Raw genomic sequence first — 72,089 nt, forward strand, 5'->3', positions numbered from 1 at the left:
CCAGGGGGGGGGGGTTCAGGGGGTCCGGGCCCTCTCTGAAATAACTAAGTGTAAGTACATGATTGAAGAAAAAAAAATGCATTGTGTTGAAAACAAGCATTATACTCAAGTGAAAGAAATGGAACAATAAAAAAAATGCATTGTGTTGAAAACAAGCATTTTACTCAAGTGAAAGAAATGGAACAATAAAAAATATGCATATATATTTCTCATGTACAATGTATAACATACGAAAAAATTTTTGAAAGGAAAATTGATGAAGTAAACCGGGCGAGGGAAGGAGGTGGGACGAAATGAGGGGGGCACTATTGCAATGATTTGCAGTTTTTCCCTATTGTGTGAAAATATTCCTCTCTGCAGTCTCCAAAACATTGGCTTCCCTTGTATCATTGAAGTAGATTCAAATTCTGAGAATATACCTGTTTAGAATATAACAAAAGACACTTCCCCTTTGTCAAGTTCCCTCAAATTTCTTGGAAGTTTTTCCCTGTGTGGGCTTTCTGGGGAAGTGGGGAATCTATTTTGCTGCTTATTTTAAATTCAAGTGCGCTCAAAATTATTATTGGTCAATAATAACAGTTAAATAAAATTTTCATCTCTAAAATCCATTTTGCTTATTTTTTAAGATCTCCACCACATCAATTTTTTTAATTTCCGCAGCCCCCCCCCCCCCCCCCCGAAAATAACTTCTTGGCTACACTACTAATTGGAACCCTTCCGAAATGAAATCCTGGCTACGCCACTGGTCACCTGCTACTACCCTATAAATTATCTCCAAGTGTATCTCACAGATTTACTACCCTCTGGAAATGAAACAAGAAATATGCATTTTGAGCTAATTCCTAAACAAATAAATGAAAGAACAAGAAAAGGAAGGAAGACATTATTTTTTTATATTTAAAAAAAATACGCTATTGCCAAACCGATGAAAATTCAAAAAAGGTGAATGAAATCATGCGACTTTTACAGCTCAATTTGAGGATATCTTCCTGCTAAGCGAACTATGTGATATTTACACCATCTTATTTGTTAAGATATACCCAAATTCATTAAGGAAACCTATTATCAATGCTAATTAATAAATATTACTGCTAATTTTCGGTAAAAAACAAAGTGCATTTCATTAAAATACTAAAATGTACAATGAATTGTGCAAAATACAATCGAAAACTTTTTTTTTATCAGAAGTTCTAACACCCTTAAAGGACGACACGGTCGGTTTCGGGCGGTAGATGTATCTTCAGGGGGTAGATCGTATAAAAGGAAGGGACACAGTCGGGACCACCGGGGCGGGAAATTTTCGCGGGAGATCTTTATCAGCGATCCGCTAATGACCGCGGCGATTTTCCTTGAAGGCAATCCTATGCTCTGCTTAGAAGAGTACTGTGCGCGATTTCTACAAAAGAGAGGGAATCTTATGTTTTCTTTTATTTTTCTTCGGTAAAATGTTTCGCACAAACGTAAAACTCCCTTCTTCTTTTTTGTTTATGTACACAATGTTTTAGATACAAGTACACAATAGAATACAATAATAGGCGAAGAATAGATGCATTTAGTATCTTTGTTTGGATCGGGATTAAATAAAAGTTTTAGTTTAATTGCGTTTTCTATACTTTTACTATGGAGAGAGCTTTCCCCATACTTGCTTGCGAAGTTATATAATTTCGTGTCAATCTTCAATGTGATTAGTTGCAAAATTGTATGGTGGGAAACTTTAGTCGCCTTTTTCTTTTTTTTTTTTTTTCTTCGCAATAGATTTGCTGTTTTGTCATTTCTATATTTAAAATTTTTGATAAACAGAACAATGCATTTCTTTTATTTACGAAAGTCTTTAAAAGATTTTTTTTTCCGCTTCTGGAAAGCATTTCCGACCCCACATTGCTGTATGATTTCGAGTAGTCAGGATGTACCCTACCCCTCGAAGAAGTTCTGAAACGTTTAACTGAAGCACCTTTTATGTATATATATATATATATATATATATATATATATATATATATATATATATATATATATATATATATATATATATATATATATATATATATATATATATATATATATATATATAAAGCTAAAATCACTGATCAAGTAACGCACTGACGTCACCAACAATGAAACTCGCGAATAAATGAATGTACTTATGTTCCTACCTTTGTACGAAATCATAGATTATAAATGATTAGCAGTAGGGCATTATTTCATTATAGGAGCTCCCAAAATTCGGTAATTTTATTTTACAACGGTAGTGTCCCGGAAAACTGTCCTATTCCACATTAAGCCATAGCAACGTTATTTTGTAAAAAAAAGAAAAAAAACTTTTTATTGATCAGTTTTATAAGAGCGCGAATCCCAACCTTTATATGCAGTAAAGAAACGTTTTTACGCTCTCTTGAAAAGTATGGAAATTTGACTTACGTTACTTTGAGCATCTGAGTTTGAGATACATTTAGTTTAATACGTCAAATTTTAAGTTCAATGTCCCTGATAAAAAGGCAATTTGTCTTCGTCATACAATGACATGTTATCTAGTCTTAGTATATAATTTCTAGTATATAATACGTACACAAAACTTTGGATTATAGCAGCAGTACCAGTAAATTAATAAAAAAACGTCAGTCAATTTTGTTTGAAAAGTGCTAATCTTTGATTTTGTAGATCTTCGGAATAAAAGATGGAGAGGAGCGGGAATAAAAAGTTTTAAAAACGTCCTACATGTGTTTTTAGTATTTTGGATTAATATGCTAAAAAATATTCTTCATTTGCTGCAGAATTTCAATAATCGTGTGTGTGTGTGTGTGTGCACAGTATTCCTAAATAGTCATAGTTAAAAAGATTTTATTCATCTGCTAATGAAAACTCAGTTCTTTAATTTAAAAATAATTCTTAATTATTACAGATTGCAATTAGCAGCACTAAATAATGAATTAGCAAAAAAAGAGTAAGTATATAAGTATTAAATACTACTTATTTCTTAAAATGAAAGTAAGACGAGTATGAAGTATGGACCGTAACCTTTGCGTGACTATTCAAATATTCTGCGTCTGTTTGGAAACTTACTTTTGTCTTCAATTTTGAATTTATTTTTAACTAGTGATACCTGCACGGCTTTGCCCGTAATAGAAAAATCAAAAGGTCTTTTGGTTCGCCTGTATATTTACAAATAATGTATGGTGAATTTTCTCGCCAGTTGGCTTGTACCCATCTTACGGTTCCACGTTATGATAATTTCGTATCTCGCCAATTGGCTTGTGCCCATGTTACGGTTCCACGTTATGATAATGTCGTAATTTACTCGTCCATCTTATGATATTTTTTTTCTTAAAATTGGAATAGAAAAAGAACCACATCGAATTTTCGAAAAATCGCTTCGAGGTGCACACCCCCATGCTACATACTAACTTTGTGCCAAGTTTCATGAAAATCGACCGAACGGTTTAGGCGCTATGCGCGTCACAGACACCCAGACATTCTCCGGACCGGTCTAGGAAGATTGGGCGCTGTAAACTGGGCGCCGGGAACTTTGGGCGCCGAGTATTTTGGGCGCCGGGAACTTTGGGCGCCGAGCATTTTGGGCGCCGGGAACTTTGGGCGCCGAGCATTTTGGTCGCCGGGAACTTTGGGCGCCGAGAACTTTGGGCGCTGAGCACTTTGGGCGCCAGGAAGCGAATTTTGAAACCCTCAGTTACAGTGCATTGGCGAAATTCGAAAGCTACCAAAAATGGTTGGCGAGAATTTCGCAGTGCTGCTCTTTGCGGAGCGCAATGCTGCTTATGCTCTACGCAAGGCCGCTGCTTGTAACCTGTGTTAGAAAACAAAGTTTATTATAATAGTCGCGATTGTCATTATCATAAAGTTCTGTATTTTTTAATCTCTGAACGATATTCTTGGTCTAATTAAACAATTATTTGAACACAAGATGAATCAAATTTTTAAGTGTTGCAAGTCGTGGAATTTGAAATTTTGTACTGACACTTATAAATTTTGTTTACAAATGCTCCGTGTGCAGTCGTGAAAGCTTGGCTTCATCTTCATACGTTATGGCTTTCATATTTTAACTCGTATTATATTTAGTATTTTGCACAATTAATTTGTGAAAAATCCTTGAAACTTATGTTTTGTCACATACAATCTTATTTTGTGAAACAACCACGAATTTTGTTAGCCGTACTAAAAAGTTGTTATATTGTTGACTAATATAATGTAAAAAATATATGGATTTTTTGGGATATGTTTGACATTTCTTTTAATTCAGTATTGATTCAATGTATTTTAATTCGTAAATATACTTCAGTTTGATTCGTCTGTGTGTTGAAGTTATGCATAATTCAAATTGCAGACGATATTCCTTTTATATTTTCCGAAAAATATGAAAATGCATTTTACTTATGAGTTAAAAACTGGTTGGGTTGTGGAACAGTCAAAAAATGTTAAGAATTTTTCCTCCTTTCCAGCAATCCTACTGGTGATTAAAAAGTTAAAGTTGAAAATAAAGAATGATAATGGAATATCCTATCAATTTATTTTAAATACTAATAAAATCTCGGTTGTGTTTCTTTAAAAAAAAACCTATATTGTCCCCTCAAAGCAACAGTAAGATATCTTAGTGTTATATCTGGGATTTGATATCTTATTGTTGTTCTGAAGCTACGATGTATTTCGGTTTTGCATTAAAAAAATCCGAATTTAAACCAGAATATCTAGGACAGCATCAAGACAAATAAAAAAGAAAAAATTCTAAAGATGCAGTGGCCGATCTACCATGTTGCAAAATTCTAAGGGGCTCCCAGGACCATAAGGCTATAAAGATGATTCAAAATTGCAGCCTTTTTTTTTATTTTATTTTTTAACTTAGTTCTATGATAGACAAAGACTTAATAAACTTTTAAGAGATATCAATATTTTGAAATTTTCCAAACTAAACAATGAGATGGGCTGGGGGATCTCTTGAGAATGGAAAATGATAGAGCTTCGTTGACGGTCTTCAATGCAGTCCCTTTTGGACAGCGACCAAGGGGTAGACCAAAAACAAGATGGGTCAACTGTGTGGGCACTGATTTTGATTTCATTAAAATCAAAAACTGGAGGTCAACGACAAAGAGGAGAGCTTCCTGGCGGAATCTCTTGAAGAAGGCCAAGGCTAGCAATGGGCTATCCAGCCAATTATGATGATAATTATAAACAAAGAAGTCCCCAAAAATATATTTCAACTGGCCCCTTAAGCCAATAAATCAGCCACTGAAAACTGATCTTCTGGTAACTCTGAAGTAATTTGAAGTGAATATTTACCTAATACTTGAACTACCTATAATGTGAAAAGGTAATTGTTTCTTATTCACAGTAATTATTACAACTGGCTAAAATCACATTGGTTTGTTCAAGACATGAATAAGTACAGAAATTCTTAATTTCTTAGAATTCCTAAACTGCTAGCACTTCGTATAAGCAGGCTTGTCATTTCGAATTTTTCAAGGGTTTGAGGGGTGGGGGAGGGTGTTTACTCAATGCAAATTTTATTGCAAAAATTACAACCCCTTATATGTAACATTATTTTCTCAAAGCTAAGTGTGAGGCAATTGACCCCCCTAAATGACAGGACTGCTTATAGGAAGTTTAAATTTCGACAGGGTCAACAAGAGGCCATGACTGCATGGGATAAACCTAACCTGGCAGCTCTGTAATGCTGTGATTAGGATTTGCGTAGCCTTCACAATATTCTCACGTTAGGTTTGCCCCAACTATAGTGGACCAAGCTTGGAATCTAAGTGATATGTTTATGGAGGGCTGGCAACCCCTAGCTGACAAGGGTTCTACAGTGACTCCCAAAGGTCCCTGAATTTAAATAGTAAAAATTAATGCCATTCAAATTGAAATCTGTTTCTTATTTTATAATTTTAAAAATTTTATATCATTGGCAAACCTAATTATAGTTGAATCAAATTTATTAATTTTGAAAAAGGGCATAATGAGTTGTCAAAATTTTCAACTTCAGTTCATTACTTCATAAAAAAGGTTAAAAAACAATGTGCGCTATTATTTATTTAAGCTTACAAGAGGTTTAAAAAGTTGAATTGAATTCTAAGAAAATACTCAGCAGACACTGAAAAAAGATTTAAAATATACACTTTTTTCATACGACATAGGAAACTAAGAATATTTTTGTACAAAAAAAGATTTTTAGGCTCACAAAGGCCTGTCATGTCAATGAAGTTTCAATGCCATCATAATATAAACATGCAAGATCTATATAAATTTAATAAATAAAATTGGACTGGTTTTCGACAAACTTAAGCTTTTGTAATCAAGGATAGTAGTGAAGTGATAGTGTTTCTAATGTTATTCTTATGCATAAAATTTAGTCCTCTTTTCAGAATTTTGCTACATAATACTAAATGTCGTGCATAAAGACTTGGGCACATCCAGATGGTATCGAGAAAGAGCAGATGTGTCCCCTTTCAAAAATAAAAAACATAAAAAAAAACAAGATATTTCTAAAAATTAATTGATTGATGGCTGTTTCAATTTCAGGTTTTTACTGACGAGTTTAGCACTAGTAAAATTCAGTGCACCTTCAAACATTTATACTGCAGTGAGCAGGTAAATGGCAGTGTCTGCAGAAAGTATTTTCTAGATATTTGAACAACTTGTTTTATATTCAATACTAACAATAGGGAAATGTTGGAATAAGACGTTTTTTTGCACTTTTTTCAGCATGATACAAATAAGCGAGCTTGTAAATTAAAGCTAATCTATAACAGGCGACAAAAATGCGCAAAAACATTAAAAATTTTCAGATACTTCTCTTTCGGGAGTTCATTGAAAAGGGAAAGTTAATGGTCTTTTGTTAAGTTGAAACCGCCATGGATGTAACACAGGGTAATACAGCATCAAGAACACTTCCCTTTTGCAACCTCTCCATAAAAAAGTCATTTCTTTTGCAAAAGTGTGTTCTCAAAGCCGGATTTAAGGGAGGGCAGTCGGGGCTACTGCCCCGGGGCCTCCACAACAAAGGAGTCCCCACAGTAAAATTTTTACAAAGTATCCCAACTTTCACGGGTCAACAAATTTTACGTTTTTTCTCCCAGACATGTTTTTTGTATTTTTACAAAGAATGCTTGCACAAAAATAATATTATTATCGATATATCAGAAAGCCCCGATTACAAGTATTCATTTACTATCAATTTTTTATTTGATCGAGCATTTCAGTGGCAATATATTTTTTTTATTCATTTAATTTGTAATTTGTACCTATGAGTTAAAGAGAAATAAAGTAAGTTAAAAAAAAAACGAAAATGGTTAACTTTGCGGATCATCCTTACAACTTTTAGCTTCTTCAGCTCAAAAATTTAAAAATTATTTGACGAAATGATTTGAATGGAAATTTTTTAAATCGAAAATAGCGGATATATACATATATATCAAAATATCGGATATTTTCGAAAATATGATCTTTTTGAACCCTGATTAGGGGCCTCCACACTTCCAAATCCGGCCCTGTGTGTTCTAATGAGACCTTTGTTTTGGGAAAAGTTTTATCAAATGTATATCTAGTGAAATCTAAATAATGAATAAAATTCTATATCATTCATATATTCTGATGATAGTTAATTTAATTGAGAAAGTTGCGCTTTAAGCACTCCTCCTCATGAGCAAATGTAAAAAATGACATTAAATTAGATTTAAAAAAAATCCAATTGGTACTATACCCCAGCAAAATCAAAAGAATAGATGAATGTAACTCATGCATGCACATTCAAATATACGCACTATTAAATTAATATTTTTTGACAACTTTAAAATGTTTTACAAAAGTTTGGTACGTTCAAATTCAAAGAAAAAGATGTTTTGTATGTGATAGGTATTTAACATTTGTAGGGAACTCTGTATTGTTTTGAAACAAATGATGTTCGTAATAACTACAATAAAAATAAATACTGCAGTTAAAGCACCGAGGTGGTACGATTCTTCAAAAATAATACAGCGTTTACATATGATACAGTAAACTTCCGATTATCAGCGGGTTGGGTGTCACAAGTGCCGCGGATAATAAAAATCGCGGATAAACCCCAAGAAGGCTAAAATGAGGGACAATAAGGTAAAAATTGTCCTCCCACAAAAATATAGTTGCATTGATGCGTTAATACTTTCTTCAAACTGAAAATTTATACAGTAAAGTAAAAAAGTTTTGTATTTTTGCACAACGGAACTTACATAAATAAAGAACAAGTGTATGTACTATAAAAGAAGTACTGTCTGTCTTTCACGAGAAAAGCTCCCACTGTCAAGTCTGAGCTCATCTACTGCTGTAGAAACGGACTTACTTCATTTTCTGTAAGGGTTAGCAGGAAGGCTTTCTGGGGCCATTCCGCCTCTCGTCTGCTCGCCTTTATGCAGTCATACGGGTTTTCCCCAACATTAAGCTTCCCTTGGGTTAAGCTTCCCTTAACATAAGCTCCCCTCGTTGCTATAGCAGTAGACAGGCGCAGACATTTCGGCAGTGGCGTTTCTCGTGATGGTCGGACAGTGCAATAAATGCATGAAACAAAAATAAATGAGTTTATTTACAATTTTTAGACAAAAAACAGTCATTGTTGTTTCTGCTTCTTACTGCAAAAAACACATGTTCCTGTTTGTTAAATGACTCGCGGATAATAGAGAGTTTACTGTAGTTTAATTTTTCCGCAAAAAAAAAAGAAAAATGTAATAAAGCAAGTTTTGGAATAGTCTTAGAAAAATTTCTGAGTGGGTTTAAACACTAAAAACCCACCCCTTAGATATGACCCTTAACTGAACCCTCAGTGAGAATTTAGAAAGGAAAGGTTCCTCCAGGAGGGATGGTACATACCATTGCATTTTATAGAGAAAAAATTCAAAATATGTTGTTTCTAAAAGCTGGAGATGAACAATGACAAGCCCCCTGAATACACCCTTAAATAAACAAAAATAATTAATCATAATGCAGGGTGTTCCAAAAAGAATGATCCGTGAAAAATATTGAACATCAGCACTTCATATTAATTTTAAACTATGTAGATAATGAAACACTTTTTTAAAACCAAATTAACGTTTAAAGTGGTTAAAGTGTCCAAATTTTCATTTTAAAAAAACTAATGAAGCAAAATAAGGATTCTAAGATGATTTGATTTTTGCCACACTTTTTAATTAGTTTTTGAAAAGTTTTTAACGTACAGATGTATTCAAAAAGTACTTTATTTCAGTGACTTTAATTACAGCACAACTTTTAAAGACAATTACATTGTTGTAGAAAAACATGTATGGAACAATCATATTCAGCAGTAAGTTATCCAAGGACAAGGTAGACATGCAATATACCGACAGACTGGTTATGACATCCAGAGACTGCAGATTCGTCATTGTTATGGACTCATCAGTCTGGAACAGTCAATAACTAAGCTGGAGGCAGATATCCTCTCGTTGATATTTAGAGTGCCAACAGACTGGTAGCTAAATTAAAGTTAACACACCAGCGAGAATCCTCAGCAATGGTGCAGTTTTCAACTCGTCAATTGAAAGCAGAGCATGGGTATAAAGCAGTTTACCACCTTTTAGCCAGGGCTAAGGTAGAACTACAGGCAACATACGGAAATCATCTCATTGAAGCTGAATGCGTCTCGTATCTGCCTTGAGCTCGGTTCTTGACTATTTCAGACTGATGAGCCCATAACAAGGATGAAATTGCAGTCTCTGGATATCATGACTGGGATGTCAGTATATTGCATGTAGTTTTGCCCTAGCCCAGTCTTAAGGGCGATAACTTTCTGCTTTATACCCATGCAGTGCCTTTGATTGTTTAGTTGAAGCACATCACTGCTGTGAACCCATGTGATTTGCTCAATTAAATTTAGTTACGGGTTTGTTGGCACTCTTAGCTTCAATGACATGACGTCTGCCTTCAGCTTGGTGATTGACCATTCCAGACTTATGAGTCCATAACAAGGATGAAATTGCAGTCTCCGGATGTCATACAGTGCATAGTTGGCAAATGTGTATAAAAAAAATGTTTTTCTTCAAATCTTGCTCATAATCATTATTAACTTTCAAATTGGAAGCAGAAATCAAACAAAATGTTAAGTTCCTGTCTTGAATCTTGAAAAGTATGCGTGCCAGTCTTGTAGTTTTCTCAATTTTTCTTGATGCCATATCACTTTGATCTGTTTGATTCTCATTTCACTGTTAATTAGCAATTGCAAAAATTTTTTATTTCGAAGCAACTATCATTAAATGAAATACCCTTACAAGCAGCAAGTTTACCAATAAAACAGATAATTTCATTGATTTAACCTACCATTACTAATAAGGGAGCTAGTGTCGAGAAAGCAGGTGGTAACCTGGGCTGAGGAATTGGAGGGAAAATGACTCCGACTCTTTGACTTTGAAAAGAATAAGGTTTTGACAAAATGTCTTCTGTTTGAAAGGTTCTTCATTCATAAGGGCGTAAGGATTGGTAGGCGCACCATGGGCTCTCACAACCCTTTGCTCTGAATCTTATTCAGCTCCCTATTCTGCACAAAGTATGAAGTTGAGAAGACGATTGAATGTCATGGAGAAGCGTGCCATATCTTGCTCTCACTTAGGCTTCAGATCTGCCCCTTCCGCCAATTTTCCTTCCACTTCCACAGTGCCATGAACTCAAAATTAATTATAATGCAAGAATAATTAACTGCAAGCTCCTTCTGCAAACTTATATGGATTGCTTTGAACCTAAAAAAGAAAACATGGGTGGCTCACAAGTTGTAGGGTGCTTACTTTGGCTCAAGAGCCTCCCCCCCCCCTCTTTCCCCCCAAGTACCAATCACTTCTGAAGTGCTCCAAATTCAGAGTTGATTACAATACAATATGAATAGCAACCCCTTCTTCAAGTTTTCCGGATTGCTTCACACGCCATGAATGTTAAGGGAAAAAAACGGAAGCGGACAAGTTCAAAGAGTGCAAGAATGACTAGCCGAGGGCACTCACTTTGGCTCCCCTCCCTCCTCTAACTTAACTATCACAGGTGCTATGAATTCAAAGTCAATTATACAATATTTGCTGTAAACTCCTTTCAGTAGGGCTGCACTTTGAACGTAAATTTTTTTTTAAAATCAAGGTGCTCAGGCCCATGGGCCAATAGGTCCATTAGCCCCTAGTAGGGAACATTTTAATATAATTAAGATTTTGGCGCAATCTGCAAATTGTTATCAATTATCAGTTCATTCAGGCAAGATTAACAAGGTTAAAAAAAATTTTTTTAGAGCTCTGAATATATTATTATCATTAGCATACAAATGAACTCACACCTATTAGACTATAATGATTTAGTACAGTTAAAGAGCGATACAAGTTCGGAGCATGAAACAATCGAAATGGAACAGCTTACAGTTCCCGGGGCCAATGACTACTGATTGCGAGTAGTTGGTGGTAGCCAAACGTGTCATTTAAATTTTTTAAAGGAAATGAGGGGGGAAGTGTGCAAAGGTTGTGTAATTACCGTATTACCCCGCATTATCCTGCATGAAGGAAAAAAGCAAGGTTGACAAGCATGTCAGGAAATTCGAATTTTCCGGCATGCCGGATAATTCGAAGTTTATTTTGCAACAAAACAAAAGTAAATTTCCCCATTCAATTCCAATCAGAAAGCAAACCACTGCAAGGAAAAAAAATACCGAAAGTAACCTTCTTTAAAAAAAAAGTGTTATGCATATAATATGTGCTTGTTATTTATGGTAGGTTATTATTAATCTATTTAATTATTTGTCAATAAAGTAATCAATTCAGAAGCAATCATTGTTACTGCGATTTGTTCATAGTTTTTTTAAATACATTTTTTTAGGTTCCTTTTGAAATGTAAGTTTAATTTTTATTTATTAAATAGCTTATGGTAAATTCTTTTGCACTGGTTTAGGGGCGTCACTTACTGCTTAAATGTTTGCTTACTAAGTTTACACTTCATTTTAATAAAATTATTTGTTATTAAACACTTTTTTTCTTGTTAAATAACATAACATTTTTCGTAAATATTTTTACTTCATCATTCATTGGCAGGGCCGACGACAAGGGGGGCAGAGGAGGCAAATGCATAAGGGCCGGGACTCACAGAGGCTGACGATATTAAAAACATCCCTGTGCCTTAAAATGTACGCTCGGTGTTAAAAATTTAAATGACAAATAAGGTCAAATGCTTTAGAGCTGCTCTTTTTATTATCGTGACATGCCCTTAATGGGCAGGAAATGATTAGTTTAGCTTAAACTGAGCATGGTGGTGTGGCTGTTAGAAATTTCCAAGTACCGTGGTACCTGCTTGACACTGGTCGCTCAAATTCTTACGAGCCCCACAGAGCACAGGAGCAGTGACTCTATATCTTCCCACCCATCCCTTCCCCTTTTTATTTCTTTTTTTTTTTATAAAACTAAAAACTGAGACAGATGAAGGTGAAATTACAAATTAAATGAAAAGGATTATGCTTTCCTGAGTTAAAATGTATTTCTTAGATCATTAAATGGTAGTATTTTTTACAGATTTTTCTCACGACATTTTTATCTTTATCGTTAAAAAACTTGATGAACTAACCAAAATCTTCAACATTGTTCAATCATTGTTTATTGAGAAAACCAATAAATTAAAACATCAACAACATAAGAGAAGCACACTCAGATCGTATTTCAGTTACTATTCTCAAGAATATAAAAAAAAATCAACAGTCAAAGAAACTCATTTTGAAACAGCATGTATTATCTATCATGTTAAAATCTGTTCTGCGTCTCTTTCAATGTGAGTTTATTGCGAATGTTTACAGCGAGTAGAATTTTCCAAACATAACAACAATACAGACCTAAATTAAGATTTAGAAGAAACCCTACGGAAACGGAAATATTTCACAACACAAAAAACAGTAAATCGTGAAATTGAACCGAACTAAAACTTAAACAGCAATATTTCGCATTGCAATTTCTACCTCACAATTTAAAGGGGCGGCTCTGTTTACATTTAACTCGGGGTTGCTTTAATGTATCGAGGTTACCATGCTGTTTAATAGAACGCGCTCGTTTTTATTTCTCGTTTCGCCAATGTACTGTAATTGGCTTGGTTCGACGATCCTAACCGGTCGACCACTGAGTAACCGGTAGCTAACCGCTGCGTTCTATCATCAACCGGTTACCATATTAATCTGTTGATTAGTTGATTGAAGCACGTGATCATTAGGTGTCACGTGATCGGGAAACCGGTAGCTACCGGTTGATCTCGTCGAACGCAAGCGTTGAGAGCGTTTCAAATTCGCCGCCGGGAACATTGCGTGCCGAGTATTTTGGACGCCGGAAACATTGGGCGCCGAACATTTTGGGTCCCGGGAATATTTGGCACAATATGCGCGGAGCCCAAAGCTCCCGGCGCCCAAAGTTCCCGGCGCCCAAAGTTCCCGGCGCCCAAAATGCTCGGCGCCCAAAGTTCCCGGCGCCCAAAATGCTCGGTGCCCAAAGTTCCCGGCGCCCAAAATGCTCGGCGGCCGAAGTTCCCGGCGCCCAAAGTGCTGGGCCCCCAATGTTCCGGGCGCACAATCTGCGGCGCCCAATCTTCCCATTTCGCTCCGGACAGAGAGACTTTCAGCTTTATTATTAGTAAAGATATCAATTACTGCACAAGAGCATAAAAATCTGTTCAACCCCAGTTCCTCCAAAAAAGGAAAATTCTTTATTTTCAAACTACAAAATAGTTTTTAAATCATATTAACGTGGTAATTTTTTAAAAAAAGGAAAGAAAAGGAAGAAAGAAAAAAAAAAAAAAAAAAAACAGAAAAAGGAATTTTTCTGCAAGCTCTGTCCATTCTTGAGCAAAGCGTCGAAAAAAAGAAAGAAAAATACTTGAAAGGTGTTCCAGTATAGGTCTTCTTTAAAATTATATATTTTAAAACATATATGAGAAAGAAACACATTATAAAAAATACATTACAAAAAAGTATTTATCGCTAAAAGCTGAAAAACAGAATGAACTCCGGTGATGAAGAGAATCTCTGCACAGCAGCATGATTACGTTTTCAAAACGTCATTTAAAGGTACTCCGAAGACGTGGTTTCGGTTTATTGTCCTTGCCTCTGCCTCCATGTAGTATCCAATCTCTTTCGCCAACCGTGGCGCGAATCTACTAGTTTTGGCAGTTTTTGTTTGTTTACATTCTTTTCGCTGACTGAATGATCTGCTGAATTGACCTTTGGTTTTGGTCATGGTCTTGACCTTTTATTCATTTTAAAATCATGGCTGCTAGTGATAAAGTTGAAAGTTTGGAATCTATACTTGAGAAATATATACCCGAAGATGAATTACAATTTGTTAAAACATCTCTGTATGGTAAAGCATTAAGGTATTTCGGGAAATTTCTATGCAGCTCGTTAAGATTCGTTTTTAACTTAATTTATAATCTTGCTTTGAAGACTTTTGTTGTGCCTGACCAAACCTTCCTCTTCAAGGAAGTGCAGTCCTTCTTTTGACGTTTAGAAGTTAATCTTTAAATCCATTTCTATAGATGCGGGTCAATCTTTTGCAAGTTTTATGTTTATCGTATTCCGGTATACGCACATTTTTACTTCAACAAAAGGGATTGAAGTTAACATGAAACGAGTAATACGCCGAATACAAAAAAAAAAAAAAAAAAACTTTTAAAATTGCAGAATTAAAAAATATATTTTACACACATCGAAATACTGTTTGTTCAAAGGAAAAACGAAATGACATTGCTACTTTTTGAACTTAACCATGTTTAGTTACGTATGACTTGAAAAATTCGTCGTTTCCGGTGCATGTCATTGAATTCTCTTTCATCTTCATTCTTTGACCATTCCATAAACATACCAGGGCTTAATTTGCATGTCAACTCAGCTTTCTGCACTGCTCAATTTTATGGAAGTTTTTATATATTAGACGTAATTCAGACCAGACCAAGATGATCTAGATGAGCTCCATCGGCAGAAAATTTGCAGAAAGTTTTAATATTTTTTAAACAAATTTCTTCATTGAGTGTTGTTTTCTAGTTTTATGGTTCTTCTTGTCAATCCACAAAGAGAAGTAGGCATACTTAATTGAAAAATAAACTTGCTGGAGTTGTTGACTGGCACTCTACTGACATATAACTTTACATTTTTGCTGTTGGTGGCAATATAAAACTTGAGAGCCCCCACATTTTTTTTTTTTTTTTGACAGAAAATTTTGAAGAAATTTTTACTCTTTATCTAGGTCTGCTTAAGGCTATTTTCATGGGAATGGAAATTATCAAGACTTTTGGCTTCCTCACTTATTTTGTTAGAAATTACTCACTGTAATTTACAGTCTGTTTAGGTTTTAGGTAAATTTGTAGAATGTTACATTCCCTTTTGAATTATTTAACATTTAATTCCATCCCATGCTTTTACTATTCCCACACCTACAGTATTTCCCAGCTTATATGACACATTTCGCTTCTGTTGAAATAAATATGGTAAAATGCACTATATTTTTATGTTGAAAGAGAAAAGGTCAAGAAAACAATATTTCCTACGGGGTTTCTGAACCCAAAATTTTTCCTCTGGTTGCATCACTGCTGCTACTAAGTAGTCAAAACGTTTTGTACTAACATTGTTGTAAGCAGCTCAAAAAACCAAAGCACTGGAATAGGTGTGGCCCATCTATCTTAAAATAGTTTTTCACTAAAAGGTTGACAAAGTCTTAATTATTTAGCCTGAAGTCTTTCACCTCCCAGTTGTATCCATACCGATACTTAGATTTTATAATATCTTTCCAATAGTTGTACCCTTAATTATAAGTTGGTAATATTCAGAAGTGGGTGTGATTTCGTATAATGCAGCTTACCTACAGAAAGCCAGCCTTTTTCAAATGAATGCTTTATCCGAAGCCATATTATGGATTTAATCACAAATTGCTGATTTCAGGGGATTTGCAACAATAACTTCACAAAAAAAGGATAAACATTTATGCTTAGTTGTTTAATATTTATTATTAAAAAATTAATGACGTGAATGTTCATCGTTTATTAATTGAGTCATTATGAAAAGTGTTTGTAACTTTCTGAGAGTAAAAATATTTTCTCGCAAAATGCCATTTTTATTTTAAAATCAAGTTTCAACCTTTTTTCCCCAGAAAAAAAAAAAAACCTAAACATTTTTTTTTCCCGTATTTTCTACTGTAATTTTCATTTTTTTTTTCCCTGTATGATTTCAATGAACTGCATAATTGTAATTTGTAGGTAAGTAAAATCTCTCTAACACTAACAGAACAAATATTTTTGTCCGTAATAGAGGGGTGTCCGCAGGGCAGGGGTGGTTTAATAATATTATTTGCCTCGGAAATAGGGAATTAAAAATTTTCCGCCTTTGAGGGGTGCCTGTTACGAGGGAATTTACTGTATAATATACTTTTTCAATTGCTCATTTCTCACTTTTGATTTTAGATCCTTAGATTTTCCTGAAGAAGCTATTAGTACTGCAAATGAAAAGAATTTTGAACTGAAAGGATATGCTTTTGATGCAGAAAAGGAAGAGCTAAGGCCTCCTCGAACTGTACGGGTTGGCATAATTCAAAATGCTATTGTTGAACCTACTGATGCACCTGTATCCGTGCAGAGAGAAGCAATTCACAAACGAATAGAAGAAATCATAGAAGTTGCTGCTCAGTGTGGTGTCAACATAATATGCTTTCAAGAAGCATGGAGTAAGTATGAAGAGGAAATTGTGCTATATTGGTTAAGATATTTGTTGGTTAACCCTTAAGTAGTCGCTTATTGATCTATTTTCTGCTCATTGTCAAATATTTCACTCTATCCTACTACCTCTTTTATTGATAGCTAGTGGTACCCCGCACGGCATTGCCCGTAATAGAAAATTAAAAGGTCTTTTGGTTCGCCTGTATATTTACAAATAATGTATGGGGGTCATTCCCCATCAAATCAACACAATTTTTGACAAAATTTTACCTCACCCTCTCAGATTTTGATGAAATTTGATACAGAGGTAGTGTTAATGTAGACATAATAAAATATAATGTTTTTTTTTTGAAAAATATTAAACGGTTTTGAAGATACAGCGCTGTAAAGCTACCAAAAAGGGGTCAAAAAACGTGAAAGACCCAATTTTCAAAATGACCTAGAATATTTTCTAATTAAGATAAAGAGTTGTGGTGAGTTTCATCTGACAGCACTTTTAATGACCTTTTCAATGATATACAACATGGTTAGGTTTGAAAAAAAATTATTTTAATTAAATTTGAATTAAAATTTAAAATTTAAATTTCTCAAAATGCGCATCCTCAATTTCTTTCAAATTTTTTTTAAAAAATGCTTATACACTACTCAAATGGCTGTAGAAGTTTCAAGATGGACTTACAATGGGTTCATGTTGAAAAAAATATTTGAATAAACCGCTGTTGGATCTACATCACAATTACACCGTATAATATAGCATGGTTTTAGTACCAGAAAATAATTATTAAAGGGATGAAACTAATTCGGTTTTACTTGCTAGTTAAATGCCAAGTAGCTGATTCTAAGAGTTTTTGCAGTCCATTTAATTGTATTTATTTATTTATTTACTTGTCAGGTTCTTCATTTCGATACTCAATGTAAATTACACCAAGAAACAGCAAAACCCACATCCATTTTCATGTAAGTTGGTTAATCTTCCTATTTCAGGAATATCACCCCACCCCGACCTTCCCTAAATGGCAGGACTGCCTGTTGAAACATACTTGAACTGGTAAATGTGGGTAGAAGTTTGTCAGTCGCATAACCTCAAATTTTAAATCTATCATTACTTCATTTTTTAAAATAAATTAATGTAAGAAATTTAGACAATAAATATTTTGTTCTAAGTATTTTTTATGCTTTTAAATTTTTTTAAATATAAATAAACCTTATGAAATGCAATGGAATTAATCTTGAGGCATGCTTGCTTATTATTAAAAAATATATATATGCAATTGATTAAAACCAAGTTATCAATTATTTGAATGGTTAACTTGCTAGATTTAAAAAAAAAGGGGGGGGGGGAGTGTGTGAGCTATTTGGTAGTCATTAAGATGACCTCACATAGTTGAGAAAGAAAGATGAAAAAAGTAATAAATTTAGTTACCAGATCTCCATAAGGTTTCATTAGGCATAACCAAGCAAGAAGGAATAGAACTTTGTTTATATTAAGCTACATCTGGCATATGTAGGTCTGACATATGGGCTTCATTATAATGTGCATGTCTGGATTGATTTTGTATATCACCACAGTTCCTTGTTTTAAGCTCAGTGTCAATTCTGATCAGCCCCAAGTCAGATGTGTGTTTTATTGGAGTGTGTTAAAGAGATAGGGAATATATTGAGTTTTTGTTGACTGCAGTATTATAGTGAATACAAGGAAATTTTAGTTTAAAATTCTTATTATTTTTAAATTCTTATTATTTTGTACATACCAAATTTAATGTATTTAGTAATCACAAAAGTTGTTTAAGTATTAAGTTTTTGTAAATATAGGGTAAAATGTAAATTATTATGTAAAATTTAAGATATGGCTGATCAAAGATACTTGACTGCACAGTGTTTTAATCCATTTAAAAAGGATAATCACTGCGTTAGAGACAAAAAGAAATTACGTGAAGTTGCAGACTGGATGACAGAATACTTGAGTGGAGTTCCAGAAAATGCTAAAATTTGCCATACTTGCAGGAAAGAATTGTCTCTTTTAAGGAAAAATGAAGACTCAGGCCAGCATATTGAAGACAGTGGATGTTCTGAAAGTTGTGATCCAAATTTTGCCCCTAAGTCAGAAATCGTTGAAACCTTAAATGTCTTTACAAGAATTGGGAGAGTCTCCGATTCATAAAAGGAAATCAGAAAACAAAGGTTATTCAGCAAATAAGATGAAAAAGATTAGTACTGCATTAAAATGCAAACTGTTTACTAATATTGAAACATCTTCTGAGAGTGAGCCTGAAACAGCTGAAGAAACACTTTTAAATAATTTGAAAACTAAATTCACAAATTCTTCTTCTAATGTTAACAAATTGATGATACTTACCTGCCTGCCTGAGTCATGGAGTAAACGAAAAATTATGCAGGAATTCAATGCTCCTAATTACATGGTAAGAAAATCAAAAAAAAAACTCTTACAAGATAAAGGTATCCTGGCCAGCCCGAATCAAAAACCAGGGAAAAGTCTTCCTCCTAAAATTGCAGATAATATAAGAGCTTTCTATGAAAGTGATGAAATTAGTAGAATATTACCAGGAATGAAAGATTGTATATCTATTCGCACCGAAAATGGGGATAAAGTAAAAATATCCAAACGGTTGATTCTCTGTAATTTGATGGAGGCGTATAGATCTTATGAAGATAAATATCCGAACTTTAAGATAAGTTTCTCCAAATTAGCTGAACTAAGGCCGAAAAATTGTGTACTTGCTGGCCAGAGTGGAACTCATACGGTTTGTGTATGCACCACCCATCAAAACGTAAAGCTGATGATTGAGAATGCAAAACTTGATTTGTTAACTGATGGTAAACTGAAGATTTATAAACATTGCATAGCTAAAATTATATGTAATCCTGCATCGATAGAATGTTATTTGGGAAAATGCTCTTTTTGTCCAGGAACTAAAGAAATCAAAGACATGCTGGAATATTCGTTTGATGAAAACATGATAGAAAAAATAACTTTTCGTCAATGGATATCAGTTGATCGTTGCAACCTGGAAACTATAGAGAAATCTGCAACAGACTTCACAGATTTATTTTGTGAAAAGCTTTTTGCTCTTGCTCGGCATAATTTTATTGCAAAGCAGCAAAGTTCATTTTTGAATGAAATTAAGAGTAAATTAGTAGATGCAGAATTTATAGTAATGTGCGACTTTTCTGAAAACTATAAATTTGTCCTACAAGATAAAGCTCAAAGTTACCACTGGGCAAGTGAACAAACCACAATTCACCCATTCATAATTTATTATATTAGTGCAGGAAAACTAGAACACATGAGTTTAGTTGTTATAACTGAATGTTTAGAACATAATACAGTGGCAGTGTATTGCTTTCAGAAAAAGCTGATTGATTTTCTAAAAGGAAAATTTGATGACAAGATTAGGAAGATTTTTTACTTTTCAGGGGGTTCAGCAGCTCAGTACAAAAACAAGAAGAACTTTACCAACCTATGTTTCCACAAAGAGGATTTTAATATAGAAGCTGAGTGGCACTTTTCAGCCACTGCACATGGTAAGGGACCATGTGATGGTATTGGTGGTACAGTAAAGAGGTTAGCAGCAAAGGCAAGCATACAGAGACCTTATGATAATCAAATTACAACACCAGTACAATTGTATGAATGGGCTGTACAAAATGTTCCATCTGTCAATTTCGTTTATGTCACTCCAAATGAATACATGAACCCTGAAAAATTCCTTGCCAATCGTTTCAATAAGTCAATAACCATTAAAGGAACACAGAAGTTACATGGATTTATTCCCGTAGCGTCTAGTACATCAAAAGTCAAAGTCAAAACATTTTCTCATTCAGCAGAATTTGTTATTGAGAGAGTAAGTTCTTCAGAAGATAGGCTCAAACTTTCAGAAATACAAGGTTATGTATGTGTAATATATGAACATAACTGGTGGCTTGCATATGTGCTTGAGAAAAATGAAGATACTGATGAAGTCAAAGTAACTTTCCTTCATCCAGCAGGACCTTCATCTTCTTTTTCTTTTCCAACACAGCCAGATACACTATGGGTATCAGTCGCTCAAATATTATGTAAAGTAAACCCAATGACTCCAACAGGTAGAGCATACACGCTGCCAGAAATTGAAACTCTACAAGTTATTGAAATATTCAAAACTTTCAAGTAAAGGTATGCTCTGGTAATAATTATATTTAAAATTAATACGAAATTAATTATTTGCTAGAAAAATAATTACAATAGGCTTTATTAATTTTTTCCTTCTATTTCTTAGAGCCTATAGCATGTCATCTAATACCTATTTTGTGCTATCACTGCTTTATTCAATGATTTATTTTAATATGAACCACTTATAAGCCCACTTTCAAATTCATTCAGGCATTTTAGTCAGCACTGAATAAACATTTATAATAATTTATTTATTTTTTATGCATAAATATTTTATTAACACTAAAACCATGTTATATTATATGTTATAATTGTGTTGTAGATCCAACAGTTGTTTATTCAATGATTTTTTTAAACATGAACCCATTATAAGCCCATCTTGAAACTTTTACAGCCATTTGAGTAGTGTATAAGCATTTTTTAAAAAAAAATTTGAAAAAAATTAAAGACGCGCATTTTAAGAAATTTAAATTTTAAAATTTAATTCAAATTTAACTAAAATATTTTGTTTTTAGACCTAATCATTTTGCATATCATTGAAAAGGTCATTAAAAATGCTTTCAAATGAAACTTGTTTCAACTCTCTATCTTAATTAGAAAAGATTCTAGGTCATTTTGAAAATTGGTTCTTTCACGTTTTTCGACCCCTTTTTGGTAGTTTTACAGCGCTATATTTTCAAAACCGTTTCATATTTTTCAAAAAAAAATTTATATTTTATTGTGTCTACATAAAGACAAACTCTGTACCAAATTTCATCAAAATCTGAGAGGGTGAGGTCTGATCACTGTGTTGATTTGACACGGAATAACCCATGGTGAATTTTCTTGCCAATTGGCTTGTGCCCATGTTATGGTTCCACGTTATGATAATTTCGTAATTTACTCATCTATCTTAAGATAATTTTGTTCTTAAAATTGAAATAGGAAAAGAACCACATCGAGTTTTCGAAAAATCGCTTTGAGGTGCACACCCCCATGCTACAAACTAACTTCGTGCCAAATTTCATAAAAATCGGCCGAACGGCCTAGGCACTATGCAATGCGTGTCGCAGAGATCCCGACAGACGGAGATCTCGACACACAGAGGGACTTTCAGCTTTATTATTAGTAAAGAAGAGGCCCACCTGTGTTGGTGACCTTGAGTAACTTCACAACCAGCTCATACAATTCTGAGAATTTCTTTCAGTATTTCAAGATCTCATAGCTTTTGGAAATATATGGGTTATTTAGACCAATAGCACGAAAACTTCCTCTGCAACAGTTCTTTACATTTTCATTTTACAGATCACTAGGACAGTAAAAAGGCCAAAAACAAGCACTAACATAATATAAAGACCCTCGACTACACTCAGGTTAAAGTGTTTATTAGAAGAATCTGATGTTTTTAATTTTCTAGAGTACTGCAGAGTTCAGCAATGTAGGGAACAAAAAAATGCTATTGCTGAAAAAAGTGATGTAGTACCAAATTATTTTAGAAATGAGGACTATATTTTACCTTTAATTTATTTGTTCATTTTTACGAGTACAGTAGAACCCCTCCTAATGGACATCACTCAAAGGCAGACACCTCTCTTATGCGAACAATTTTTGATTTTCCAGTTTCAATGCAAATAACATTATTAAACCCCTGTCCTGGGGACGCCTCTCTGTTGCTGACAAAAAAAATTGTCCCGTAAGTGTCTGCATTAGAGAGATTTAACTGTACTTGTAGAGAAGATCTTTAAACTAATGATCTATTCATCCAATGTCTTCTGTAGACTGCACAACCTCTCAAATATGTAATACATTTTAAAATTAAAAGATCCTGATGTTTTTCATGCCAAAATACCAGCATTTTTTAACTAATTAAATTTAAAATTGGTTTTTAAATCTTTCTTAATTCATAATTTTTTATTTAAAAGTACAAGTGTTACACTAAAATAATTTTTAAATATTGTAGTAAACAGACTCGGGAAGTTATTACAGTTGAACTCTTAATATGCAATACTAAAAACTCTTGAATTTGTTTGCATTAGTCATTTTTTGTAATAACCGTGAATAAATAAAATGTGAAAGAAAAATGCATGCCTATTTTTCACAACCTATATGTGTTACACATTGCAATTTATTTATGAAGTCTACCTTTTCGCAAACTGATAGTGCTTTTCTTTTTCTTTTCCTCATCATTGGTTATTAATGGATTACCAGAAAAAGCAACATTTGGTTTATAAGAAACACACAGTTGTCAGGATAGATAGGTACTACAGAGTTTTCTTTCATGACACAGAAAAGGCTGGGCTGATTTACAACATGAAACAAAGTTCCTAATCGATGTTTTAGTAGCCACTAAATGGAAGGTCGTAAAATAGTATGATAAAACATTTTGTTGAACAAACCTGCTTTATAGCAAAACTAAACCTATTCAAAAATATGTGATAATGGAGTGATAGGTGGTAATAACGGAAAGAAAAGATGATCTGCTTTATCTGAGTATACTGACCTGTCCAAAGGTAAACAGGTGTGTGAGTTTTGTTTTGCACAAAGATTCAACCTTGTGCTTCACAATGCTTGGCAAGCGTTCTACAGTGAAAAAATTGCGGAAAGGAAGTTTTGTTTGGGGGGAGGGGGGGGGGGGTCTTAACCAATACTTTCATTTTAATCTACATAATATGTGAGACATTTTTAGTGTGATTAAATTGTAACTAACCAAACTTAACTAACAAAATGTATGTTTTAGCCGTGATTTTGTATTGAGTGTAGTCAAATTAATGAAGTTCATAATAAAATTTCTCTATTTTTTTTTCTTTTTTGAGGTTGGAGGGAGGAGTGGGGGAGCAGTTTCTGTATTTTGCATAAAGATTTTCACATATTTTCTTTTTCTTTTCTTTTTTTAAAGATTTTGCAAACATTACTCTGTTGTAGCTCTTTAAAAATTTTTTAAAAAGGATTGAATTAAGTATGAATTTGCTTTATTCATTGAATTTTTAATACTAGTATTCAAGAATAGTTATATTCTAAGCCAAATATATCATCTCTTATGTGAGAGGAGAAAATTGTCATTGTTTAAAATACAGAAAGAGTTGATCAGTGGACATGACACATTTCAGATTCTGGATGATGGGTGCAATTGCTTTTCTGGAACTTTTGAGAGTCATTTTTAATACCATTAAATGCAATTGTTATGTGATGTACCAGACAGTCTGGTTATCTCATCCATAGATTGCAGTTTCCTTTTTAATTAGAACTCATCTCATCAGTCTGGTTTAATGAATAACCAGACTGATGAGTTCTAATCCGAACAAAACTGCATTCTCTGGATGTGATAACTTGGCTGTCTGGTGTATTGCATGTAGTTCTGCTTTAGCCCTGGCTCAGGAATGGTAACTTACTGCTAAACAATTGTTATGTTTAATATGTAAAGTTATGCATGTGAAAAACACGGGTTGTGGCAAATACAGTCCTTCCTACGTGAGCCTGTGACGGAAAAAAAGAGGCATAAAAGAGATATGTATTGACATGGATTCGAACTGGCGCCATTCTGATTGTCAGCATGACACTCCAACCAACCAAGCAGCTTCACTTTCGTTTTCGAGTGCTATTCATTGAATCAATGTGTAGTAAAAAACAGTCAAAAAGCTTTTTGCCAAAAAAAAAAACATGCGTCTATGTTTTGTCATTAGCCAGCTGATGCGCTTTAAAATTATTTGCAAAACATGGAATTTGATTAAGGAATGAGGAAGATCTCACTTAACGGTTGAAAAAAACATTCTAGAGAAATAATATATTAGATTGAAAATAAATGTTTTTATTTTTGAAAGTTGATACAATTTCCCATAGCAGACTGCTTTAACCATTACGACTTGAATGCCAGCACATGTTTTTCTTTTAATTGAACACTCAAAATTCAAAACCAAAACCAAGTTGAACTGAATCCGTTTTTTAAGTGTAATTTTTCGAACGTAGAAAAATTGCATTTTTTTTCCGCCGAAAGCAGAGGATAAGAAAAGGATTTCTTAGTTTTGAAGTTGATAATAAATTTAATGTTTCACATCGTATTCGAATAAATAGTTAAAGGTTTACTGGGTGAGACTCAGGTCGTAATTTCAATTCGTCATAGTAGTTTTTTATTTATACAAAAGGTCGAACACTGCTAACAGCAAAATCTACATTTCAGCATACAATGAAAGTTTTTCTGCGCAAAAAGGATTCCCTTGAGGTCTGAATTTTTTAATCTAAAATTTTTTTATGCTTACATTATGCTTAGTGATCTGAACGGAGTTAAAACCTTTAAAAAAAAGAAAGAATACCTTTTGATTAATAGTCAATTTATCTGAATAATAACTGTAGCCTGCATAAAAGAGTTGAAATGCCAAGGAGCTTTCCCGTCGCGTTTATGTTGTTGCCTTATGTGTGTTATCTGTTGTAATGAGTATTGTGAGGTTCTGAAAAGTTGAGCTCCGACTCTGACAATGTTTACCGAGTCAAAAACTCATTAGAAGATCTGCATTTTAGTATAGGATTTTTATCTGAACAAAAATTATTCCATTGTAGTCTGAAATCTTAAACCTGATACTTACACTGCTTTCATCATGCTTTATTTTTCTGACCAGAGCCAAAACTTTAAAAACAAAATAAAAACCTTATAATTAAGAATCAATTGAGCTACAGGTTGCATCAACTTTTTGTAATAGCAAGGGGCATTCCTATCTCTTTTATTTTATTCCCTCACTTGTGTTATTTATTGTTTATAAGTGTCCATGTAATGCATGATATTTGTCTAATTTTTCGATGCATCCAGGACGGAGCCCGAACACTGGTTCTTCTGGTTACCAGTCGAACACTCTGCCAATCAAGCTATTCTGCTCTGCCAATCATGGAGCAAGTTAAACTCATAAATTTAACCGAAAACCTCAGTCCGGTGCAGAAAAAAAATAATTTTTAGGCTTTGGGTCTATTTTTCATCAGTAGCCTAAACGATAAGCTTTAAAAGGAGAGTAAATCAAAGAAATCGATCAAGAATTGAGGAAGATCTCGCGTAAAAACAAAAAACAGGCTACAGAAATAATGTATAAGGATTTTGTTTGCCATTACTTTTTAAATGTGTTTATTCCCCCCCCCCCCCCTTCATTTAATCACCTCAGCTTCAGTTCTTTTTTCAAAGAACTTTTATATTATTGAAGCTTATTTAACATATTACTATAATTAGATCTAGAAGTTACAACAAATTTAAAACATCTCTATTCCCCAAAAAACAAACTTTGTCCATGTGTTCATTGTGATTATGTTTTTTTTCCCTCGATTATTTCAGGATTTTAAAATTATGCTTTTAAATTTATATCTTCTGTAGAGTTTTTGCTTACCTGCTTATGTTGGACATTCTTTTTAGTTGCATATAGTCTTGAAAATATATTAATAAAATAAACTTTTAGTATTATTATTTCCTTATTTTATTCATTTATTTTGTGACATTTGTTTTTAAAACCTTACATTTGTGATTAGCAGTTTAAATTTCAAAATTAAACAACATACCAATTTTGAGAATTGGCTTGATTATCATTCAATATATTTGCAATGTTGAATATATAATTGACTAATACAACATTAAAATTGCAGCAATGCCATTTGCCTTTTGTACAAGGGAAAAACAGCCTTGGTGTGAATTTGCTGAAAGTGCCGAAAATGGTCCAACTACAGTTTTCTTATCAGAGGTCTATGTTTGTGATTTTCATTTTTGTAATTCTTAATTCTTTCTGTTTACAAAGTATGAATTTAATTATTAACATGGTTCAACTTTTTTTATAGTAACATGAATCTCTAAATTACAGGGTTTGTACGCCCTTGAAAACTGCTTGCAAAAAAAAAAAAGTTCATTTATTCAAGTGCTTGAAAACTTGAAAAAAATCTTAAAACCTTGAAAAAGTTCAAAAAATTTCTATAGTGCTTGAATCGTTTCAAAAATTACTGGGTTGTGCTTAGTGATGTAAAATACCCGGGTATTTATTTTTAGGGGTAAATACCCAGGGTATATACCTGGGTAAATACCCAAAATGGGTATTTACCCGGGTATTTATTTAAAAAATTTATATTCAACTAAAATACTTTTCTGTATATAATCAATTATGTATATGTAATGAACCATATACAAAACAATAAATTTTTGCCCGAAAATTGTATTTTGATCACATATTTAAAGAATTATTGTGTGAATCAAGTTAGCAATCTAATATGATATTAACATTAAATGTGTTGGATATGCCTACTCAAAGTTGCTAGCCAAATTTCAGATATAAAAAGCCATTCTACAAAAAGTAAAAAGCTTAACTGGTTACAAAAAAAAAAGCAAACATCCTATTTAAGTTATTAGAATAGTTCATGCTAATTTCTGTGACAGTTTTTTTGATAAGATTTCATTAAGCCTTTAATTAAAAAAATATAATACATAAATTTTTTAATTTTTCATTTTATGGTTTATGTTTTAAAAAGAAAACTATCAGCTTTTAATACCATCCAATTTTTTTTTTGCAAAATGCGCAATTACTAGGGGATTTACCCTTTCTTCGGATGAATACCCAAAAAAATATTTACCTTCCCACCCTACAACAATAATTGTGTGTATTAAAAATAGTTTGAATAAATCTTTATCATGAAATACCGGGGAGCGAATGCAAATATGCAAGGCAACAGAAAACGATATTTTGATTTTTTTTTTTTGCATATTAATGTGAAAACTCTCTATATTTGCCTAGTTATCACTTAAACAGCAATAAAATAAATAAATAACATCACAGTCTAAATAACTTATCAGTGACTAACATGGATTGTGATTTTGAAATTCTGAAGTTCATCATTGAATTGCTTATGCTTCTCCAATTATGACATTGAAAAGAAAGATTTTGTTTCACGATGTGTTTCTTTCATAATTTCATCAAGTCTTTAAATAAAAAATATTATAAACTGTTTAATACATATGTATCAGTTTTACTTATTATTTTATATTTAGATTTTTTAAAAAAATCACATACACTTCTTGCATTTTTTTTTTTTTTTTTTTTTGTAAAATACCCAGTTTTTGGGAATTTACCCAGACCTTGGGTAAATACCCAAAAAATATTTACCTACCCACTGGGTATTTACCCAATCCACATCACTAGTTGTGCTTCAAATTCCTTTAAAAATATTTAATCAGTGCAATTTTCTGAACATGTGTTCAACATGCAGAATCGCGAAAAATTTTGTTCGTGTTTGAGATTTCAGTCCTTTTGCATCTTGTAAGTATTTTGATTTTTTTGAAAATCAGAAGTTATATTTTAACGTATGCCACCTTAGAGTAGCTTATTAACAGACGAAAAACCGGAGGAAGTTCTCAAGTCGACCCATTTTTTTTAAATGTATGACCATGCATAACTTTTTACAGAATAGTCTGATTTTGATAATTCTTTTTTCATTGGAAAGGGTGTCCCCGAAATTGGTCCCATATAAATTTGAAAAAAAAAATCCTACCCTTAGGGTGGGAAAAGGGGGTGATTTGTTCGCTCACAGGGTTTTTTTTTTTTTTTAATTTCTGACCATGCATAACTTTTTACAGAATAGTCCGATTTTGATTATTCTTTTTTTAATCAAAAGGGTATACCCTGAAGTTTTGTATGAAAAATGGATGAAGTTGAGTGGTGATGACATACTAGTTTTGAAATACATTTACAATAAACAGAATTAAATAAAAAAATTTAAATAAAAAATATAACCGACTTCAAAAACTACAGCTGGAAATTGCTCTAAAAAGTAAAAATAATTTCATTCTTTGAACAGCATCTATACTGCTTTCTGAACATAATTTTTGAAGCGCAAACACAGTAGAGAAAATCCAACATAATTCAATTACAAATGTAAATTTTAATGGACCCAGATTCTTCAATATAATATGCGTACAACATTTTTAACAATATATTTGTATATTGATATAAATGTTTTGTTCGAATTTTGACTAGTTTTCATGAAAAATGTAAGTGAAAAATCACTTACATTTTTCATGAGTTGCACATCACTTTCCATATCATTTTTGCGCCAACTTCAAAAATTCTGTTCAAAAAGTAGTGTAGATGCTGTTCAAAGAATGAAATTATTTTTATTTTTTAGAGCAGTTTCCAACTGCAGTTTTTGAAGTTGGTTCTATTTTTTTGTTTAAAAATTTTTTATTTACTCTTTAATTACAATAATGAACAAAAGAAATTATTTTGGAAACCATGGCAACATTGAACTTACTCGGACTTCACGGAAAATAGCTACCATGTTTGAGATTTCAATCCATTTGCAGCTTGTAAATATTTTGATGTTCTGACAATCCAAAGTTATTTTGACTTTATGCCATTGTAGATAAGCTGATTTTATGTTTAATTTCCATAAACAACATTTCTTTTCTTTCTTTCTTTTTTTTTTTTTTTTTTTTTTTTTTGTGCCAGGGCGACATTGAATTTACTCGAACTTCACGGGAAAATGGTTTCTCGTGTTTGAAATTTCAATCTGTTTGCATCTTGTAAATATTTAATTATTTTGACCAATTGGATGTTATTTTCACATATGTTACCTTAGATTAGCATACTTTTTGTTCAATTTAGTGAGAAATAAATTTATTTTATGGGAAACATGCCAAGATTGGACTTATTTTGCAAGAATTTGCTTCCTTTGTTTGAAGCTTTCAATCATTTTGCATGTTATAAATATATTTATGTATTTGGCAATTAGAAGTTATTTTAACATATGCTATATCAGATTATCTTGTTTTATTTTTTATTTAAATAACTACAAAATTAATAACTTGTTTTGTTTAAAGTAAAAACTTATTTAATTGCTCCCTGTAAAACAATGATAATATTCTCAAAGAGCTTGTTTCAAAGTTGAAGAAAAAATTAATTTATCATTGATGGTTATTCAAAGAACATTGCAGGAACCATTATGCATTTATCATTTTTCTGTATGTCATTTCGTTGATGGCAAAAGCTAAAAAAAAAACACTTTATACCTTTATTTTAGTTGGCTTTTAAGCATAAAATGGTTATAGTGTCACCTATTCTTGAGAGAGATGAAACTTACGGAGATGTGCTTTGGAATACTGCAGTAATAATATCAGATTCTGGGGCTGTGTTAGGCAAAACTAGAAAAAATCATATTCCTCGAGTTGGAGATTTTAATGAGGTAACTTTTCAGTTTTTCATTTGTTGTTAGCTTTTTGTATTTGTTTGTTCTTTATCTTTAAGAAAGATTTATTTTACTCTTAGTCAACTTATTATATGGAAAGCGAGCTTGGACATCCTGTATTTCAGACTCGTTGGGGTAAGTGAATAACATTTAAATTTGATAATTAATAATGCATGATATATATCAGTGGCGTACCTAGATTGGGTGAATCCCGGGGTGGTAATGTGTGGTGTCACCCCCTACCCCAAAACACAAAAGAAAAAATATATATATAAACATGAAATTCATGCAATTCAGAAACAACTACATTTGTGTTGTAACAAAATTAAAAGTCGGTTAATGTACAAAATACAGATAAAAATGGGGGTTCCTCCCCAGAAAATTTTCAAATTTTTAGTTTTAAAAATGCATTTTAGCTTCATATTTTTCAAAAACTTGCAGTTCCACTTAAGGTGTCACCCCCCAGACAAATGACATCCGACTCCCCCCCCCCCCCTTGCCGTAGTGACGCCACTGTATATATTGGTTTTACTAGTCTAGAGTTTGAATAATTTGTAACTTTTATAAAATGTCAAATTATTTGCAACATTTGTGTACATTTTTGTACAGAACCCCCCCCCCCTATAAAATAGTAAATTTGAGCTGTACAAATGTTATTAATGTACTACTGTTTACTCATCTACTTCTGTATGAATTACAATACCAAAATTTTAAAATGTATTATATGCAACTAATTGTTTATTAGTTATATTGTCTAAAAATGTTTAACTTAACAAGTTTATTTTCTTTTATTCTCTTTTTCCTGCCTTCTATTACTGCAAGTGTTTGACAATTTTTAGTTCCCAAACATATTTCTTCCCCGAGGCACTATACAAAATATATGAGGCACAACATAATGCATAAGATCTAAATTGACAGTTTTACTCTTTTTAATGATCTATTCATCAGAGGATCTTTCTTTTTTTTTTCTTAGTACACTAAACTGGTTCAATTTAAAAAGTTGCAAGTGGTATCTTTGTGAGAGTTATTCACGTAGGTTGAAAATGTTTCATTGGATCAGGAATATTCTTTTAAAGGAAAGCAACTGATTTAGCTAACAGTAAGAAAATATGTAAATAAAAATTTACTCAAAAAATATTTAATTTAGGTTTAGATGTGTGAAACAATTATTATTCATTTTGTAAGCTATTTCTCGCTAACTGACTGGTAAGACAACCGTTTTCTATTCCAAAAGTTGCAGGTTCAATTCCGGAATGTTACAATAATTATTTTTTTTTTTCATGAAAATAAAATTTCATCATGAAAAAATAATCACCTAATACCTCTCCTATAAAAATGTTTGAAAACGAAAAGTAAAATTATTCTGAATGTGTAAAATGAAAGCAATATGAAAAGACATTTAAAAAATGTTTAAGAAATAAGAGAGAGAGAGACCCATAAAATAAATATCATCATCCAAAAGTACGGCCGTTGGACCCATTCGTTCATGAACAACACATCCTTAATAAAATTTAATTACCTTTTGGATAAAAATATCCCCATCCTGAATTTCAGTTATTTATTATTTATTCAAAATTAAATGCCTTGTAGAAAATGTTACACATACAAAATTGAGTGTCAATCTATACTTTTTGTATGTCTCTGCTATGGGAAAACAAATTTGCTAAATTTATGTATGGAATCCTTATTTGTTTACATATCAATATAATCTACTGTTAAAAATTCTGTTTTATAATTTATCGAAGACAAAGTGTTGTATTTGTAGGTAAGCAATTTAGAAAATGTACAGCTCACTTGTTTAAATAATTTTGGTTGGGTCATTAAACATTTTTGTAAGCTTCTTTAACAGTACTTAAAAACTCCTTGATTTTGACTTGATGATGAGTATGCACCCTGTATAGCAATCCATGGTGTTTTCAAAAATAACAGATCGCATGTGAGTTTTAAAAATCAAACTAATAATACTGAGAAAAATAGAGCAAATATTCAAAAAAATAAAAACAAAAAAAGTAATACAGTAGACCGTTTTACATGGGGGGGTTTACGTTCCACGGAAATGCCGCATTAATCAAAACCGCGTACATTAAGACTTAATAATAGTGTCAAAATAGGGGTTAGGTTCCATAGATGAAAAAACTTCATTTTAGTGATAGATAAATACATATAATAAGTTTAATATGTACTTATTCTGATACATATACACAACATGCATGAAGAAAATCTGATTTAATATAGGGTTTTTAAAAAACAGCTGGTTATGATGTTTTTTTGGCAGTTATTATTTTTCTCTGTAGCCCTTTGCAGGACATTGACGCATCCAAAATTACTCGCATCATTTCCATGATGGGATCTTCTTCACTATCAGAAATATTATTTGCCATTGTCAAGGAATGCCTCAACATTTTCAATGTGAAAGGGTTTTCCTTGTGCGTAATTGATGTCAGTATCCTCGTTGGTTTCGTTCTCATTTGTTACTTCTAAAAGCTCTTCTTCCAGTGAGTTCTGAAATGTATGAGTTTAATATCTTTAATTCTGGATAAATTTCTGGAACCAAACGGCAAAAAATATCGCCCATGGCCCAAGCTCACTTGCTAGCATGCCATAATACAGTTTATTATGTGTTATCTGCAATCTCAGGAGTTTGGAACATTTTATTGGCTTGTAATTTTGCATCGGCGTAAAATAAAATAAATATGTCAAAGCTTAAACCACGTAAAATAAACCCGCATAAAATAAGGGTCTACTGTATTTACATCCATAAAGGGAATGTGTATTTTGCTTCTTGGATGGTACTCTGTGGTATATGAGGTGGTGTCCCATCAGTCTTGGGAGCAATGGGCACCCCTTGTTTATTAAATCAATGAGCTGCATAGCTTTGTATAAACAAATAAGTGTATGTATATACACTAGGGTGGATCGAAAAAAACGAAATTTCGAATCTTAATTTGGAATACCTGCCAAAAGCTGTGCATGTGTAAGTACAACACACTTGTGAAATATTAAGTTTGAACAACTCTTTAAGGGTCCTACCAAGGCTTGAATTTCTCCAAAAATAGAAAAAAAGTTCAATTTTCCAACATTTTTATGAAAATACTAGTGTTTAAAATTTTTGTTATAATACGGTTAAAATGCTTCCTTTGAACACTCTTTTCATGTATCTTCACAATTATTTACAGTCTTTGCACCATTAAGTTCGCACATAAGCCGTTAAGTTTTGCCAAATTAACCAAAAACTGACTTTTTTTAAGCTTTTTTGCACATTGCAATATTTCTTCTTTTAAAGTCCAATTTTCTTTTTTAAAACGCCTGCACGGAATGCAGTTTTAAACGAAAGTGAAGTTAAACTTTATTACATTAACAGTCCAGCATCCACTAAAAGCAAATTTTTCATTTCGAGTTCCATTCTACCTTTTCCATCTGCCAACCCAAGTGTATTAAGTATAAATTTATTACTCATTTTACATTAGATGTAAACTATCAAAATGATTTAGTTGTATTAACTAAAAAACATAGAGAGAAGTGCATTGGTTAAAAGAATGTATATTTACTCACACACAGTCGCTCTGACATATAAGCATCAATGTTTCACAAAATGAGGGACTTGAAAAGTATCAGTTAGTTAAAGCCACAGAAAATAGTTCGTCACATCCATTCATGAAACCTCTTTGAAATCATTTTTTGATTCAAACTGTGACATGATACTTAGAGATTTGATTTTTGCTCTTATGAAGCCATCTCTTGCCGATTGACTAATCACAAAGAAGCTTCTGTCACCACATTAGCACAGCCTTCCACCACCTGAGTGACAGAACTAAACAAACGCAAAATTTGCGTTGGTGTTTTCAACCTATTATTGAAGATTTTCATTAGATATGCCAGCTAAAATAGGAGAGGAGGTAGGGGGGCAGTTATTGCACATTCTTGCCGGTTGATAACATCAGAGTAGTCTGATGCATTAAAGTTAATACTTGAATAATAGAATTCTCTTATTTCTTCATGAACAGAAGCCACTTGTCTGGCCTTCAAAATCTTCGCAAAGAAAATTCTCTAATGTAGTTTGTTCATCAGTGATCACTGTTAAAAGAATATTTTCCGGGTGGCAAAAATAGGCATTTCGTTGAATGACAGGAACAATATTTTTTTTTTGATTTTCACTTATGTAACGAGATGCTGTAATAACATTGATGAGGAACAGCAAAAGTTTTGTTTCAATTCCAGAAGAAGAAAAATTTGCAACGGCTATACTCCTGCCAACAGAGCCATCAACATTTTTTGGTGTTGATGTCACTTCCCAAGTGGAGCAAATGAGACTTTCTCAGCGAACACTATCAATAGTGTGCTACCAGTACGACCTTTCTGACAGATGTGCGAGGTGCTGCAGCAGTTGCTTCAGAAACATTACAGGATTTTGGTTCTGTGTTAAATAATTGTCGCTCTAAAGTCGTTGATTGGAATTAAATTGGAAGACAGCGACAGAAGTGTCACAGGTGTCACAAACGAAGTACGTGCTTCTCTTCAAGACCTGCAACCTAGAAGTGAAAGGTTTTAAAAAGTACATTTTTCGATAGCCGAAAAGACAAAACTATGACAAAAAGAAATGGTTGGAGACAGATACACACCAAGAACCATAAACGAGGAATCCATGGTTGAAAATTCCAATTCTCTTTATTTAAGTCATGTGACGCCAACCTCTGGAACAGGAAAACATGTCGCGACAGCAATGTGATTTTTGAACTGAAAATTTCTTTAAGCCTTAAGGATCTTTTAGCTTTTGACTGTGATGGCACCGCAACGAATATACCAGAAAAAAGAACGGTGCAATTGCGGCCATAGCGAATAAAATTGGACATCCTGTCCCATGGTTAATCTGCGAACTGCATACGAGCAGCCTTTGCGTCATCTGTTCACATTACTTGATGGTGAAACTGCTGGTCCATGTGAATTTTTGCAGGAACAATGGGTAAATTGCTAGACAGGTGCGACAATTTACCACTGGTCCACTTTGAAGAAATTACGCTCCTTGTCGTAGGTGCTGGGCTGTTAGTATAATAAAGTATGATTTCATTTCCATTTAAAACTGCATTCTGCACAGTCATTGCAAAAAAAAGGGCTTTAAAAGAAAAATATTGCAATGTGTAAAAAGGCTTGAAAAAAGTCGGTTTTTGGAAATTTCACGAAATTTTACGAACTTGTGTGCGAACCTAATACTGCAAAGAATGTAAATAATTTTGGAGATACATGAAAAGCGTGTTGAAAGGAAACTATTTAATGGTATTAGAACAAAAATTTTTAACCTTATTATTTTCATAAAAATTTTGGAAAATTGATCTTTTTTCTTATTTTTGAGGAAATTCAAGCCTTGGTAGGACCCTCGAGGAGTTGTTCAAACTTGATAATATTTTACATGTGTATTGTTCTCACATGCACAGCTTTTGGTGGGTATTCCAAATTAAGATTCGAAATTTCATTTTTTTCGATCCACCCTAGTATACACATTATTATTATTATTGCTCACATGAATATAAATTGAAATTCCTGTGATTCCTATCATTTTTCTCTTGGTACATTATTATTTTCTCTTAGGGGGTTGCTTTATGTTTTAAAATATTGATAGTTTTTATTTATCACAAGCTATAAAAATCAAAATTGCTATTTTTTACAGGCAAAATAGCCGTAAACATTTGTTATGGCAGACATCATCCACAAAATTGGATGGTTTATGGCATAAATGGTGCTGAAATTGTTTTTAACCCTTCAGCTACTGTGGGGGATTTAAGGTAAATTTATGATGCTTTTAAATAACAATATCTTGCTTATATAGACAGTCATATCCAACCAACCAAGAGATTAAGTTTTTTCTTGCATTGTATTTTCTTGTTTTAATTTGTTTTGCTTTTACAGCTAATAGCTGCACCTAAAATATTTATTATACAAGTTGTATGTTCAGTTATTCAAATATTTTTGAATTTAAAATTAAATTGTCATTCTGAATTTTAGGTCTTAATTTCATACTTCACTAATTTGAAATATGCATAGGCTTACTAGCCTCTATTCTTCCTACATATACACTAGTTTCATACTTCACTAATTTGAAATATGCAGAGGCTTACTAGCCTCTATTCTTCTTACATAAAAATTTAAGGACCTGGTTTTCTTTGTACCTTGTTACATTAAAATGTTAGTTAAGCTTATCATGCTGTTTACATTTTTAAAATTTTCACATGCATTATTTTCTGCTGTAAAGATTTTATTGTCGTAAAAGTAATCTTTATTGGACAACTCAAATATTACATTGCATTGAGAATTAGTTGTAATTATTTTATGATTTGTTTAGTATCAAAATCAGCTCAATCTATTTTTTACTTAATAAGCTTTTTTTTTCATAATTTGAAGGCTTTTTTGTCAATACTGTCACTTTACAAAGCAATTTGGAAAGAATTCCTCTCAATTAAACCCCTGCCAAAGGGCAAAAACTCATTTTATTTCAAAGCCAGCAAAATCCATGCTTCTACCATATGCCTATTGTGAAATCAAATGGGTAATGTCTCCAACAGCTTTATTACAATAAGTTGATTTATCAATTCATAGTTTTGATTGTACAGGCTAATGTTTATTATAAAACTGAGGTACCACATGGCTGTAATGGGAATTTGAATAGAAATTTTAAAAAAAACTTAACTTCTTTTAAACGAGCTTAATATAAATTGTTTTCATCTGTAAATCATTAGACAAAACTGCTAATTTCAAAAATAAAACAAAAATGAATTTTACACCAGATATTATTTTTAAAAAAATAAGAAATCTTTTGAGAAAATGATGGCCATAGTGTGAGATGTTTTTTCTCTTCTAATAAAATTTTAAAAAATTGGAATGAACTGATTTTGATACTAAGTGTCTAACATATGTTTCAAGGTATATTTCCATACAAAACAATACAATAATCCCTCGTCACATTGTGATTCGTTATTATCGCTGATTTGGTTACATCGCGCTTTTCCTTTGCTCTCAAAAAATTTTTAATACACATTTTAAACATATTGCTTCCCATTTGACTTCACAGTATATATATATATATATATATATATATATATATATATATATATATATAAATAAATAAATAAATACATAAATAAATAAATAAATATATATATATATATATATATATATATATATATATATATATATATATATATATATATATATTTATTTATTTATTTATTTATGTATTTATTTATTTATTTATATATATATATATATATATATATATATTTTTTCAAAATATTTCTCAGAAAAAATATTTTCTTTGTTTGAGTCATGAACAAAACTGGCATATTTTCCATACTTAGTTTGTTACAGTTTAAGCTGAAACTTTGGACTCATACTCCACCACATAACAAATTTTTAAAAAATTATAGAGAAACAAGTTTTTCTAAATCATGCTGTATAGCAGCACCTACCAGATCTACTAGTACTATCTCTTGCCACAAGACAATGGAGAGGTTCATCTAAAATTTGTACTGGTTATCTTTAAATTTTTAATTTTGCCAGTTACGTCCCTATGCTTCTGACTGCCTCAATTGATAAACTAGTTTCCTTTTGATTTTATTAAGAAAAATCGTCTTAATATGATAGCAAACTAATATTTTGTAGAGGCACGTGTACTTACTTTCTATGTCAATTAAATTCTTACTTTTTATGTCCTTGGTTAGTAGCATTTTTGGATATATCACACTTTTTTGTTGTCCCCCGACAAGCACAATATAACGAGGGGTTATTGTATTACTATTTTAATGACATGTTTGCTTGATCCCTTCTATCATTTATTATGTTTTAGTTCAAATTTTGCTGTGGCATTGGAGAGCAAAAAATGCTATACCAAATAGAAAAGCTGGGAAAAAAAGTGATTCTTAACTTGATTAAAAAAAGAAAAGAAGTAGAAGGCTTTATACAGTGAAATCTGTTTATAACAATACTGTCTATAACAGTGATTCCCAACCTGGGGGCGATCGCCCCCATTGGGGCGATCAAACTCTTCTAGGGGGCGATAAATTTCTGGGGGGCGATAGGGGGGCGACCGGTATTCGGATACCTGGCAATGGGAAATTCTTGACCTTTCAAAAACTATATTTATTAAAAAAAATCGGTACACAATTCAGAAATATCTTTCAGAATACCTGTGTTGTGTAATACCGAACCAAGCATATGGCACATCAAATCAAAGAAAGTCGTTCCCAGAAAATAAGGCATGTATGATTTACAGTTCAATCAAATCTGTTCGGATAAAAAAAAAATCCCAAAAGCGAAAAATAATATCTTTTATTTTATTGCCGTTTTCACGAGGAACAAAAAAAAATCTTGTAAGCACTGTCTGACCGTTGGCGCCAGCATATATTTAACGCCGAAAAGTGGATAGATATGTGTAGGAATAGATTTTTGCATTTATTTATCAGTTGTCATTCAGAATCTTGCAATCAGCGCATAAACCTCCTTACGTAGTTTCTATTGTTTGATTTAATTTAGTGAATTTCTGTTTAATTGTGCATGTTTCGTAGTGTGGAAGTTCGATATGAATTCAAAAATAGGGCCGGCAGTATTCAGAAGAGTATTTAAAATTTGGTTTTGTCACGTCACCGCAAAATGTACAGTTTCCGCTCTGTCTTTTGTGCGATAAAACATTTTCTAGCAATGAAGTGATGAAGCCCTCACGAATGAAAGAGCATTAGCCAAGAATACATGGTGACAAAGTAAATAAACCTCTTAATTATTTTCAAGACCTCAAAACAAAAGAGGATAAATGGCCAAAGGTGGGTGAATTACTTAGAAGACAAGCAACAGATCTTGACAAAGGGCTTCTTGCTTCTTACGAAGTGTCTCTTTTGATAGCAGAATGTGGTAAGCCTCATACGATTGGCGAATCTCTTATTCTACTGGCTGCCAAAAAAAAGTTGAAATTTTGCTTGGTGAGGGCTCCAGTAAAAAGATAAGTCAATGTCTCCCCTCGAGTAACAACATAGTTTCCCGGAGAATAGATGAAATGGCTGCTGAAGTTGAGTGCAAACTCATAAATGTTTTCAAACAAAGTAAATTTGCACTACAGATTGATGAATCAACTGTGACAGATAACAGAGCTATTTTATTAGCTTACGTGAGGTTTATTAACGAGCTGAAAGAGATAACTGAGGAAATGTTGTTCGCCAGAACTTTGATTACTGATGCAAAAGGATCGTTGATTTTTAAAGTGGTGAAGGATTATTTTGAAGAAAAAGAAATTCCATTGACAAATGTAAGTGCTTGCGCAGCAGATGGTGCTCCTGCCATGGCGTGTCGTCATTGGGTTTCTTGCACACCTTAAAAAAGAAGTGCCAGAAGTGATTACGATCCATTGTGTCATTCATCGTCGACACTTGGCTGCAAAAAAATTGCGTGGTGTTTTACATGAAACCTTGCAATTAGTCATTACTGGTATTAACAAGATCAAAGCTAATTCTCTCAATGATCGCCTGTTTCGAGAGCTTTGCCATGAAAATGATGAAAAATTCGAAAACGCTTGCTTTTACATACGTCTGTGAGATGGCTTTCCAAAGGAAACTTTTTGCGCCGTTTCTTTGAATTATTCGACTCTGTAGCTGAGTTTCTCAATTTGCATGATCCTGCTTTAAGTGAGAATTTGAAACAGCGCAAATTGGAACTTGCGTATCTCACAGATATTTTTGAAAAAATGAACGAAGTCAACATTAAGTTTCAAGGAAACAAGATGAACCTCGTCAAGGCCAAAAGCATAATTTCAGCATTCATTGCCAAATTCGAAATCCACAAGGCAAACTTTTGGCTATAAAGAATTCTTGCTGTTTCCGATTCTAAAAAAAAGTTTAATCGTGGATGATGAGCTTCCTGAAGAAAAAATTTTAATTTTTATTGATCACCTGGATCAGTTAATAGAGAACATGGAATCAAGGTTTGCAGATTTGATCAACTTACAAATTCCTGACTGGATTTTAGACTCATTTAGTTTTGAAGATTTGGATGAACTGGAAAACTCTTTGCAGACAGAGTTTATGGATTTGAAATTTGATTGTGAATCAAAAATTACTTTCAAGCAATACGGTTACGAACTTGCCTGGGTGAAGCTTATGAGTACTTACCCACAACTTTGGAAAAAAGTTGAACAGCTCCTCATCTCATTCCCCTCAACATATTTAGTTGAAAGACGATTTAGCTCTGTAGTGCAGCTTCTCACGGAGCAAAGAAATAGATTGGACATCTGCCTCAAAGGGGACCTCAGATTAAATCTCACTAATATAAAGCCAGACATCAAAGCTTTAACGGAGTTCCATCAAGCACAAGGCAGCCATTAAAAAGGTAAAAAAGAACTAATTTTAACAGTTAAAATTTTCAATTTTTTCGGATTTCAGTTAAAAAAAAGGCATTTTACTGAAAAATGTAATATTCTTATTTTTTGCTAAGTATGTAAATGACGTTGGCTAATTAAAGCACTTCAAATTACGTTTTATCTTTTTTCTTTTCTTTTTTTTGGGGGGGGGGGGGAGAGGGGGAGGGGTTAAGAATAAAAAATTCAGTTTTAAAGCTAATTATTGCTTTATCATGCACTTTTTGAAGCTTTAACTAAAATTAGGCTTTCAGTAACATTAATCTTCACTAAAATCAGCGCCATCTAATTTGTGTTTTTAAGGGAAGAACGTGGGGGGCGATAGGTGTAATTTAACTTCCGAAAGGGGCGATGGGCCAAAAAAGGTTGGGAACCACTGGTCTATAACAATAACCTGTCTATAACAATATTTTTTTTGGCCTCAGCAAAATGTCAGCATGAACCATCTATTACAATTTTTTTTTGTCCCAACAGTATTGTTGTAGCCAGGTTTTACTGTATTTTATGTATTAAATGCACTGCCAATTATTTTTGTCGAAAAATATTTTGTATTCTTTTAAATGGTGCACATGCAGTTTTTTTTATTTGTGAGTGTTGTACAAAGCATACAATAATGGTTGGTGGAACCCTGTTAAATCATATTATACATTTATTTTTAGTGAATAACTTCTTAAATTTATTACTTTTTATTAAATTAGCCTTGCAAAAATCAATAGTTTTACATCACATCAAATGTTTTTTTTTTTTTTTCATGTCACCTGAAGCGAACCTTTGTGGCCTATTGAAGCTAGATGTGCTGCCATTGCTAATAACTACTTCACCTGTGCAATCAATCGAGTTGGAATAGTAAGTAATTAATGAATAATGAATAATTACCTTTGTGCTGAAAATTAAAATAATCAATTATCCAACGTATTGAAGCACAAAACATGCAAATTATTGCAGACACGTGTTTCGGTGTTACAAGGAACACCTTTTTCAATGCAAAGAAGTGTGAGCTTCTGGATGAAAAGTCATCCGAGAATTTTCTCGGCTTATTTTTTTTGGCTTTTCTCGGATGACTTTTCTTCCAGAAGCTCACACTTCTTTGCATTGAAAAAGGTGTTCCTTGTAACACCAAAACACGTGTCTGCAATAATTTGCATGTTTTGTGCTTCAATACGTTGAATAATTGATTATTTTAGTAATTAATCTTAATATATTTATGTACTTGGTGCATCACTTGTTTATTTTGTGTGACACGATTTTTCTAACATGAATACTATCATGTGATTTGAGTTACTTATTTATTTGTAACCAAAATTTCCAAATGATATGGGTGTCTAACACGTCACGCTTCTTAGTTATAGCCACTTTAACAATTTCATGCTCCCTCACTTATAATGTGATAAAAAGAATTTAGTTTCATATATATTTCAATGATTAGAATTATAAAACAGCTTATTAGTATATATTGTGGAAAATATCTTCTGCAAATGTTATATTGCTTAATATAGTATTTTATTTCAATTAGAATTGCTGTAAGTTTCTGAAGTGGCAACAATTAATTTTTATAGTTTACCTCTTATCCCGCAAGAAAGTGATTCTTCCACCTTTACATATAAAACTCGGTTTGACGAATTTTTTTTTCAATTTGAAAAGTATTTTTTTCCGAATTGAGCGATGCTAATTTAAAGAAAGGCTTTTTGTTGGCCAACAAATAAGAAGGCTTATGAAGAATGACGACCTTGATGAAAAATCTCACCTGAAAAGAATTAGTGGCTTGGTTGTCCCTGAAAGAGGTAGCACGAGGATTTTTAGTCTGTCAAAATAAAACTACGAAAGCCAAATTTTTAGCATAAAACTTGTTTCAAAGATTTGAAAGGATGGGGTGCAGAATGTCATTGAAGATAGACGTATTTCTTGCATCCTCATTTTGATTTTTTTTCCCTCCTAATCTTTCAATGGTGAGTGATGAGCAAGGTGAACACTTTCATCAAAATATTAAACATATAGAAGAACGTTATCAAAGAAAGTGGAAGACAAAAGTGCTGGGAGATTACTGTTAGTTTCTAATTTTAGAGGAAAAGTTGATTTTTCATCATTTTCTTTCATAACATGTGGTTTCTTTTTTTACTCAATGATAAAACTTGTGCTATTTCTCCTCACAATGTATGCATAAGTATGTTATTACTATAGTTGCATCAAGATTCAAAATATAAGTAGATAAACATGTTTAGATTAAATTAAAAATTTCAGTTTTTAGCCATTTTTGGAAATTGAATATGTTGTAACTTTAAAATGGTACGTGTTACAAGAATTTAGTTTATACATATATGTGTTTAGCAGACCCAACTTGACATAAATCAGCTATTTTTCTTGATGTTATAGAAAAAAATGTAAAATTTTGTCACTCAGTGTTATTAATAATCAATGCAACTTTGATTTTATATTGATTATTAACTTCAATGTGTCAGTATTTTATGCAAATTATTTGCTATCTTTGTTAATTAAGAAAAATTGACCAATGCTATTACTTGAAGATTGTATAAATCATTCCTAACATTATGCCCATGAGTCATACTTCTTATAAGAATAAAATTTATTACTCTTAATGTTAACATGCTCTTGTTTTATATTTAAAAAAAACAAAAAACAACTAGTCGTACCAGCATGGCCTCGTCTGAGGTAGAAAATTTAAAGGCCATTTTGTTCGCCTGTATATCAACAGGTAACTTCTGTTATGCGTATAGTAATTTTGTTTTTCACAACTCAAGGATGCGGCAAAAAAAATTGGACAAAATTCATGCCTCCTAAAATATTAACGAATTTTCTTGAAATTGGTGTTTTAGTAGTAGCAAATAGCTCTTAGGTGTATATGGAAGTTAAACTATCTTACAGCTTGCATTCTCAAATTTAGTATTTTCATGTGGGGTACTAAACAAAAAAAAAATTAACATGTAACCATTGTAAATTTCTGAATACATTATATTGTGCTAGAAATATTAAATTTTTCAGTTTTTCCCCCTAAGTGGAAATAAACCACCCTTATTTCTGGCACAGCACATATTTTGACTCAAACAGATTCTCACCCCCACCCCCTTCTTTTTTTAATTTTGATATTGCAAAATATGCTACACCCTGAAATCAGCCATTTTAGGTGGTGGTACAGGTCACCCATCCTTAGAGTACTATCTAAAAAATGCTTGCAGGGTTGAGTGACCAATTTTTAAAATTCTTCATTTTCCTGCATTCATTGTTTCTTTTCTGTAGTCGGTTATTGCAATAATTTCTTCTTGTTTCAAATATTACCAATTTTATCCTTCCACCTATGAGATTCTTGCTTTTTTTTTTTTTTTTCACTTGTGTTATTTTTGTTTTACTTTATAACTATGAGAAATCTTTTCTTAATAACATGGTTTGCATCCCCATTGTTCTTTCATTCCAACTTCTACTTCTTTCATTGGTTTGTTTAATCAACCACTTTTACTTTTCAAACTGTTCGCTATTCCGGTTCATGACTTTTGTCAGATATATTTTTATCCTTAAGATTTTTCTCTCCTTGCATTGAAAAAGAGGTTCTGTAACTCCAAATATTTCTCTGCATCTCTAATTGCTATTTGTGCATTTTTGATATTTCTAAACAGTGGAGCGTTACAAACTTGCCAACATCTGGAACGCGCTTCTTTTTTTTTTTTTTTGAGTCTATAATAATCCAAATTGCAATTATTTGCTGAAACAGTTGTTTTCACATATGATGATAATACATTTTTTTACCAATATACATGCCAAGCGATGCAATCAAATAAGAAAATTTTTGTTCCAAAAAATAAGTTTGTATTTTTGCTCAATCTACTTTATGTTGTGTACTACTGAAGAAATAATAAGAAATATTGAAAGCAGATGCTAAAACATTGCTGCAGATTTACAACAAAACGCTAATATTTCGAGTGACGCGTGGCATCAAAGAAACACAAAAAAAAGCCGAAAATACAAAGAATTCAGCATGTAAAAGCCAAACGTGGATGATTTTGGACATTTTATTTGCAAACAAATGACTTAAGTATCGGAAATAAATTACCAATTGCTTTCAAACTGGCTCTGTTTATGGTTTTTTGTTTCCTTACGGTGGCAGTTACTCCAAGAGCGATTATTACTTTTCGATTCAAAAGTTTTTTAAGAGTCATTTTTTTTAAAAGTTGGACACTTTTGATAGCTAATGTCTTCAATTTTCGTAAAAATTTCAGAATGTGTTAGTGGTACTATGAAAAGAAAAAGTGAAGTTTCTTTTTTTGAAAAACTGATTTGTTTGTCCTTGAGTAGGGATCAAAGTTTAAGGTCGTGAAAAAAAAAGAGCTGAATATATGATTGCTTTGCTTCAAAAGCAAGGAGTGAACCAAGCCAATTTTTTAAAATAAGGATACTACTTGATACTAGGTACATTCTAGTATAAATATTTTGGTGACTAACTCATGACTTTGAGGACAAAGGTCAATTGAAAATGCAACATTTAAAATTTTTTTTGCTTTGTTTGGGCTTGCATATCTGCTAAAGACATGAGTAACCCTCGGAAGTAAGTATATGATTAACTACTCACCACAGTATAGTACTAAGAAAAATATAAGCTTTCATTTCTCTTGGCTTCAGTAGTTAAACAGTGTCAAATTCGATGATTTTTTAAAAATGGCCAAGTTTAGAGGTCAATAACTTTGATCGCGACGGGTTAACAACTTTGGGACACAGCTGTAGTTATAGTCCGAGTGGTGTCATTTAAGGTCCAGGTTAGAAACCCATGGCAATTAATCAACTTTTTTAATTACGGGGTCTCAAAGTTGATAATTTGAAACTACAAGAATCAAGTTTTAGTTCAATTACTCTATAACGCCTGACTCAATAACTTTGAGCAAGAGCTGTAATTATGCTCTACATGGTGTAGTTTTAGTCATATCAGAAAACTATGAGATCTAATCATATTACTTAATTAAACGATCTCAAAAATGATGATTTCAGTATTAAAAAAACGTTTTGTCACGAATCTATATACGTGTGCTACTCAAAATCTTATGAGCTCAAACTCGCATAAATACTAGAACGAATCAACAGCCAAATGTACTTTAAGCTCCCAAAATTTCATGCTTCCAGTGTAATAAAGTTTTCTGTAGCTTTGACCACAACATGGCAATTCTTATCACAAAGCTAATCTGCCATTTTGGAGCACTATGTTTTGGAGATCCTAGATCCACAAGATTCGGATTTCGGAAGCTGAAAATTAGCATCAGGTTAGTTTCAAAGACATCTCTATGCCTCTATAAAATTTCATCCCATTTGGGGATGATCGAGCAGGGACAGTTTTAAAAATCAGGTCAGTTGACGTGGTATCACTCTGATATAAACATTATGCACATTTTACCTGCTTTTTTTGTTATTGTTTTTAACCTGTTGTAACCTATTGTTACAAACCTTTTTTTTTTTTTTTTCTTTTTTTTTTACTTTTGAGCCAAATTTAATAAATTTGTTTATTTATAAAACAATTTATTTATAAAAGTTTATTACTAAGTAGTGTATATGCAAATTCTGCTGTAATTATGAACTCAATCTCTTACCCAATTACAATCCTCTTCCTAAAATATAGCAATGATTTATGTTAATAATAAAGTCAAAAATAACCAAAGAAGCAAGTGAATTGTCACAATGTTATCTGAGTGATTGCACGTCAAATGACCTAAATTTTTTAAACTGTCCCTGCTCGATCATCCCTGAATGGGATGAAAAAAAAACTCTTTTATACTGAAATCATCATTTTTGAGACCGTTTAATTAACTAATATGATTAGATCTCATAGTTTTCTGATATGAGTCTAAAACTACACCACGTAGAGCATAATTACAGCTCTTGCTCAAAGTTATTGACTCTGGCGTTATAGAGTAATTGACCTAAAACTTTGATTCTTGTTGTTTCATATTATCAACTTTGAGACCGCGTAACCAAAAAAGTTGATTAGTTGCCATGGGTTTCTAACTTGGACTTTAAACTACACAACTCGGACTATAACTATAGCTGTGTCCCAAAGTTGTTGACCCTTTGCAATCAAAGTTATTGACCTCTAAAAACTTCGCCATTTTTAAAAACTTATCCACTTTGAGACTGTTTAACTACTAAAGTCAAGAGAAATGAAAGCTATTTTAGATTTTTCTTATTACTATACTGTGGTGAGTAGTTAATCATATATTTATTTCCGAGGGTTACTCATTGCTTTAGGAGATATGCAGGCCCAAACAACGCAAAAAAGGTTTTAAAAATTACATTTTCAATTGACCTTTGCCTTCAAAGCCATGAGTGAGTCACCAAAATATTTATACTAGAATGTGCCTAGTATCAAGTGCGGATTTTTGACCCTCCACTGTATTATGCTTGTGGCCATAGTAGTCTGATTGGTAAGGCATTGGACTTGTGACCGGAGGGTCCCGGGTTTGATCCTAGCTGATCAAAGATCCACTGTCTTCATTGATGGTGACTGGGGACGTTAAATATGCTTGTGGTCACAAATTACTCCAAGTGAAACGATAACTCTGATTAAACCCCAAATAGTCGTAGGTACAGGGGACCCTGGAGTGAAAAGTGTATTATGCTTGTAATTCATCACACATTTTGTAACATTTGTAATTGAGTGTCTTGGTGCAAATGAATCGCTATAAAAATTCATTTCCTATATGAAATTCATTGCATAACATTCCAAAATTGCTCTATACATTATTATTGACAAATGTACATTTTCTTCAGAACATGACTCATTCCAATTTGAAAAATGTTTGATGGAAATTATTTCATAAACAAAATGAAAAGAATTTATGAATTTGCTGGACCCATGATGAAATGTTGCTAACTAATGAGATTACTGCATTACAAAACCAAATTTTATCTCTTGAAGAGATATACTGTATCATTTTTGGATAATTTTTTTATAGTCAATAACCCTCGTCGTAAAAATAAAATCAATCGCTATAAAATGAGGTCGCTAAACCGTAGATGTACTAAATGTTGCATTTATTTAGTCATATTTAAAAATACTGGAATAACTTTTACAAGCTTTGCTTCATTTTTAAAAAAAGATTAAGAAACTAAAAGAATAAATAAATAGATAAAGAATTGCATTTTTTTAATGTTTAAGTTTCAACATTATCCACCAATTACATTAACTTTAAAATAATACATTTAACAAAAATGTACATTGAAAATACCTACCAGAAATAAGTTGTTTCTTTAAAATAGAGATCGTTTGCTTCTACATTATTTGAGATTTTGTAGAAAACCTAGTTTGTTTTCTTATTTTACTGTTGTAGTTTCCTTCTGCTTTTTAAAAAACAAATTTCATTTATAGTGTTCAATATATGTGGCGCTCTGCATTTCTTTCACTGTCAAATAACTTCCTTCAATGTAAATATTTTATACCTTGTCTAAATATTTTGTCTTTGGAATTACAAAAAAGATTTAAACCTCATTTTAGATGTTGTATTGGAATTAATGGTTCAACTTGAACATTCTAACAAACATTAAAGTAACATTGCACCTTTAGAATAACAAATAGGACTTCATGCATCAGTAGTTATAACGGAAGGCTTGCAGCAATAGTGTTATGCTCTTTATAATAATTTCTCGTTATTTTTCAAATTTTAAGGTGATAATAGTTATAAGTCTCAAACGTGGTTAGTTCATTTAAGTATGAAATTTTGTTCAATTCAAACTTACATGAGTTATGTTTTTATTATAATTATTTTTTTACTAATTAGGAAACATATGCTCATGAATTTACTTCTGGAGATGGAAAACCAGGTACTAATTTTCAAATTGAATGCCCATTTTTTTTAATTTGTATATTTACTTGCATAATTTTAATATGTTTATTTTATTTTAGCTCATAAAGACTTGGGACGATTTTATGGTATGTTTCAATCTTAAATGTGTTCCTAGATTTCTTCCATAAACTTATAAATAGATGCTGATAATGTGTATTTTAAAACTATAACTCTTAGAACTAATAAATTCAGTATGTCTGTTGCTATTTTAACTGCATTTTGTTTTAAGTTATATTAATATCATTTTCTTAATCTGCAACGGGACCAGTGTTCCAAATTTCTCTTTCTATTTTACCTTCAGACAATAGTTATGAAATTTCTTTCCTTCTGATCTATAATGTGTATTTTATATTTTGTTAGAGTACTTATTAGCTGTAACAAGGATTATGTTATCGGTACTTGTAGTTAAAAGTTATGCAATGAGGCAACAAAATCCTTTCGGATTCCATTATATTCTCATAGGGCTCCTCAGGGGCGTAGCTAAGGGGGGGGTTTTGGGGACAAAACCCCCCCCGAAAAGTTAGTCTCAAAAAAAAGAGAAAAAGAAGAGAGAAGAGAAAGAAAAAAAAAGAAGAAAAGGAAAAAATTCCAAGCGATTATACACACACACACATATATATATATATATATATATATATATATATATATATATATATATATATATATATATATATATAATATATATATTATATATATATATATATATATATTATATATATTATATACATATATATATAAAAGAAGTAACCCCCCCCGAAAGTCGGGTCTAGCTACGCCACTGGGGCTCCTGTAATTTCACAACTTGTCAAATATTCTCTTATATTTTCTATGTTTTCTTACTAACTCCTATATTTTTTTTCTTTGGATGTTAAATGCTACCCAAAAATGCAAAACCTTTTGAGCCTTTTTTTTCCCTCCTTTCTCCCCTGCCCTATGTACTCTTACCCTCTCTAAAAAATTAAAAAGTAGTTCTTTTTTGTTGGCATATGCCTAAAACAGTCAAGTTTGGTCACCTAAAACGGTCAAGTAGAACAATAAGCAATTTGTGATTGCTCAAAAAAATAAAAATTCTTTCTGGAAAAATCGATTTTTTACATGTTAAAATTGTATGTACACAGTCCAGTCACATTAATGTGACCATCTGTCAAAAGCCAGAATAACCACCTTTAGCAGAGCGGACTGCTGCGAGACGTGCAGGAAGAGAGTCACTTAGGTCCCTGAAGGTGTTCTCTGGGATGTTGAGCCATGCCGACTCTAATGCCGTGGCCAGCTGCGCTAGATTACGTGGTTGAGGATCCATGGCGCGAACAACTCGATCCAGATGGTCCCACAGATGCTCGATTGGGTTTAAGTCAGGTGAGTTTGCTGGCCTGGGGAGGACGGTAAACTCATCCTGGTGCTCTTCGAACCACGCACGTACACTGGCAGCTGTATGGCACCTCACATTGTCCTGCTGGAAGATGCCATCATCCTGAGGAAAAACAATGCGCATGTAGGGGTGGACATGGTCCACAAGGACAGATGCGTACTTGTATTGATCCATTGTGCCTTCCACAAATGATCAGTGAACCCAGAGAATGCCAGGAAAACATTCCCCAGACCATAATGCTCCCGCCTTCAGCTTGGTCCGTTCCGGCAATGGTTGCAGGGTGGTTCCTTTCAGAGGTTTCACGCCTTATACGCCAACGTCCATCTGTCCGATGAAGCATAAAACGTGATTCATCTGAAAACGCTACCTGTCGCCAGTCAGTGGACGTCCAGCTGCTGTACTGGTGTGCAAATTCTAGCCTTCGTCGTCGATGAACAGCAGTCGGCATAGGTGCACGAACCAGGTGTCTGCTTCGGAGGCCCAGACGCAGCAATGTTCGCTGAATAGTAGTTTAGGAGACACTTTTGGTAGCCCCTTGGTTCATTTTGGTGATCAGTTGCTCAACGGTAGTCCATCTATCTGCCCGAACGCATCTCCGCAACCGTTGTTCGCCTCTGTCATCTATGGCCCGTGGTGCACCACATTTGCCACGTCGTTGAGTTTGGACAGTCCCATTTTGCCATGCACGGTACACTTTTACCACGGCGGCACGCGAACAGTTCACAAACTCAGCTGTTTCGGAAATGCTTCCACCCTTGGCCCGAAAGCCAATGATCATGCCCTTTTGGACGTCGGATGAATCGCTTCGTTTCTGCATTACGCTATCGATTGAAATATTTTCCGAAGCCCTCACACACCCTTTATATACGCTCAACTGCACTGTGTTGCCACCTGTCTTCTGTGATTGGTTATTTAACTCTTGACGTGGAAAGTACGTGGTGGTCACATTAATGTGACTGGACTGTGTATAATAACAGTTATATTTTCTTAGAAAAAATAAAAAATATTATATACAGTAAAACCTGTAAAGTTGACCACCCTTGTAAGTTGACCACCTGTCTATGTTGACCACTTTTGTCGGGAACGGAATTTGTCCTATCTCATATAATGAAAGAAAACCTCTGTAAGTTGACCACCTCTCTATCTTGACCACCTGTCTATGTTGACCACTAATGTAACGCAAATTTGGTTTGGAGTATTGTAAAAAACCCTTTGTAAGTTGACCACTTGGTTTATTTTTTTAAACTTTCTTCAGAAAATTATTTTATTTTATTATTTATTTACTTATTTATTTATTGTTATTATTATTATTATTATTTGATAGCTTTCCAAGAATGTTTTTAATGCTTTGATGACAGACAGGCATTTTACTAACTAAGCAGCAGCATGAAGCTTATGCTGCTCTTTATTCTCCAAACTTGTTTTTCATTTGTTGTACTATTTGAGATAGCTTTTTGTACTCTGTTCAATGAAAATAGGTGTCAGTAGAAAAGTTCAAAATCTTTTCTTTCAGTTGCAATATGTTGTGGCAACACAGGAGTTGTGCAAAAAGAGCTGGTCCGGATCTATTTATTTTGGGCCCCCACCCCTGCAACAAAATACGTAGCCCCCCCCCTCTAGTGGCCAGCAGTGTCTATTTGTAAAGTGCATAAGTCTTAGTGCTAGTTTTTTTCTTTTTTTTCTTCAGTTTCTGGGGCCGTTAGCCCCTTTAAGGACGCGGGCCCCTCGCACTGCGTGTACACAGATCTGGGCTGCTAATGAGTAAAGTTACATGTTTCTGGTGCAAGGGATTAAGAGATAGGACATTTTAATTTTGCCTTTATGAACTGGGAGAGTCGAGCTTGATACACTTTGTGCTATACATAAAAAGGCTTCAAAAAGAAAGTTAGTTGAACTTGAGATTAATGAAAAGTATGAAATATTAAAACTAATTGAAAATGGAGAAAGCTAGAGAAAATTAGTTGGCATATGTGGAATTTCTAAACCTACAGTGTCAAATACAGTTAAAAACAAGGAAAAAAATAAAATTATTTGAATAGTATTTTTAATTATTGTTTCACTTTCAATAATGTTAAACACTGAAAGTGAGTTGAACAGAAAGCGTAAGGGTGAATTCCTCAAAAAATGAATACATGGTGCAAGAAATGACAAAAAAAAAAATATTACCGCCCTTTATAAGTTGACCACCTGTCTAAGTTGACCGCCATAGTGCTGCACCGCGAGTGGTCAACTTACACAGGTTTCACTGTATTTGAAAATGTATGCAATCCATATTATTTTTTCTTTTTAACAAAAAAAAAAATAATACTAATCTTGTTACATGCATTTATATGTGTGTGCAAGTATGCACACACTAACTGAAAGTTATGGATGTTGACTTAAAAATGCCATAACAGTGAGCACCAGATAATTGAATCAGCAACTTTAATGAAACAATTCCTCAAAAACAGTATAAAAATCCAGCTTTAACATTAAAAAAATGCCTGTTATTTGAATCAAACACACTGCTTAAATGAATTTACTTAAAATTAGGTGATAGCAACTAATGAATTAACTGTTAGTTGCTGCAGTCCTTAAGTACATAGCACCACAGGGCCAGCACTTTGTGTTGTCCTAACCTATTCTGTGGAATCACCCATAAACTGTGCTACCTAGAGCTGCAATATAAACAGGCCGGCGCATCAGCTTAATTAAACCATTTTGGATTGAATTTTTCATTGTTGATTAGCTAGGGTTACCAGAACAAAATTTTGGGTTTTCCAAATCGGCCGAAAGTGATATCTTCTTTGATAAACAATTTATGTGCCGCTCTTAATTGTTCGCAGTAAAAATCACAAAACACGATAACTTGCCAGAAAAGATAACCACTCAAACATGCGCTCCAATCCAAAATGGCTGATCTTAAGCTGATGCAGCTCGTATAAATAGGGGCCTTAGTGCTACCTGTTACAAACATTGTATCTTGTTATGATTTCAAATTTTTTACACCATTAGCCAGCATACAAATATTTAAAGTTAGAAATATTCATATGTAAGTCAGGAATGCTGCTGAATTGTGATCTCAGTATTTTAAATGCATCAGGATTTTTTAGGCTTCTTAGGCTACATAAAGAAAATATATGAAGACTCTATGATTTTAAAAAATAATAATAATAATATTTGCATCTCTTTCTATTAAAAATGCAGATAACTTATTGAAACCCCTGAAAATTCACGTTAAATAGCACTTAAGTAGTGGGTCATTCCATACGAAATGAGCAAAATTCACAAAAAAGTGGTGGCCGCATGGTAACAGATTTTTATGAAATTCGGTATACAGGTTCCTTTTATGCCTATATAAAAGTATCTAAAATATTTTTGCTTAAAATTTTTTATTTGAATAGTTACACGCGATTGAAAATTGGTCAAATTGAACAGCATTCTCATAAATGTTAATGTTGCATTTTTGAAGGCTTGTATCTTATTAACTATTTAATGAAAACATAAAAATTACATGTTGTTGCAATCTATGGAGTAGGATAATTAATCTGATATCAGTAAAATTTTCAAAGTTATTATAGTTAACTTTTAACCGAGTTTAAAAAACTGAAAATATTTCAATGTTCTCACAATTAAGCATTTTATTTTTTAATCTCAATCTTTAAGGAATGCATTAGCTTTGATGAAATTAGTACCCAATAATGTGCTAAGTATCATAAAAGAAATACCTTACTTTAGAAGTTGTATTTTAACTCCTTTGGCTTCAAAATTAGTTTTAAACTTAATGACATTTTGTAAAATGATGATTTTCCCCTTCACATACACACAAAAATTCAAATGAGGGAAAATTCAGACAACTTTAAAATTTTACAAGAATATAGAGCTGTGTTTCTACTATTTGCTTGAAGAAACTCGAAATTGGTTTTTGATTTCCAAACTTAAAATAAAATTCAGAAAAATAGCTTTTTTTTGTTTTATGGGTCAATCCATACAGGTTCGACAGATGTGTGCGCTCGACCCTTTTTAATTTTTTTTTTTGAAATTCATATTCCCAAAAGCTGCATATGAAAGATGTTTAAAACCACTTTTATTTTTTCTCTCAACTGGACCTTTGATTTTTTTAGAGGTCATCAAAAGTGATTTTCGTAGTCAAAAATGGGACTTTTAGACCTTTGCATTTTGGCCGAAATCTATTTGAATGACATTTATGACAGTTAATTTAACGCTTTGATGTTAAAGTGCATTAGTTGATAGTCTTACATGCTGAGTTACGTAGCTGTAACTTAAAAATTAAAATAATGGCAATAGGTTAACGTTCAAGGCCAAATGTAAAAATTTTACTCATTTCCAAGGGGAATAACTCACGTCGGGGATGGAAACACAAAATGAAATACGACAAAAACTAATCACTGGAACCATGCTAAAAAGAATATGTAACTGTTGCTGTGTGTTTGTGCACCCTTTATAGATTACAGCCCCTCAAAAATCGGAAAAATGACGAAAATGACATTTTTAGACCCTTATAAACCAAAAAGGGATGGAATTAAAAATAAAATTTCCTGGCCAATTGAATATTCCGTTCAAGTACTATACATGTTATACATATTGTTTTTTGTATTTGGTTTGTAAAAAAGATACAGGTCTTTGAAATTAAGCAATTTCGCTAGTCAATTCACACACTAAAACAGAAATAAAAAGTGTGAAAACGTCATGGCACCTTCTTAAATTACGTATATTGTGCCCTATATAATAAATTATACTGAAAAAAACATATTGTAATTTTCAAAATAATTATTTTAATTTGATAACTTAGAAATATTTGAACATGAATGAGTAGTTTATACTGTATGGAACCTGTATGGATTGACCCTTATGTGAAATTACGAGAATTCAAAGAATTAGATAAATGACTAAATGATGCAAAAGCAAGTAAAACTAACATTTATTTCAATTTAAAAAATGTACATTTCAGACTGTACTTCATAAACATGCTTTTGAGAAAATGAAACACGAAAGAAGTGGTTAGTTTTGCTAAACTTACAAAATAAAAAGAAGAAACTAATGAAATTTTACCTTAGTTCAAGTTACTCTAGTAACAAAAATACGCTGATACCAATGATTAAAATTTAGTAGCATCTAAAAGACACTTCAATATGTTACGTAAAAAAAATTGAGTAAATTTAGAGCATTCCCTCATCTTCAAAAAAACATCTGAAATAGAGGGGAAAATGAAATTTTAGGAAATTTTTGATTTTTTAAAGTACAATTTCGTCATCAAGAAATTCATAAAGAGTTACTAAATTAGAGCAGATAGTTAGTTATAGATAGTTTTTCAATCTGAATCATTTTTACTGTTATTTTTTTATTAAAAGAGCTAGAAGAGTGATTTAAAATCTGAAGAAAATTGGCGAAATTTCAATCTTTGTTAATATCTCAGATTCAAAAAAAGATCCGAATAAATTCTACTTTGCTCTTTCTCAATAGAGAATTGTTTATAGAATGCGGAAATATTTATTTTTTAAGCGTATGTTTATAACGTATGGAGTTATTGAGTCACAAACTGGTAGCAATGGACTCTGAAAATTTAGGCTTAGCATAAGCATCAACTTCTAATTTCTATAACAAAGCAACAAACTGTTTTTAAACTTCCATACTTTGCATTTCCTCATAGATATGTATGGTTCACCTAAATAAAAATTTTCATTGAAATCTGTGACATGTCAGCCACAGCTGATTTGCTCATTTCGCATGGAATGACCCTTGTAGAACTTTGTCAAAATATATGCATTGGTTATACATTATATAGTTTACTATAGTTTTTATATTTTGATATGAAAATAATATTCATTGATTGCTGTTATTTAAAAAAGTATAACAATTTTTATAGGGTCTAGTTACATAGCAGGGCCAGATGGAAGCAGAACTCTAGTAAGAAATTTTAATATCTTAAACTGCAGTTTTGTAATGCTATAACTATATTTAGAGGGTGCAATATATGGATGCCTCCCTTGCCAAATCAATTAACTCCATAAAACAAAAAGTTAAGAAAAGTTATGAAGAATGTGTTTTACATAAGAGTGAATAGGACCTTGTATTACATTTTCTGCCACCACATGGTCAGAAATATACTGAACTAAAACTTAAAAATTCACATGCTAAGCGCTGATTAAGCACTATTAAAGCAGAAATGATTTTTTTTTTTTTTTTTGTTTGATTTGGCAACTAAAGCATCCATGTAAGAGTATGTATTTTATTTTATTTTTTAACCTTTTTAGGGCCTGTCTCGTCTAAAGGATGGTTTGTTGATTGCTGAAATGGATTTAAATTTATGTCGACAAGCAAAAGATAAATGGGGATTCAGGGTAAGTTCAAATTACTTCCATATTTTCGGTACATTTTTTTAAAAATCGAACTTGAGGGAGAAAAAAATTTCTCATTATTTGGTGCTTCAAAACAGTACTTAATGAAATATAGCTTTCTTTAATGAGGCTGCTACAAGCTTTTTCAGCATACTGAGAAAAAGCAAATTGAAGACCCTGTATAATAAAACTAGATATTTTCTAAAATGTTAAATGAGTTATAAAATGTTTTACATCTTAAGGTACAGGTTTTTCTTTTTAACCAACTTCGTAAAGAGAGGTTGTAATTTTGTCTTGAGGCTTTTTTATATAGTTTTTCTGATTACTCCAACACTACTGGACCGATTTGAAAAATTCTTCTTTTGTTTGGAAGGGTATACTTCCCAGATGGTCCCATGGTAATCTGGTCTGATCTGATAAGGGGTCCTGGAGAAATCCAAGAAACTTTAAATTTCACACGTTTTGGCTACGTATTGCAATTTACATCACAGGCGGAATACGTCACAGGTCATGTGGTTTTGAAGTGTCTGATGTATTTTCACAGTTAAGGTTTTGCCTTCGTCTTGAACGATATTTAATTCTCGCAGCATATGGATGATTAATTTTCACTCCTGTTAGTTTTTAATTATAGGTGTTACTGATGTATTTATTACTACCAAGCAAAGCCATAAATTAAATATATTTTGCTACTTTAATAGTTGAATCAATTACCTTATTTTTTTCTTTTTTACTAATAAATAACTTTATTTTGTCACTAAAGCGTAATTTTTTCGAAAATATGTTTTTAAATATATGTAGTGTTTATTCAACTCCCCTGATGATTTAATTTACATTCTTTACTAATATATTGTAACTGGTGTCTGATTTCTGACATTTGACCAGTATTCTAGATTTACTATTTCAAGATGCCACCAGTTTAATTTGAAATTAGGGTTATACTAATTAGCAGGCTTCAAAAAAAGGAAGAGGTTTTGAACCCGTCCGATGTTTTTTTTCTTTGTACAATGTTTTATAAATACTCGAAGATACCTGTACAGTTTTTTTTTTTTTTGAAACAGTGTACTTCCCTGGCGGTGTAATGGTAATCAACTCCGGTTTTGATGAAATTGAAGGTACTCTTCAAATATCATACTCACATTTAAAGCGATTTGTACTTCATTAACTTTGTATATCGTCTCTCTTAATAAACCAGTTTTTATGATTTTTTTTTTTTAGTGGATAGGGGGTGAACTAACTTAGGTTCCAATTCTTTGATTGACCCTATTTGTTCTTTTGATAAAGGTTATGGGTAAAAAACAATAAATTTCATGTAAATTCCCTCACAAATGATTAAATATAAAACCCATTGTTAAAAAAAATGCCATACAACACAAAGGTATGTACTTTCTTTACCTGTATTTAAAGAAAGTACTAAAGAACATTATTACTAAGAATAATCATAATGAAAATTTTGAATGAAGGATTCTCTGAAAGAAACACATACAAATCATTCTTGTTGAATTTTTTATCTTCATCTATAATAGGGCTGTGTGAAGAAACATGAGACTTTTATCACAAGTTACATGATGCGTATTGTTGTAAAACATAAATTACAATTTTACAACTTACAATTTATTTGTCGTTTGGGAAACCATAAATATTTAAATGGTTCTAACTAAATACTGAATTCAGTCTATTTTTCATCAGAAATGAGATGTGTCAATTGTTGCATCTCTGCTAATGCTCGTTCATCTTGAGGTTTAGTTAAAAGTTTAGAGGGTTCAAAATCAGATCTATTCTTTCAAATCTTGACTCTACTGATAGCTACGTATACTCTTGATTTTGCAAAGCTCTCTTTTCCTAAATCTATTACGGCTCTATCGACAGTGGTGTGATACGTATTCTTATGAAATATAAATTTCCATTTACAATGTTGCAATTTTAAAATTTACAACTTACAATTTAAACTTAAAGCAATTTGTTGGTTTTTTTAGTAACTTCTACATTTGTTTTCGGAAAGCAATCTTTGATAAAACCAAATCAATGATGAAGACAATTATTTTTGTACATAGTTGCGCATTTGAAAAAGCCTTTCTTTACAGTCGTTGGAAGTTTTCGAGACGCAGTGGTCTATTTCTTTCTCTATCGTGCTCATCTTAGTTAATTTTGGACTCGTGTATTAGACGCTTTCTTACTCTAGATGCACGTAAGAAAGGCTTCAACGTCATGTACCACATACTCTATCCTACATACTTATTTTATATTTACACCACTAAAGAGAAAAAAATAAATTACCTTTAAATAAAAAAAACGCCTAAGAACTAAAAAGCAAAAAATAACTGATTACACTTACATTCTATTTCCTACCCAAACATAGAAATAAAATTTATTTTACAATTCCAGTACAAAAATCAACTAAACTAAACATCGAATTACAAAATAAACACTTGATTTTAAATACTATACAATGAATTATTTTAAATACCTATTTAATTATATATATAATCTCTTAATTTTTAATAACCTTTTGAAGTCGGTGCCCCCTATAAACTACCACCTAACGTAGTTGAGTAGGTTTAGTTTTAAAGACTAATTTCTCTTTTAGTTAAATTAGAGTTTAATTCAGGATTCGGTGGGTTGTCGTTAGGTAGTAGTTTGTAGGAGGCCCCGACTTCAATGGTTATTAAAAATTAAGAGATTGTATATAAATAGTTAAGTATTTAAAATAATTCATCCTATAGTAATTAAAATCAGTGTTTATTTTATAATTGGGTGTTTAGTTTAGCCAATTTCTGAATTAGAATTGTAAAATGAATTTCATTTCTAGGTTTGGGGTAGAAGATAGTAAGTGTAATCAGTTATTTTTTTTTTTAGTTCGTAGGTGTTTTTTGAAGGCAGTTTTTTTTTTTTTTTTTAAATTTATAAGTAATTTATTTAAAACCTTAGTCTTTCATAGCTAAAAAATGACTTATGTTTTAAATGTTGACATAATTCAATTCATGTTTACTAATTTTTTTTCCCCCAACGAAATTGACAAATTGACATTTTAGAATTTTCTTTTTACAGATGACCCAGCGGCTGAATATATATGCTGATGCCTTTTATTGGGCAAGTCAACCTGGATTTTATCCTCAAGTGCATCATGAATGAAAAATCTCAAAATAAAAAAAAAATGGGTACTATATCATATTTCAAAAAAATGAGCTGTGCTTTCATTGGTGTTAAAAGCATATTGCCATGTTCATTAATTGTTCAAGATTAAAAATTTTAATTATAAATTCAAATTGCTTCTTTCAAACATATTTTAATAAAATTTTGTTACAAAAATTCTTTTGCATTTTTTCACATCCAAGATTGAAAAGTATCTTTTTTAACCATAGAACCCACATCAGTGCACATATGGTGCAGTTGTGTACCAAATTTCATTTGGTTCCACAAAAATATTCAGATACAGTTCAAAAATTCAAGCTAATTGGGACCATAAATAATTCAGGTTTTCAAATTCTTCAACAGTATACGATTAAATGGCAGACTATTTTCATGAATGGTATTTTCTTGGTTAAAGTGGTAATACTATATGTATGCAGGGGAGGAGCACAAGACTTTTTAAATGAGGGGTGAAATATATATAGACAGAGAGACAGATGGGTAACAATATGGAGGGGGCATGTGAAAGTAATTTGTGGCGGTTCGGAAGTTTCTGTGCACGCAACTGTATATATGTACATTGCAAACACTGCAAAATGTAATTATAATTTTAGTACAAAAATAAACTCTCATTGTTTACTGAACTTAAAGAAAAAATTTTAAAGCATTTAAGATTACTGTATTTTACAGTAAATATACACAAAGAAAATTAAATGAACTTCTGAAAGTGAAATCAATTTCTATAACCAGTTTTAACTGGGGGGGGGGGATTTCCGTTCAGAGAGCTTTGAAATTATATATATATATATTCCACACTGCCAAATTTTCCATTTGCTGTAGTACTAAAAGTAGAGCTTGATTGCTTCTAGCAATGGTTTGAACCAACCTAATTTTTTGCTTATTTTGATTTTCCAGTACCATTTTGCATGATAAAAATGTACTTGGTTGTTTCTTTATTAATTGTGGATATTATCCATTTCATGAAATGTGTGTTCCTAAGCAGTCCAGCAGCTTATTAAAACATCAGCACCACCCTCTTTCTAAAATGTAACAGCTTCAGGGTTCATACTCAATTTCGGAAAGAAAATGAAGGAGTTTTGAAGAAGCAAAATGAGATTTTGAAGGAGTACTACTAACGGGCTGTCTTTATATGATGTCTTACTTTTTTCAGACATATTTGATCCCCTTCCTCCTTTGTCACACTTCACCTTACTCCTCATGTCACATGCAATTTTTCCATAAACATATCATAACTGTCCGATGTCACTTTTAGTCACTGTCTCGCTTCCCCTTGTCACTATTTCATAAACCTGTCTTCCCCTCCCCCTCATGGCATGACATCACTTGTGGATGTGGGTGACCCTTTTTACAATATCGTAACTACGATTTACTAAACAATTGTTTTTTTTTTAACACAATCACCTAATATAGTACATCTACTTATGTATTTTTAAATATTTAAATAATAATTAGGCAAACTGTCTTTTGCTGCTTAGAGTGGGGTGGAGAAAAAAAAATCACAAAACTTGAAAAAATAATCAAGCACCATTTAAGCATATTTTACTTCACTTATGAAATGTCATACTCATCGAATATTTTCACCTTCAATTTTTATGATCAACTTGTAAATCACATCTTTATGAAAAAAAATAAACACACAAAATTACTACATTGAAATCACCCTTATACCTTTGCCTTTGTGACAAAGTTAAGTTGTCAAAGTAGAAGTATTTTAAGTTACTGTCATACAGGAAGATTATGCAGTCTTGGAACTAAAAACGAAGGAATTAAAACCAAAATGAAAGAGTTTGAAGGGCCCTTCAGAAAAAATTCCTAAACGAAGGAGTTATAAAGGAGCGTACGAACCCTGAGCTTAATCTTGTCTTGTTACGAATGTTCCAAGATAATGAGAAAGAAAGAAACCAAAACAATGTACCATAACTTAACAAGAAATTTTATTAACTGAAATAATGGGTAAGATATGTAAAAAAAACAAAGATATTCCAGAAGTTACTTAACTGTTTATTATGCTATGTACAGAATAACTTCTTTTGGGTTTACATAATTAAATTAAACAATTCAGTTTGATTCACATGGACTAATCCATGTATCATTTTACTCTAGATTCTTTTTTGGTGGAGTAAGATTGAAAAATATGACGCCAGAATTAACAACCTGGAAGAAAAAAGAACAATTGTGAAGAGGGAAAAAATGCAAAATCTTACATTGTGTCGATAAAACAATTCACATATGTGAATAGAATATGACAACGTATATAAAGTACAAATTAAGAATGAAAAAAGGTTAAAAAACCAGCAAACAGCTGTTTCGGCACTCTAAAATACAAGTGCCATCATCAGTGCATTAAAAACGAAGACAGATTCACCCGACTAAAACAGAGGACCAGATGTCCTCTGGAGTTCTGACGTAACCTTGACGTCATCGTTTCTGGTACTGCTCTCATATCTTTTACAACTCGTCTCTCATTCCATTGTTCGCCTGACTGTGTTTTAGTCGGGTGAACCTGTCTTCGTTTTTAATGCACTGATGATGGCACTTGTATTTTAGAGTGCCGAAACAGCTGTTTGCTGGTTTTTTAACCTTTTTTCATTCTTAATTTGTACTTTATATACGTTGTCATATTTTATTCACTATGCAGTACAAAGTTTTCAACTATTTTTTATGAATTCACAAACGATTTAAAAATGGAATGAACTATATTTAGACTAAATTTCAGATGGTAACCTATAAATAAAACATTAGTATAGCACAGGGGCTCTCAAACTTTTTCGACTTGCGGCAGGCACCCTTTGAAGATTTAGAATTTTCTCACGGCACACAAGTCTCTCTATTATGTGAACAACTAATGAATCGTTATTTTCAAGGGGGTTTTCCCATACCTGTGTACAGTTAGTGCATGTATGTGTGCAGCAAAGGATCATATACTCTATTATTATAATCCGGTGATTATGTTATAAGGACAAGTGTTAATAGGACAATCCATGGTCCTATCGTACTACAATCTACTTTTCTATGTTATCAAATCTTGGGAGGGGGGGGGGGGGGGCAGAATGATGACATTTTTCTTTTGAATTCGTCAGATGTATAATTTAAGTTTCAAAAAGAGTATGCAATTTTTTTTTCAATTCTAGTTAAACTTCAGAGAACCATGTAGAAATAAAATTTACCGTTAAAATAAGATCTGTTGCTTTTGGCATCACTCTTCAGCAACAAGTTTTACTTCTGTTTCGTGGTAGTTAAAACTGTCTTGTTGATAACGCTTTATCATCAGTTAGGCTCATTGATGGCAATTAAAGAGGATGTAATGAATTATACTGTATCAAAAAATGGAGAATTTCTTTTCTAGTGAACTGGACATTATTTGGTGCATTCACCTTACTTATATATTAATATTGAGACATAGATACTTCGCGTACCCTTCACCTCTTCCTACGGCACCCCAGGGTGCCACAATACCCCGTTTGAGAACCCCAGGTATAGCACACACGAAAATTTAAGGTAATGTTCTGAAGAATAAAAGTTTTAAGGAGGAAAAGATAAGACTTCAAACAATATCATCATCCTCAACTATGATATTTTTGCCCAGTTTGCAAAAACGTTATAGTTATTTGGATATCTAATGCATGCTGAAAACTATAAACTTCTCTAAATTATTTTTAGAAGTAAGGAGTTTTCAAAAGCTCTTAAAATTTGGAGGGATTTCAAGTAGGCATAGCCGAAATATCTAAGAGAAGTTCTAAGAATTTTTTTAATGTGCAAGAGATGATTGTTCCAATGCAAAAGTGTAAGACAAGTTCTAAGAATTTTTTTAATGTGCAAGAGATGATTGTTCCAATGCAAAAGTGTTGACATAGAGCAGAATAACATAAAACCAAACTAAAAAGCTCACAGAAATTGAAACTATTTTTTTACCTTTAAGCAACTTGATGCATGTTGCTCATTGTGTTATCTCAAAAACAAAATATATAATTTTTCTGCAAACAAAGTAAACTTGACACATTATAGAAAGACTAAGGGAAAAAAATAAATTGTAAAGGGAAAATTTGAATGCAATTTAGAACGCTTTGAACATTTTTGTAACAACTGACAATGTAAACTCAAAGGTCCATTGAAGTACTATATAAAAATTAAATAAGAGCAAAAATGTTGTACAAAACTGATTGAACCACTTTAAATGTGATTTTTTTGAATGAGCTGAAATTTCCCTTCTTGAATGAGTTGAATTAAATTAGAAGCATTTAGGGCTAAAATTTAAAAATAGTAAATGGACTGACTGTCTACCCTCTTCATGCTTGATATGTAGGGGGGATTGCAAATTTTTCAAAAAGAGAAAAGTTTCAATATTCTTTCACTCCTCTGTGTATCAACACACTCTAAAATGCTGATTCAACATCTTGCTTTTTTGTTTAACTTCATATCCTTAATGACTTGCTCCTATTCTACAAAAATAGTTCAAACTTCGTTTATGTGGACTAAATACCTTAAAGCCAATCTAGATGTCCCAGTGATGAACAAAACAAATTTAAATAAGTGAACTGACTCTTCATTAAGATAGAAAACCATGTTTTGTAACAAAACTACATAGAGTTGTTTACTTAGACATTAAAAAACATTTTTTTTTTTTTTTTTCAAATTTCTTAAGACAGAATTGGTACACTGTCCTATAATCCGGAGATTCAGTTTAACGATGACCGGATAAACCAGACTCCGACAGTAATCCAAAATTTAATAAATTCCCTTTCAGTTAATAAAAGAGCCTTTTCGAATCACTGCCAAGTGACGTTACACAATTAAATCTGTATCTGTGTGGGCTTTGGTGAATATTCTGCAAGCATGAGTCTCCCACTTGCACTATTTTCAAGCAACGCATCTGAGAGTTTTCAACCATCTTGTCCTAAACTTAATTTCTTAGCATTAAATCTACTTTGACAACAGCAGCCCTTGCTGATCTCATGCTCACTAAATAACAGGTTTTAACCGAAACTAGTAAAACCTTGCTGCACCCCTGTTGTGATATTACCTGACGGTTAATCACAATAAAAGAATACACGGATTAACAAAAATGTTGATCAATTCATTAAATACAAATAAGAGATTATTTAAAAAATAATAATAGTGAATGTAGGTTACCCCCCCCCCCCCCCAGTAGAAAAACTAAATTGATCTTAATTCAGAATAACAACTAACACAAATTATTGCATGAATGAAAATGAACCTTTTACACACATTTGTGTTCCCAAAAACAAAAACTTGACATACAAAGGTAAAATATAAATTTAAAAAAAAAAAAAACACATGCCACTGATTGTAAACAGGTATCAATAAAAGAAGAAAGGAAGGAGGGGACAGAGAGAGGTTTCCCACTAAAAATCATTCTTAAAGCTGAATATTATTTTAGACTATCTGTCAGAAAGAAGGGTTAGCAAGCTCTCCTACTCACACAAATTTCTAAGAAAAAAATTTTGGGGCTATCTTTGGGACGTAAGGAAAAGGGGTGAGTGTACTTCCCTCGGAAAGTTTTAAAAACTTGAAGTTTTAAAAACGCAGTTTTAATCTTTGGAGACGTTAGGTGAGAGGGGGAGGGCAACTAGATATCTGCCTCGGAAAAATTCCAAAATTGAAGTCCTAAAAACGTATTATAGGCTATATTTGATCACTTTAGAAGATCAAGGACAGTCAGGGTTCAAATGCTGCTTTCACAAATTGATATTGAAGTATCGAAGCTTTAAGCTAGATGTTGAGACTTTAGAAGAGAGGGTGGGAGTTTTCTCCTGGAAAGTTTTCAGAATTAAATGCCTAAATATATCCTTTTTGGCTGTGTTTGCTACGTTAGAGGAAACGGTAGGGATAGGCGCTCTGTCTAGAAATTTTTCAATATTGAGGTCTAAAAACGTATTTCTGTTGTTGTTGTTTACAATCCTTCATTGATCCAGCGGCAGCTAGATCAGATTCATGATGCCATGAACCCTAGCGAAGTCAAGCACCAGTAGTGGGCTAGCACAGACATCTGCCAGAGTGAACCCCAAGCAATCAAGGATATGGTCGGGGGATGCCAGTTTCAGATTGCATTTGCTGCACAAAGAGAAGATCTTACACCCAGAGTCGAAAATCATGTTCTTCAGATGACCACTTATGAGTCTCGAGACGGCCGTTTGATCATGTCTGTCACCCTCGAAATCTAACAAGCCTCCCTGCAGTACCAGGGATGGGCGGGAGGGGTGATCCAGACTTGCCTGTCTCCTTGTTTCTTCATAGAGAAAATATCCTTATAAGTTAATGTGAAGTCCTTGTTGGGCAACTCTGAACAACCCCTTTTAGCCAAGATGTCTGAGGCTTCATTGCCATGGATGTTTACATGAGAGGGAATCCACCGAAAGTGGACTTCCCTTCCCTTGGTTAGATTTTTGAGATGGGTGATAATCTGAATACCCACGAGGTCGCACACACTGCTCCAGTTCTGTAGGTATTGAATCGAGCTCTGACTATCAGTAAGGATCCAAATGTCACCATATTTAGTGTCGTGAAGGATGGTATTTAATCCTTCATTTATGGCGATTAATTCACTTCTGAATACCGAACAGTTATCCGGGTTGCGTCTGGAAAGCTGAACAGAAAGACTTTCGATAAAAGCACCACTCCCAGTGTTATTCAATTCATCTTTACTGCCATCTGTGTAAATCAAAATGGCATCACTCGGGATGCCATCTATAACTTCTAGAGCCAACTGTCTTAAATAATCTGGAGCATCTGTGTTTTTGTTAGTGACGGACATAAGTTCAGTATGAAAGTGAACTCTGGGTAGACCCACAATCGCGCTCACACAAGGTCTTAGAGAGGACTGCTCTACTGATTTAGAAATTATCTTCATATTATCAGCCAAACTAAATGGGCTATATTTCTTTAATCTTTGATTATTTATCCAATTACACAAATATTCTGATGTTCTATTATAGTTTCCATAGCTGCGTAATTTGTTAAAATATTTAGCCAAGTTTGAGTTTCTTTCAAGACCAAGTGGTGGAAGATTTGCCTCATAGAGTACAATGTCCGTTCGGGCAGCTGCTTTTCAAACCTGTTATGATCCGAGCTGCACATAACTGAACCCTCTCTAATTTGGAGAGATTCGTTAAAGAGGCGCTGAAGTATATTGGGGACCCATACTCTAGGATAAGTCTAATAAGAGCAATATCCTTTGCCCTGAGTGTTTTTGCATCAGCACCCCAATTTCTTCCACAGATGTACTTACGGATGTTCAGTCTCTTGCGACTCTTGTTGACCAAATGTAGTAAGTGCAAATTGCACGTGATCTCTGGATTCAAAACGAAACCCAGGTACTTAGGGTGTTTGACATATGAGAGAAGCTGGTTATTAAAGAGAATTTGGGGGCGATACGAGTAAAGATGTTTATTAGTAGTAAAGAATCCCGTATATGACTTTGAAACATTAAAAACCAGTTTGAAGTCATCTGCAAAGTTCTTCACATCAATTAACGTTGAATTTAGAGTTCATTCTATAAGAATCATGAAGAAGGTAGAGAGCAGCCTCTGTTAGTACTAGGTACCCGGAGAACCCAAGGGTAGAAGTCTGACTTTGCTCCTTTGCCTGCAGACCTTAGCTGAGCATACGTATTTCTAAACTACCTTTGGTGACATCAAGAAAAGGGATTAGATATTAAAGTGCTCCCCTGCCAAAAACATTTTCACACTGCTCGACTACAGATTGGGGGTGGGAGATGTTCACAAACGGAATTATTTGAAACTGAATACTTTAAAACACGCATTTTAGACTATGTTTGGATAAGTTGAGGGTCCAACCCAAATTTTGAAAAATGAAATTCGCTGACCTTCCATAAGGAACAGATTAACATGTGATTTAAAATTGTCGGATAGATTATCTACTCTCAAAAGCAAGGAAATGGAAATCCCCCTCATTTGAAGAAGAGAACTCTTGTAAAGAGTGGGAAATTAAAGCAAACTCTGAAACATATAAAGTGTGATGAGCAATAAATTGTTTTGTGTAACATTTTACACCCCTCCCTCTTTTTCTTACTCTTGTCACTATTTTCCTGAAGTAAAAAAAAAGGAAATTTTTGTTTCACGAGCAGGTTTACAAGAAAAGTTTTCAATTATTCCAATAAAATGACACCACAAACGAAGAAAAGAACGGCTCAAGTTAGGTATAGAATTTTTTATTATTATCGAGCTTTCAATTAAAAATTCGAGTGTTGAAACACGCATAATTTTCTGGGAAAGTTTGGTTTGAAATGACTTAAGCCACTCTTTTCTTCATTTGTAGTGTCACGTTCTTGGAATAATTGAAAACTACAAGAATAAACTGTCCATTATGCCCCAGAAAAGTTATTTTGTCCTTTTGAGTGCTTTAAGAAGATATTTTCTTGTCTGCAGTAACAGATTAAAACCACAATTCCCTTATTTGGAAAATACATTTAATTTTTCCACATCAAAAGGGCCAATCTGCCGCCCAGGGCGGACCGCCCCCTCCGCCCTCCCTTAGCTACGCCACTGTCCGGGTAGCTAACTAAATGGGTTTCGGGGGAGGGGCGTATGGGTGACAAGCCCTCAATTTATTTTCATTTGAAAAAAAATTCTTTCATAATAAAATAGGAGACAGTAAAAATAGCATTAAAATTTTGTAAAAAGTTGCTTCAGTGCTGGCTGATGTCCAGTGCTTAAGATAAAAATGGAAAAAATAAAAGAAACAGCAAAATTTCATTATTATTATTCCAAAGAGCATAGATACAAAACTTTTATCTGCGCTGGTTCAATAATTATTTATTACTATCATCATTTACAATATTTCATGGTTCAATATATCAAAAGTTTTCATGTGTAAAAAATACTTACATATGTCAAGGTGGTAGCAAAAAATGCTAATCCAATGATAAACACAGCATTATTTCCTTTTTGTCGTCTTTTGAAACCAACTTCGAAAGGTTCATGGGGAATTGGTATATCATTCATGTGAGGTTCTCTAATTGCAGGAGAATGGTCTGACATCAATCGTCTATCGCCTCCTTGATTCAAAACATTAAAGGATTACAACAGAAGGTCTTTATTTCAACTTTTAAATAAAATCAGCCATATTTCATATAATTCTGGTTGCTAATTAAGTTTTCAAAACATATATATATTTATTTATAATTATTATACTTTTTTTGTCCAAATTTTAAGCATTTTTGCTTTTAGCAAGTACAGTCGACTCCCGCTACAATGCGATTCGACTTTCGTAAAATGGCTATAACGCGATTTTTTCCCCAGTAAATAATTTTACACCTAACGCGAATTCCTCGCCAGCAGCATGAAAATTTTCAGAAGGGAATCGCGGTATGAAAGTATCTGTTTTGTTATTGGCTACTAAAAATAATTTTTTTCCGTCAATTTACCTTCATGCCTTTAACAAAACTAGCAGCGGAGGTTTGCACACAGTACTAGTCTGAACATAGTTTTGTTTATGCATACAAATAACTACTTTGCATTTACCTTTTTTTTTGCATTCTAAATACGAAAGTCGATAAAACATAATGGCACAAATTGAGCACTGTTCCACCCAAAGTTTGTGAAGAGAGAAAGAAAAAGATAAAGTTTCTGCCAATTAAAGAAAAGGTAAAGGTTCTCGATGTGCTTGGACAATTAAAAATATACTAGGATAACAATTTGATCAGGCAGCATAAATCATCAACATCTTCATTTTTTTAAAGTTACAAATATCATTAGTGGATCTACTGCATTACTACATATACTGTATGTACCGTTCTGGTTTATTTCATGTCTCTCTTTCCCGTTGATCAATGATTTTTTGCATTGTAACAGTATTTTATGTTGATTAAAACAGCTTTTTTAAAATAAAAATTCAGTTCTTTATGTAAGAAATTACAATGCATAGCTATGGAATGGTTTGAAACGGTTTGAAGCGGTGTTAACAAGAATCAAAAATAATTAGGTATGTTTATAAAAAAATCAACACGTTCTGTTGCCACAACACGAAATTCCGACTTACGCAAGTAGTCTTGGAACATATCCATCGCGTAACTCGAGATTCGACTGTACCTACAACATGGAGGATAAGAGCAATTCAACCATTTAGGAATTAAAGGCAGAAAGGCAGAATAAAATGTAAGAAATAAATACTTATTAACAATACTTGAAACAGCAAATTTTCAACAAAAAAAATCAAGCACATGTTTCAAAGTTGCAAGAATATCCTTTTCAAAGCAAAATGATATTAGCTCATGAATGTAAATATATGTGGTAATGCTCTTATACTTTTTTTTTCTTGCATTGAAAAACAAGTTTATTCAGGGTTGGCAGGCATTTAACATGTAATGATAGCATTATACCATCACACATTTAAGTTGTACCATGGTTTTAGCTTTGACATCAAAACCCTCTAGTTTTAGTTATTTAAGAGATAGACTGCAGCAGAGCTAGATAATGTAGACGCACGCGCGCACGCCGATACATCCGCTGACGTGCGGATACATTTGCCGCGGAGTTGCACATCATCCGATAATGGTAAAAGTTGTTAAATAAAAGATAAAGATTAGATCAATTGAAGATCAATTTGAAACGAATAAGAAAATAAGATAATATTTTTACTTCTAATTCGTTTTAAATTGATATTGATATTATTTATTTGGATTGTAAAAATTATTGCAAGATAGTACATAAACCCGCGCGTTCGGTGGATGTATTCGCTGCTGTGCAATTAGTTTTTTTTCTTTGGAATACGAACAATAGCCCCCCCCCCCCTTTTTTTATGCAATAGACAATTATTAGCTTGCCGAGTTGCTTTGAGTACTTTTGAGCTGCGTGCGCAGATACTTTATATTTTTATCTGACTCTGAACCGCAGGACAGGATGGTGCAAATCAGACTGCAATTTTTCTGATCAGCCTCTTGGAAATAATCTTGGCGGGAATAGAAGGATAAAGAGTAAGGTGGTTCAAAAATCCAGGTTAAAAAAAGTTTCTCTTAGATAACGGTCCACTCTTCAAGATTTTTAGACTTGTGGATAGGAATATACCGGAAGAATTTTAGCTTCCTATTTCAAGTGAAAGAGGGTGCTCAACCCCTCCCCCCAAACTTTATACATATGGGGAGGAGGGTTAAAAAAAATGCATTAAACTGGAAAAATAATACTATGTAATATATACTAGTAATATGCATATATACTGCTGTAAAAAATCACTTACAAAAAAAATAGCTGAGGAAATTAAATGTTTCTAAACTTGTGGCATTTTCTATACTACACGGCTAATGTTAAATTAAGGGGTCATTGAGCAATGAGCACCCTAATAAAATTTGAGTAAGAAGCTAAAACTTTTACAATATAATACCTACAGTGAAGCACCGTTTATACGTTTATGAAGGGATTGTAAGAAAAAAGCGTATAAATGAAAAAACGTATAATAGGTTATGTACATTTGTATTAGACTCTGCAGAGACCAATTTAAAAAAAAACATATAGATAAAATTGTATAAAAGAGAAACGTATAAACCAGGATTGCTATTTTGTCCACTTTTTTTGTAAAAAGTCCGGGACACCGGAAGAAACTGGACAAAACGAAAAATAAACTGATTATATGAAAAATTTATTCTTATGGTGTAATAAAATTAGTATATACATTAGTATATACTCTAATACATTTTCTATTATTATTTAAACATTTAATTAAAATAGAATCATTAGCTTTAGAATTTCATAAATTTAAAAAAAAAATTAATTACTCATTGGTGCAGCTAATTTTAGATCATAATTTACTTAAAAGTAATAAAATTTAACAATGTGAGGGCATGATTAGACTATTATAAAATAAACTCAATGGGAAAGTCAATGAAATGTTTGGAGACATATACAAAACAAATATTTATATAGACTAAAAATATTTTAAAACTGTTATATTTTTTGAGTTTTTATTGATGTCACCCCATAGTCAAATATTTATGCACTCAGCATATTTTATGGATGTGTTAAAATGCCATACAAATTATGAATAATTACTACTTTAGTATGGTTGTGGGTACTCGGAACAGTGTATCGGAAGAGGCTAGGCAAGAGGGTACATAGCTTTAAAAGGGTCATTGTTCATGGCAACATTTCTTTTAATAATATCAAGTACCTAGTTTTCTTTTTTTTTTTTTTTTAAATATAATTTTTAATATTTTGAAATTATAACCTTTAAAAACTTTTTGTTTCTACTTTTTAATTTTATAAATGCACTTATTATGGGCAATGAACTTCCATATCACAGATAAACATCTCAAAATTTACAGCTGATGTGCTTGTTTTATAAATGCTATTACATGCATTATTATAATTTATTTTAACACTCATTTCATTTATTAACACACTTACATAAACTTCGACTAAACTTACCTTTTTTTTTTTCACTTTAAAATATTTTACAATCAATTGTTTATATACAATATTTATGTATGCTATTTTTATATTAAAATATTACTTGAATAGGGAAAATCCAAATCATTATTTATCATTTTCAAACTTCAAATTTTTAACTCGAAATTTTTCAGTTTACAGTTAAAATGGCTAAAATGACATTTTGTCCAGGACGGTTTTTCCAGTTTTTTTTCCGGAGTGGACAAAATAGCACAACCCTGGTATAAACGGTGCCTAAATTTAAAAACATAGTATTAGTAAGTTTAAAAACATAGGGAGTGGCAAGGACTTTAGCTCCATAAAAAAAACTGTTTTAACCACTCTAGAAAAGTCTCCCCTCCAAAGGTGAAACTAAAAATTGAATTTTAGCCTTTCTCTAGGCGAACCTGTTTATCTCAAATTTCATGCGACAGAAGAAAAATTAGAGGTACGGAGGTTTCAAAACATACAGAGTGTACAAACATCTATTTTTTTTCCATTGCTAACAAAACTGAATCTAAAAACAGACAAAAAAATTTCACCTTTCTGTGCTGATTGTGCACTTTTCATGCTGTCAGGGGTCTGTCCAGAAT

The 72,089-nt window shown here is 32.6% G+C and overlaps 1 protein-coding gene across 1 annotated transcript; it reads left to right on the forward strand.

Annotated features, from left to right (window-relative positions):
* Positions 1-14,163: 14,163 nt before the first annotated feature.
* LOC129226571 (beta-ureidopropionase-like) lies at positions 14,164-59,254 on the forward strand. The gene is made up of 12 exons (XM_054861188.1): positions 14,164-14,355; positions 16,435-16,694; positions 26,450-26,544; positions 29,864-30,025; positions 30,109-30,163; positions 35,691-35,805; positions 41,180-41,261; positions 48,182-48,224; positions 48,307-48,333; positions 55,483-55,523; positions 55,871-55,957; positions 59,000-59,254. Exons 1-12 carry the CDS (start codon positions 14,249-14,251, stop codon positions 59,081-59,083), a joined length of 1,158 nt encoding a protein of 385 aa, XP_054717163.1. The 5' UTR covers positions 14,164-14,248; the 3' UTR covers positions 59,084-59,254.
* The last annotated feature ends 12,835 nt before the right edge of the window (positions 59,255-72,089 follow it).

This window comes from Uloborus diversus, chromosome 7 (genome assembly GCF_026930045.1).
Source record: "Uloborus diversus isolate 005 chromosome 7, Udiv.v.3.1, whole genome shotgun sequence".
Taxonomy (NCBI): Eukaryota; Metazoa; Arthropoda; class Arachnida; order Araneae; family Uloboridae; genus Uloborus; species Uloborus diversus.

What these genes read in the sequence shown, in the direction of transcription:
- LOC129226571 (XM_054861188.1), top strand. Translation starts at nt 14,249, where the DNA reads ATGGCTGCTAGTGATAAAGTTGAAAGTTTGGAATCTATACTTGAGAAA. An exon ending in ATGCTTTCAAGAAGCATGGA is followed by an intron (nt 16,695 to 26,449) that starts GTAAGTATGAAG and finishes TTAAAATTGCAG; the next exon opens with CAATGCCATTTGCCTTTTGT. An exon ending in CAGATGGAAGCAGAACTCTA is followed by an intron (nt 55,524 to 55,870) that starts GTAAGAAATTTT and finishes TAACCTTTTTAG; the next exon opens with GGCCTGTCTCGTCTAAAGGA.